Below are 72089 nucleotides of genomic sequence, written 5' to 3'. Positions count from 1 at the left end.
TCGGGGCCTGATGTTCTAGTTCTTCTTTTTTGAAGACGTCTTGCAAACTGCAAAATGTGATGAAAACAAAGGACAGAAATAACAAGAGCAACACTCTGTATGTGTGAAGTGACTTTGAACTGAACTGTACAGTTCTGGCTGGTTACAATCACAATCTTTCTCTAAACCTGCTCAAAGTAAAACCAGAACCGAGCCTCATTCAGGACTCTGGACTCGAACGCAGGTCTGCAGTTTATTTACCCTCCATCCAAACCAACCACTGTGTGAGTTACTTCCTGGTATAAAAAGAATTTAACCTAATTGAACAACATAATCATTTTATTACATTCACAGTGTAGTTACATATAAAATCATTTATGACTTCACAGAAACAACAAAGTGACAGAACGTGTATCACACTGAGTCACACACAGAAAGAATGAATTCACCCTGAGGGTTTAAAAGCAGCTCTGCTGATCACGGTGATAACTCGTCTTCACTGTGGAAAACACCTGATTGGTGCAAGCGTTAGCTGAACTGGTTGGAAAACATTTCTGAGTCTTTAACTTCACTTTAACTTTACTTACTGTTTGACTTCTAATGTTTTTGCTGCTGTTATCATCCAAACAATGAACCTCGTTAAACTTAATGAGGGTTTGTTCACACAGCTGAAGGTTCGTCCATTATAGTTAATGTGCTTTAAGACATTAAAATGTCCTCGAATGACCAAACCCAATAACATGGAAATGACTGACACTCCTTTTTAATTAATTACAGCAGGTGTGTCTGTATTAAGACACTCAGAGCTGCTTTGTTTCGGGTTTCACTCAGGAGCCAGTTTCTACATTTGATCAACCACAGACAAAGTTTTAATTAACTCTCTGGAATATTGTTGTGGTCGTTTTAAAGTCTTCAACCAAAGACAACAACAGGAGATGTGTTTAACCCCGGTTCCAAACTAGCACATGTTAAATGATTAACTGTTAATCATCAGTGTTGGCTTGAATTCTTCCCACTGTCTTAAACCTCATCATGAACTTTTCCTCCTCTCTGCTGCAGTGAGCAGATTCACTGTGTGTTCGTTAAAAGTTTGTCCAACATTTAAAAACTAAAAATTTACATTCATGTTCGCACATTTCCCAAAATTCAATCTGACATATTTCACATCTGTGAAAACTTTGAACCTAGATCAGAACTTAATTAAAGTTATGTGAACCCCACCTGCAGAATAACTTTAACAGAACCGAACAGGTCGGTTCCACCTGTCGGACTGAGACTGACTCACGTTTCTGATTATTTCACTGAACAGGAATCTAAACACTTTGACTCAGCTTCTATGAATCACAGCTCTGAACTGCAGCGTGTGCAGGCAGTGGTCATATTAAGGTGCTCATACAGCTCACACGTGCTGAGGGCTCCTTTGTACTGTTGGAATCAGCTAATGAACATCTTGAACGTACTGTGCTGCACAACAGGTCAAAGTGATCAAACTGTGCTATGTACACTTTACTCCTGTTGTAGCTGGAGGGAAGATTTGAGTGCTGCAGGTCTGAAGGTCACAAAAACAGAAGAGAAGGAGTCAGCTTGTCCTGATCTCACGGGAAAACCTTTCATCCATCATAACTGAGGAAAACACTGACAAAGAAAAGTGAAATGACAATGATCCGGTTTGAACTCTTTCTGTGTCTTTGTCTCCTTCAGGGAGTTTGAGCTGATGGTCCTGAACGGCAGCTGGGTGGACGCTCTCGACTGCCAAAAGATTCCTCACAAGCACTGTGATCTGACCTTTGACCTGGGCTCCGACTCAGACTACAACATCCGCGTCAGAGCGCAGTGTGGGTCTGAGCTGTCATCGTGGTCCGAACTCAGCCCAACATTCAACCGCAGACACAGTAAGACGCTGACAGCAGCAGCTTCACTAGAGCAGATGTTCCCGTGTTGATGGTGAACAGAGTGAATAAGTGGGAATTTTATGTGCAGCAGTGTTGACGGAACCGAAGGTGACGGTGACGGTGGTGGGAGACGTCCTTCAGGTGTCGCTGGACAAACTTCCTCTCACTGCTGTCGCCCATGTGACCGTGTGGAGGAAAGACAACGAGCAGCAGGTCAGAGGTCACCTCCCATCGTTTCTTTGCTCCACCTGTCCTTGTTGACTGTGACTCTTGTTTTTCTTACTTTTATTTATTTCTACCTGTGGACAGATCCCTCACTCAGACATCATGCTGTGTTGTCTCATGTAAAGTAAATGAACAGACCTGTTCCACCTGAGTTGTGTTTGTCTCTCTGTCTTCCAGGCTGCCGTCTACACGGTACCAGCTGAGCAGATGGTTCTGCAGCTTCCCGACCTGCAGGAGGGGGCCGAGTACTGCGTCACAGCTCAGACTGTGTTGCACACACAGCAACGCAGCAGCAGCACTGAAGCTCACTGTGTGTCCATCACAGGTACAGGTGTGCAACAAACACACACACACACGTTTGGCCTTGTTTCTAGTAGCAACCAATGAAAAACATCCTCGTTAGACACATCAACCATCAATTTATTTTAACGTGCTCACTAAGAATAATCTGTCATCACATCATGTTTTTCAAATACTGACCTTGAAATAGTCAGTAAATAAATATCACTAATAAAATGATGCAGGTTGCTTTAAATGTTCTGCAGAGTGTAAAGACAGACAGAGTCGTGTTTCACTGTCGATATCTGACTTCTGACTCAGCTCCAGGTCCAGATGTTGTGTGGAAGACACCGACCACTGTGACTGCTACTGTCCTCCTCATGGCAGGGCTGCTGTTTGCCGTGTTCTGGTCCATCGTCCACTGCCGTCCGGATCAGTGCCAAACGTATTTCCAGAAGGAGCAACTGCCTCACTCACTGGTCAGTCCCACAGCTAGTTTTTACACCCTGGATGTAGTTTTTGTATTTTTGGTAATGATTTGTGAATTCAAATGAAAACAGATGATTTTTCTACAGATGTGACTTCAGGTCTGAAAACTTTGCTAAATGAGAGATTTCAGTTTTTGATTTTTTATGTTTTACTACATTTTTAAAACGTCTATTTTCACGTTGTCATCGTGAGTTATTGTGTGTAGATTGATGTTTTCTGTCATGACCGTGTTTCTCCAGGACAAACACAGTAAACTTCAGTCAGGACTTTTACTAAAATAATAAATCTGCTCAGTATTTAATGAGGCCTGATTCTTCTTCATGTGTTTTCTGCAGGAACATGTGCAGGAACATGTGCAGGACGTCCTGATGAGCCCTCTGGAGACCGAACACTGTGAACAGATCCACATCGTGCCGAGTGACAAAGACTGAGCCACATTCAGCAGATGTCTGTTGGACCAAAGTCCTGAGTCGTTGTGGATTTTACAGAGAATAAATGTTTCTAGAAGCTGCTGTTGGACTCAGTTTTCCTGTGAACTTAGAGGGTTTGTGTTGAATTCAAATGGAAGCAGATGGAACAAATAGAAACAGAATCCAGAATGGGAGAATCCTGAGCTGCTTTTTAAACTGAGCTGCTCTCAGTCCGATGGACCAGGACTGGAGTCTGAAGGGGACAAACAGCAAGACCTAAAACTGTGAAAGACCATTTGAAGACGAGGAGAGATTATTGACTTTGTCAGGTGATTGTTGGAGTTGATATTAAACCAAACATCATCTCAGGGAACAGTGTTACAGGAATCTGTCCCACAAAAAGACTGAGAGCACAAAGACATGAGACAGAGTTCGACAACACAACTGAAACCAGTTCAGACTGAGTCAGACTGGTTCTGTAATGTGTTTGTGTTTCTCACAAAAACACATGCTGATGTTAACATATGTGAAAAATTAAGAATAACTAAAAAGTCTGTTTGGATTATTTTTCATATTTTATAATTTTACATTTTACCATGAGACTTCATGAAGTGAATAAACTTTTTCTCTGTGTGTGAGAAGCTCTGAAGGTGAAACTTTGACTTCTTCTCAGTGTCGTGATCAGATGTGTGTTTGATTTGAACAGTCTAGCTAAGAATCAATGATCAGTTAGGATCTTTTAGAAGAGTTAAAAAAAATAAAATACAGGCAGATAGATTGAGGACGGTGTTGTTTCACATACAGTGAATCTACACAGGAATGGCCAGTGTGCAGATATCAGGTTTGAACTATGGGGGAAACAACAGGTGTCCAGACAGGTAAGAGATCAGGTGCAAACACAGGAACACAGTGAAGTCAACCAGTGGACAGGACAAAAACAGCAGGGTCTGAAATTAGACATTAGAAAAATAAACTCGTCATGATCAAATGTGGATCATGGAGAAAATAAGATGTTGACATAAAGGTTTTTTAAAGTACAGGAATAAAGTCACACAACACAAGCTCACACAAGTTCAATAAAACCTTCTTTATAGTGATTTGAAAACAGGCTACAGTGAAAGTAACGTGCAGTGGAAGAAGCAGTAAAAGTGGTTGGACCTGCTACAGCAGTGTTTCTCCATTATTTTCTGTTACGCCCCCCAGGTAAGAACTAAACATTCGCGCATTTGGTGTCTCTTGAGGGTTTGTTTACTACACTTCAAACCTCCCGCAGTAATACTTTCTGCGCACACTCTCACAATGACAGCGCCACTGTCATCTACTGCTGTGCTGGATGTGCAATTCCACTTTATTCAAGTACGGCCAATAAACAGGTTTCCTGGGGTCACACTGTTTGAGAAGCACTGAGCTAGAGGAAGGTGACAAGACGACAATAATCAAACCACAGCCGCAGCATCAAACGTCCAGATGAACAAATGCAGCAGCACATCAAGCACTTTAATGTTCGTCTCCTAGGATTAGACCTTTTACCACTTAACGTCACTTTAGATAAATTATATGTAAAGTTAAAGTTCTAAGGTTACGTTTGTTCATTTACAGACGTAAAACATTAAAGTGAAGCTTGACATATTTTTTTTATTTGCTGTTCTTTTCTATTATATGAAATGAAAATTGAATTCCATGAATAACAATGATTGTAGTGGGTAATAATATGTTTCTGTTTTTATTTTTAGTGAGAAAGAAAATGATGAAGATCTAAAATGAAACAGAGAAACATGGACAGACGTGGGTTAAATAATGAACTGGCCATAAAAAGAAAAAACATGGAAAATATATTAAAAAGAAGCAAAATGTTTTTTTATTGCATGTTCACAAATAGAATAAGAGTTTAAACAGTGTTTTATTGAATCTTCAGTCTCCTTGATGATGTAGAGCTGGTTGAAGAGGAGCTGGACCTGATCTAATCCAGTCTACATGAGACAGCAGCAGCATTCAGATGTCTCCTTTAAGATAAATAGAGTTTGAACAGTGTTTCTAAAACATGTTTACTAGGATTAAAGGATTAAAGATGAGAGAAAAGGTCTCTGTGGATCCAGAGTCACTTTAACTAATCAGAGGCTAAATTCAACTTCAACTTGTTGGATTTACTGATGAACACCAAACTGTCTCTTCGTCCTCCATCTGGATTCTGGATTCATTTCAGGACTGAAGGACTAAACCTGGACCTCATTCAAACTTTAAAGAAGTAAGTTTGTCTTCTTTGTTTCTTGATTAGCTTGTTGAAGCTAGCCACATTAGCTGCACAGTAATGCTACACGGCTAACGTGGCTAACGTGGTTAGCTTCTCTAAAACTCTAAAGTAGGAGATGTTTTGGGCTAATTTCACAGTCAAGATGTCACAGAGACGTGGTTTAAAACCTTTAAAACTATTTTAAGGCTTTAAGGATTAGATTGGATGATGGTGAAGCAGCCTGTTTAAAACCAGCTGCTTTTAAAGGGGTCGATTAATATAACCTGTGATTTACAGACACATTTAGTGGATTTTCAGGAAGCTGCTTCTTAAAATTAGCATTTTAAAGTTTACTCAAACACAGTAAAGTTAATTTAATAAAAACAGTATAAGACTTACGTACTCCTCTAAGAAAACAAAGTATTTAAAACACGTGTGTGTAACAGGAGAAAACTAAAGACTCAGTGAAGTATTGTTTTTATTGTTTTTATCAGTACTGGTTGATAATCATTAATAATTGATTGTAACTGTGTAGATAATTACACATTTGTTCAGTCTGTAAGAGACAAACTCACTGATTATATTTAAAACCACTTTACACAGACTGGATCATGTTAATATGTGAACCTTGAGGTTTCTAAAGGAAACATCACCAGTAGGTTACTTGACTTTTATACTGTTTTGTGCCTAAATCTTCAAATCGAAGTTCAAATGTTTTACAGAAAGAGTTTCTCTTTCATAACCAGCTGGTTTATCAGTTCTATTTTAGATGTTGACTTATACATATTGATGCTGATTACAGTACAGTGTATCATCATAACTGAAGCTGTGCTTCCACCCTGTGGACACACACAAACTATAAACTGTGTGTGAGAGAGTCTGGTAGTTTTTATTTAAATAGCTTAAGATCAATCATCACAACTTTCTCCAAAACTAGAGACATAATCCATGATGGATAGGTCCAAAACGTTCAAACCAAATTAGAGCTGTGCCACCTTTGTACAGTGGCGAGAAGAAGTATGCAAACAATTCATGGTTTTCAGCATGAATTTGTCCTAAAATGTGTTCTGATCTTCATCTAAATCAGGAGTATTAACAAATATAATGTGAATAAAATACAAACAAACAAACATGTAACCAAGGAGTTTTTGATAAATAGTGAGATTTAGTTGTTATTGTGTTTGTACACATGCCACTAACATTTTAGTTAAATCCGCACATTTAGCAGAGCTGGATATATGTCACTTGTAGACATGAATATGAACTATGATCATAAAAAGATCTGAATTGAGCATTGAGGCCTGTAAAGTAAATGTGGCCTAAGAGATCAACAACAATACACACATTTATTATGACATAGTTTCTCCATCATGCAAGAGAAATAAAACTTTACTACGTAAAACAATGAAATATAATTCAGTACATTTCAATAACTTTTGAAGACATTTATTAGATGCATAAACTGCAGGTTTAAATCTTTAAGAATAATAGTTTCAGTATCAGAAGATCATAATTTCATACATATGTTAAACAATCTTAACAACATGCAAAAATCCTTTAAGGAAAATTATTTATTATTTAACCAGGAAGCAAAAGATATTTGTTGATCTTATTTCTCATTAAATGTTGCAGAGGTTGCAATAATATCAATGTAAATTCTTAATTTAGAATTTACAGAAGAAAAGCATGAAAAAAGCAGAATATAATGAACTTTAATATGTTATAGATGTATATTATATTATTCCTACTATATACATATATATATATATATATATATATATATATATATATTGACCTCGTCTTGGTCTGAGTGAGAGTCACCTTTTTATTGGTCTTTGTCTCAGTATCAATGACTTCCTTATTTTGGTAGATGTCAGTATAAGTGTCAGTGTCTCAGCCTGTGTGTTGGTTTGTCTCAGTGTTCTCTTGGTCTTGGTTGATTCGGTTTTTCTTTGTCTGTTTTGTTTGACCCTACGTATGAACTCTGTAGAGCAGGGGTCACTAACAGACGACAGAGAGGAGGGATACAGACGACAGAGAGGAGAGAGACAGACGACAGAGAGGAGGAGAGAGGACAGAGACAGCAGAGGAGAGAGAGACAAGACGACCAGAGAGGAGAGAGGATCAGACCGACCAGAGAGGAGAGAGAGACAGACGACAGAGAGGAGAGAGATACCGACGACAGAGAGGAGAGCTACAGACGACAGGAGAGGAGAGATACAGACGAACGAGAGGAGAGAGACAGACGACAGAGAGGAGAGAGACAGACGACAGAGAGGATGAGAGAGGACAGACGACAGAGGAGAGAGAGTACAGACGACAGAGAGGAGAGAGAGACAGACGGGGACAGAGAGGAGAGAGAGACAGACGACAGGAGGAGGAGAGATACAAGGACGACAAGACACAGAGAGGGAGAGAGACAGACCGACAGGAGAGTAGAGAGACAGACCGACAGAGAGGAGGGAGAGACAGACGACAGAGGGAGAGAACAGACACAGAGAGGAGAGAGAGACAGACACAGAGAGGAGAGAGACAGACGACAGAGAGAGAGAGAGACAGACGACAGAGAGGAGAGAGAGACAGACGACAGAGAGGAGAGAGACAGACGACAGAGAGGAGAGAGAGACAGACGACAGAGAGGAGAGAGCCGACGACAGAGAGGAGAGAGACAGACGACAGAGAGGATAGAGGACAGACGACAGAGAGGAGAGAGACAGACGCAGAGAGGAGAGAGACAGAGACAGAGAGGAGAGAGACAGACGACAGAGAGGAGAGAGACAGACGACAGAGAGGAGAGAGAGACAGACGACAGAGAGGAGAGAGACAGACGACAGAGAGGAGAGAGAGACAGACGACAGAGAGGAGAGAGACAGACGACAGAGAGGAGAGAGAGACAGACGACAGAGAGGAGAGAGACAGACGACAGAGAGGAGAGAGACAGACGACAGAGAGGAGAGAGAGACAGACGACAGAGAGGAGAGAGACAGACGACAGAGAGGAGAGAGAGACAGACGACAGAGAGGAGAGATACAGACGACAGAGAGGAGAGAGAGACAGACGACAGAGAGGAGAGAGATACAGACGACAGAGAGGAGAGAGAGACAGACGACAGAGAGGAGAGAGACAGACGACAGAGGAGAGAGAGACAGACGACAGAGAGGAGAGAGAGACAGACGACAGAGAGGAGAGAGAGACAGACGACAGAGAGGAGAGACAGACGAGAGAGGAGAGAGAGACAGACGACAGAGAGGACAGGGAGACAGACGACAGAGAGGAGAGAGATACAGACGACAGAGAGGAGAGAGACAGACGACAGAGAGGAGAGAGAGACAGACGACAGAGAGGAGAGAGACAGACGACAGAGAGGAGAGAGACAGACGACAGAGAGGAGAGAGATACAGACGACAGAGAGGAGAGAGAGACAGACGACAGAGAGGAGAGAGACAGACGACAGAGAGGAGAGAGACAGACGACAGAGAGGAGAGAGACAGACGACAGAGAGGAGAGAGAGACAGACGACAGAGAGGAGAGAGATACAGACGACAGAGAGGAGAGAGAGACAGACGACAGAGAAGAGAGATACAGACGACAGAGAGGAGAGAGACAGACGACAGAGAGGAGAGAGAGACAGACGACAGAGAGGAGAGAGAGACAGACGACAGAGAGGAGAGAGATACAGACGACAGAGAGGAGAGAGATACAGACGACAGAGAGGAGAGGGACAGACGACAGAGAGGAGAGAGAGACAGACGACAGAGAGGAGAGAGATACAGACGACAGAGAGGAGAGAGAGACAGACGACAGAGAGGAGAGAGATACAGACGACAGAGAGGAGAAAGTTGATAAAAGGACGGTGAGACAGCAAAGAGTTTTTAATTCGGACTCCTTTTTGGTCATATTACCCACTGGGAGAAAACTGTCTTGTCAAACGTCATCATGAGACCAAACACAAAGGTTTTGAACAAACATACCCACTGAAATCTGAAGTGTGATCACAGAAAGTTTCTAGTCTCAGAGCTCAGTATGACCAGTCCACCAGTTCACTTTGATGTTACATAACAATAAATTTGTCAAAAGGTTTTTGAATTGTACTGAATTAATTTGATTTGACAGTCAAGTACTGATTACACGCAGGCTACTTGATAATATATCACAGTAAATAGTTAGACATTATAATCTTCTGGACCTTTGCTTCCAAAAATATTATATTGTATGTATATTAACTGGACCTCTTTAAATTTTTGTGGAATATACCTGATGTAGGAGTTCCTCTCCTCTGTCTACTTTACTCATGAACTCAGCTTTTTCTCTCATGTCCTTAAGAGACTGAACTCGTTTCTTCCAGCCTGGCTTTAGCTCATGTTTCTCTCCCTCAATCAGCATATCGATGTACTCAGGAGTGGACAGAGGATTTGGCTTCAGAGCGATCTCTTTAAGTCTGTTTAGACACTTGATAGACCTCTCTATCAGTTTCTTCACCTCATCCTGCACCTTCTTATATTCATCCTTCAGTTTGTCAATCAACACCTGAACAGGTGCCTTCGCCTCTGTAGCTTTTAGGTATTTTTCTTTCAGCTCTTCCACTTTTCTCTTTTCTTTAACTTCCTCATATTCCCATCTGTACTTCTGATTAAAATGTACATTCCAATAACATTTCCCTGGGCACTGTTTACAGTATCCATAATTATCTATTGTACAACAGTTTCTTTTATCATTATCATTGGCTCTCCAACAGGGATAGTGACAGGTCACATGACACGTCTGACAGTTGTTGGCATAGTTTCCAGAACCACAAATATCCACCTTATTAGGTTTTGTGACAGTGACTTCAATCTCAAACTTCTCATTTCTGCTGATCTCTGCTTCGTGTTCTTTAACTATTTCTCGTGTCTCTCTTATCTCCTCAAGCTTCACTAACCCAACTTTAACCTGCTTCTGTAAATTCTCAACTGAAACCTCCAGCTCTTGTCTTTCTCTGAGAACCTCGTTTGTCAGTTTCAGGCTTTTGGTTTTTATTTGATTGAGAGCAACAAAGAATCTCTTCATGCTTTTTGTTCCCATGTTCCAAAACATCTGATCAAAGTTTTCATCTTCATCATCCTCACTCGTGTTGTTTGCACCTGATCTGCTTTCAGCAAACAGAGCTGAGTTATTGAATTTGAAGTGAACTGGCAGACCGTCTTTTGTTTTAGGACATGGGACACCTGAAACATTGATCGCCTCTAGAACAGGAGGACGTTGACCATCTGCGAAAGTCACCAGAACTCTGATGTTTTCTGCCACATCTTTACCAAAGATGGAGAGAATTGAATCAAACACATATTTCTGTGTTGGTGTGAGTCGAGCTAAAGACGACTGAACTACAAAACACACAGCATCAATTTCACTGACGCCATCGTCAGAAGAGAAGAGATTACGAAGCTGTTCTACGATCATCCTGTCTCTGTCTATGCCTCTTGTATCTCCAAACCCTGGAGTGTCAACGATGGTCAGTGAGTAATCTACTTTAAATCCCTCCTGATGGTTGATTTTATACACAGTAACTTCAGACGTCTGGTTTTCAGTTTGTGATTTTAACTGATCCTCATTAACTAACTTGAACCGATATGAATCCTTCCATTCGACACCTAGAACATAATTGATCATCCCATTGATGAGAGTTGACTTCCCAGCACCAGTTGCTCCAAGAACCATGATGGTGCGATTCAGTTTAAAGGACTCTTTACCAAAACTAAAACGCCTGCACCCAGATACACTGATGTGTTCATCTTTCAATGGAATTCTATAAACAGGAAGAGGTCCTGTCTGAGGTTCCAGCAGTTTGCTTTTATCTTTAACAGCATCAGCAAGTCGTTTACTGCTGTTTGAAGCTTTAGAAAACATCACGGTAAAGGGAAGAAACAACTGGAGTATTTGACAAGAACAAGCTCTGTGTGTCTTTCTGTGGTCAGAGAACGTCCTCCACTGTGATGCTGATGCTGCTTCTGTTGTGGTGAATCTGCACATATTGAAATATATTGAAAATTAAACTATCATTCTACAGTTTGAATCAGCAGCAATGAATCTGGTAGAAATAGACAAAAAAAACTTTGTTGTTGACTTTTCTCAAACAGATGTGTTGTTATTTCACAAAGATGCTCAGAATGAGACCATTACTACTAAAATACGAATAAACAAAGTTCCTCTAAAAGTATTACTGTGTTCTGTTTTGTACTTTAATATTTACATACAGACATTATTAGTTACCTTAAATATTATCTGTCATCTGTAAAAATGCTGCACAGAATCACACTGGTTCAGTCTGGAAAACAGGACAGAATATCATGTTATTTTAATTATTTTGTACTTTGTTATTTATTAAAAAGTGTTTTACTGAGCAGTGATGGAACAAACAGCTGTTCACACCTGTCAGTGATAGTTTTATGATTTTGTAAAATGTTCATTACACAAACTAACTGCATGACACTGTGCATGTTTGTCACAGCGTCATAACTAAGTCTTTAGTTAGTTTTATTTTTAATTTATTGAAACAGGTAGTTCCTCTGGGTTTAGCCAAGACGGCAGCTTTAAGTTTTATTAAAATTCAACATGAAACACAAAAAATCTGATGCATATTCTTAAAACCCAAAACTCTGTACAGTGTGTTTACTGTAAAACTGAACTAAACTACCACAATAACACAAAGTCGAAGCTTCAGCATCTGAGCAGAAAACATCCAGCTCCTCAGAATGGACCCAACACAAGGTGATTAACCTTAATTTGTTATAAGGTACATGAATCCTCATGAATAATTTACACTGAGAAGAAAAACATGATGAGATGCATCAGGGTCAAAATGGACTAAATGTGGCAGGAAGTCAATGAAAAGAGGCTGTTTTCCGTCTCTTACTGATTGGCTGCTCCTCCTACGGTAGGTGGTGTTTCGTATCGTATCTCTTCCTGTTGTCGACACTGACTCGCTTTTCAGTTGCTCTGTTTGTTTCGCTAACTTTAACAAACTTTAAACTAATTCATAGTGTTAGTAAAAAGCACTACTGGCGTAAGAGTTATAACATACATCTGTGTTGCTTAAGGACCATTCATAATACTTATTACTCTTGTTTTCTTGTGTTGTGAGGTCTGCTAGCTTAACTCTGTTAGCCATGGCTGCTTCTCCCTCTTCTTCTTCTCCCTCTTCTCCTCCTGCTCTCTCTTGCTCGGTGTGTCACATGTTTAGTTTTTCCTCTGCCTCCTTTAGTGAGAAGGGAATTTGTAATAAATGTAGTTTATTTGCAGCTTTGGAGGCGAGGCTGACTGATTTGGAGACTCGGCTCCGCACCGTGGAAAACAAGCCAGCTAGCCAGGTCCCGGTAGTCGGTGTGGAGCCAGCTAGCATAGCTCCTATTAGCTGTCCCCCGGCAGTTCCCGAGCAGCCGGGAAGTCAGGCCGGCTGGGTGACGGTTCGTAGGAAGCATAACCCTAGACACTCGCCCAAGGTTCACCACGACCAGGTTCACGTTTCCAACCGGTTTTCCCCACTCAGCAACTCACCTGCTGAGAAACCCACTCTGGTTATTGGCAGCTCTATAGTCAGAAACGTGAAGTTAGAGACTCCAGCGGCCATAGTCAAGTGTATTCCTGGGGCCAGAGCGGGCGACGTCGAGTCCTATTTAAAACTCCTGTGTAAGGATAAACGTAAATATAGTAAGATAATAATTCACACAGGAGTTAATGACGCCCGATTACGCCAATCGGAAGTCACTAAAATTAACGTGGAATCAGTGTGTAACTTTGCTAAGACGATGTCGGACTCCGTAGTTTTCTCTGGACCCCTTCCCAATCTGACCAGTGACGTCATGTTTAGCCGCATGACGTCATTCAACCTCTGGCTGTCTAAGTGGTGTCCCGCTAACAACGTGGGCTACAGAGACTAAACCTGGGCTGATTAGAAGAGACGGCATCCATCCCACTTTAGATGGTGCGTCTCAACTCTCTAGGAATATGACAGAGTTTATTAGACGACCTAAACCCTGACATGTCAGAGTGGAGCCCAGGACGCAGAGACGCAGTCTTACACACCTCTCTGCAGCTTCCTTACAGCCGTCACCCCCCAAAAACTACTATAACCCCATAGAGACAGTGTCTGCTCCCCGAGTACCTAAATTATTTATATCTAAAACTAACACAAGAGGAGTAATTCATAAAAACCTAATAAAAATAAAGACGACTCCTCTCTTAGAACAAAATAACAAGACAACAATCAAATGTGGACTTTTAAATATCAGATCTCTCTCGTCTAAATCCCTGTTAGTAAATGATTTGATAATTGACCATCAAATAGACTTATTCTGTCTTACTGAAACCTGGCTGCAGCAGGATGAATATGTCTCTCTGAATGAGTCGACCCCCTCAAGTCATGTTAATTATCATGTTCCTAGATGCACAGGTCGGGGTGGAGGAGTAGCAGCAATCTTCCACTCAAGTTTGTTAATCAACCCCAGACCTAAACATAGTTTGAATTCATTTGAGAGCCTCACTCTTAGCCTCTCTGATCCTAACTGGAAAAATCAAAAACCAGTCCTGTTTGTTATTGTGTACCGTCCTCCTGTCCCTTACTCTGAGTTTTTAACTGAATTCTCAGAGTTTCTATCTGATTTAGTTCTTAGTGCAGATAAAGTCATTATAGTGGGTGACTTCAATATCCATGTAGATGTTGATGATAACTGCCTCAACACTGACTTTAATTCACTATTAGACTCTAAATGTAAATAAACCCACTCGCTGTTTTAACTACACCCTTGATCTTATTCTGACATACGGTGTGAAAGTTGATCAGTTAATAGTTTTTCCCCAAAACCCTCTTTTATCTGACCATTTCTTAATTACATTTGAATTTACATTACCAGACTTTACTAAACCTACAGATAAGATTCACTACAGTAGATGTTTATGTGAAAATACTGTTGACAAATTTAAGGAACTGATTCCATCTTTTATTTCAGAGCCATGTACCAACACAGAGGAAGGCAGTTATTTCAACGTTACTCCAGCACAAGTGGACTATCTTGTTAATAGTACTGGTGCTTCACTTGGAACAATACTTGATACTGTTGCTCCTCTGAAAAAGAAACTAGTGAGTCAGAGGAAGTTAGTTCCATGGTACAATTCACAAATCCGTAGCTTAAAGCAGAAATCACGTAAGTTGGAAAGGAGGTGGCATTCCACCAAATTAGATGAATATTGCCTAGCCTGGAAAGAAAGTTTAATAATATATAAAAAAGCCCTGCGTAAAGCTAGAACTTCATATTACTCCTCATTAATAGAAGCAAATAAGAACAACCCTATGTTTCTTTTCAGCACTGTAGCCAGGCTGACAAAGAGTCATAGCTCGGTTGACCCTAGTATTCCCTCAACTCTCAGCAGCAATGACTTCATGAATTTCTTTACAAATAAAATCATAACTATTAGAGAAAAAATTGATCAGATCCTCCCTGCATACAGCATGGATTGTACAACAACTCTAGATCCACGCTCGTACTTAGACTGCTTCCTCCCTGTAGATCATTCTGAATTAATTTCAGTAATTAATTCCTCTAAACCATCAACATGTCTCTTAGATCCCATCTCGACTAGACTCCTCAAGGATGTCTTACCTTTGATCAGCACGTCCATATTAGATCAGATCAATCTGTCTTTACAAATAGGCTACGTACCACAGGCTTTTAAGGTTGCTGTAGTCAAGCCCCTACTCAAAAAGCCTACTCTGGACTCAGGGGTCTTAGCGAATTATAGACCAATATCCAATCTGCCCTTTATCTCTAAAATCCTTGAAAAGATAGTTTCTAAGCAATTGTACGACCACCTGCGTAGCAATAACTTGTATGAAGATTTCCAGTCAGGATTTAGAGTACATCATAGTACAGAAACAGCACTGGTAAAGGTCACTAATGATCTTCTATTAGCATCAGACAATGGACTACTCTCTATACTCGTCTTGTTAGATCTTAGTGCTGCATTCGACACTATAGATCACAACATTTTATTACACAGACTGGAAAGGAACAGCACTAGAGTGGTTTAAATCGCATCTATCGGATAGATTTCAGTTTGTACACGTTAATGATGAGTCTTCCATGCACAGCAAAGTCAGCTATGGAGTTCCACAGGGATCTGTGCTTGGACCGATTCTTTTCACGTTATATATGTCCCCTTTAGGCAATATTATTAGGAAACACTCTATAAATTTCCATTGTTATGCAGATGATACCCAGCTATATTTATCTATGAAACCAGGAGAAACTAATCAATTAGTCAAACTTCAAGCTGCTTAAAAGACATAAAGGCCTGGATGACCTCCAATTTCCTTCTCCTAAATCCGGACAAGACAGAGGTTATACTGTTTGGGCCTAAAAATCTCAGAGACACTATGTCTAAACACATTCTCACCATTGATGACTTAGTTCTGGCCTCAAGTAATACTGTAAGAAATCTCAGAGTTATCTTTGATCAGGATACCTCCTTCACTTCATACATAAAAGAAATCTCTAGAACTGACTTTTTTCACCTAAGAAACATTGCTAAAATTAGGAGCATCCTGTCCCAAAGTGATGCTGAAAAACTAGTCCATGTATTTGTTACTTCCAGACTGGACTATTGTAATTCCTTATTAATGGGATGTCCCAATAACTCATTAAAGAGCCTCCAGTTAATCCAAAATGCTGCAGCCAGAGTTCTGACTGGAATTAGCAAGAGAGATCATATTTCTCCTACGTTGGCTTCTCTCCATTGGCTCCCTGTTAAATCCAGAATTTAATTTAAAATTCTTCTTCTCACTTATAAATCCCTTAATAATCAGGCTCCATCTTATCTTAAAGACCTCATAGTTCCTTATCTTCCAAGCAGAACTCTCCGTTCTCAGACTCCAGGTTTACTTGTGGTTCCTAGAGTTTCCAAATGTACAATGGGAGGCAGAGCCTTTAGCTACCAAGCCCCTCTCCTGTGGAACCAGCTCCCAGTTCAGGTTCTGGAGGCAGACACCCTCTCCACATTAAAGACTAGACTTAAAACTTTCCTTTTTTATAAAGCTTATAGTTAGAGATGGATCAGGTGACTCTGAACCATCTCTTAGTTATGCTGATATAGGTTAGTCTGCTGGGGGACCTCTACTGATAAACTGAGCTCCTCTCCTCTCTCCTTTCTCCTGTATCAATGCAAATTCTACCATTTCATGTCATTAACTTTGTGTCTTCTCTCTTGTAGTTGTGTTTCCTCCTCTCTGTCTCCCTCTCTCTGTACTTTTCTGCAGGTATCCTCGGCCTGGAGCTGTACATCTCCAGAATCCAGTTCATCTGCCCAATGTTCTTGATGCTTGTTGTTGTCTTATTGCCTGCTGTTCTTTTCTCTCTTCTCTTTCCACTCACCCCAACCGGTCGAGGCAGATGGCCGCCCACTATGAGCCTGGTTCTGCTGGAGGTTTCTTCCTCTAAAGGGAGTTTTTCCTCTCCACTGTTGCCTAAAGCTTGCTCAAATGGGATTGTTGGGTTTTCTCTATAATTTTTTGTATAAATATTTTCTGTAAGGTCTTAAACCTTACACTGTAAAGTGCCTTGAGATAACTTCTGTTGTAAATTGGCGCTATACAAATAAAATTGAATTGAATTGAATTGAAATAAAGTTTATGTAGAATTATAGTGGACAGAGCAGCTGACTGACAGCTGCTGGGTGTTTGGAGACAGAGGATTGATTTTCTCTGTGTCACTTTGTTCATGAAACAACAACTGGAGCTGAGAGAGGATGTTGTGAACGAACAGTATCAGACATCTGTTGGTTATAAATACAACCTGGATTAAAGTTAGTGAGTAATAATAATAACTTAACCGTTAGTGTACAGGTCAGGTCCAAGATTAGTATGTGTACGTTTGTAAAATTGTAAAACTGCATTGTTCCAATAGTTTATTTCCACTTGTTTTTGCCTCCTACAAAAGGCTCAAAGCCTTCAAGACATTAACATCTGACATTCTATCTGTGGTTGAAATGTGTAATTCTGAAGTACAGTAATAATTTTAAGGCATTCCTTTTGTAACTATTATTATTTGCTTTTTGAAAATGTTCTGAATGTAAAGTTTAGATGCACTAAACATGTTTTTGATACTATTGTTAATAAATAAAATATTACATACACAGTAAATAGTTGAAAATATTTGTTATATTTACTGTTGTTCTTATAAAACTAAATTATTTCTTTGCCTATTAGTTGATTAATATAAATGGAATAATCAATAAAATGCTCCAATATTAAAAGAATCAACAGTGGCAGCCTCTAAATTAAGCAAAGAACAGAGGATATTACAAGCTCCTGTTACTTAGAACATTTTATATTTTACTCACAGTTGGTTGTGTTGGATTCTCAAGCTGCTGATTGTGTTGAAGTGCAGAAAGAGTCAGAACCTACACGACCAGTGTTTGTAGAGTCTGCAACAACATTTGAGAATGTCTGTAACAAAGTGCTGGAGAAAGTCAGCAGCTGATAGGAAACATGAAGCACATTTTAAAATAACAAATCATGATTTTGTCAAATACACAATAAGTAATAATTAAAATAAATGATGCTTATTTTTGCATTAGGATGAACTCTGATTTTATACGTTTTCTTAAACTTCTCAAACTGAAATCTGAGCAAAACAATGACAACATCCATATTGCTAAGATTTTCATGAACATTAGTTCATTAATACCTTCAGCACAACAAACTCTGAAACAAGAGATGAGGAAATTAATTTACCTGGATCCCAAAAAGCCAAACCCACCCATTCAGATATTGGATCCTCCAGGAAAAGAGAACGACTCACTGTGAGCTCTCTGGTTTTACTTTTCTCGCCCTCTGAAACAGTGAGACAACAATTACTAGTAAAAGTGACTTATAGACAGATAAAGTGAGAAGCAGATGCTGTCGTACCTTAGTTGTGTGATGCATTAGTTATTGTTTGTTATTTTGCAGATAAAATATTAATTTAATGGATTTAAGCTTCACACAACAATAAACTATTCTGCTCTTTACTCATTTAAATAGTCTGAAAGTCGACCTGTTGGTTTAGAAATTCAGGGTTAAATTAAAGTTCCCGGCTGTCAGCTTTGTTCTGGTGTCAGAACTGAAGCATCATTCAGCTCGACAACCATTGAAACAACAGATAAAGTAAATGAACTCAGTAACTGTTCAGTGTGTTCAGCAACTTACCGAGCAGGTTGTCTCTGATGAGGAAAGACGAGGCTTGGGCTTCAGTTTCCTTTTTGTAGCTCCTTTATAAGCTCACACACCTGTGAGTGGGCGTGACTTCACTTTGTGCATGAACTTATAACTATTACTGAATAAATCACATTACTCAGGAAATGATGAACTCAGTATTATTTCATTTGATGGTAGAAGCACAAATATGCCACTCTGAATGGAAACAACTCTTCCTGGAGCACTTTACTTTAAAGTTTCTCCTTGACGTAGATAATTTGTCTTGTACCTCATTTGAAAGTTGCTTTGGAAAAAAGTTTCTGACGAAATGTAATTGTAATGTAACTGTAAAATATATAATCAGGAACATAAATTAAGCACATTTTGAGGGTTTTTTTCTTATAAACTAAAACTGAAACTAAATCTTCTCCATATTTTCTATAGGTTACTTTTGCTTTTCTCTTCCTCTTCATCTATGAAAGACATCCAGAAAACTGACATAAACTGGTTTGGTTAAGGAAACGACACAAGGTGAAACTCATTCCTGGAATTCTCACCCTTCAAACCTGTAATGAAGCAGTTTAGAAGTTTTCCATCCAAAGTTCTGTACAGTCGGTAAGTGATGATTAATAAAAGACAGTAGGACAATGACGACGTATATAGACCATGACCCTAGTTGCAGCATATCAAACAGTCTCTAGTCTTTAATTTGCTTTTAAAAGATTCCAGGCGTTTGAGGATTATTCCGTATTTTTATTTGAGATTTTCTGAAAAGAAAATTAAACAGAACAAAAGTCCTGTCTACTAAGAGCAGAGAAGAGTAGGTGGAACAAATGGAGTTAGAAGATCAGACAAACAAGCTGATGACAAACTATTTAGGATCTTGTAGGTCAACAGACACCTTAGTAACCTCTGAGCTGTAAAAGAGGCCAGTGAATATAAGAGTTGGTGTAATTCAGTCAAACTGTGGCTGCAGGTTTCTGGACCATCTGGAGTTTTCTTATGATCTAATATGATGAACCAGACGACGACACGTCACAATAATCTTAGATACAAAAGCATGAATCAGTGTCTCAGCGTCAGTGAGAGACAGAGAAGATCGAATTTCAGATCCAGAATTTGCTGGATAACATTAGACCACGTACGTTTTGCACAAAGCACCATTTTATTCAGTCTAAACACAGATAAAGACAAATGTTGAGCTGGTGGAGTTGATTACGTTAACACGTACTTATACTCTAAACATCTTTATAATTAACTTTTTCATAACAGCTTAAAGACAAAATGTTACCCTATAAACCCCCGTGACCTCTGTGTGACCCCTTTGAGGGGCTCTGAACCCTCTGGAAGAACCACTAGACCAAAGTATTGAACCACGTATAGGGTAGAAGTACAACAGTGATATGCTGCTGACAGTTCAATGTGACACATGATACTAAATACTTTTACTTTTGTTTTTGGGAATACCTCCGTGTTGACTCATGCTTTGATGGGTGGTGACATATTCTACATAATATACATTTCTCTCCTAAAACGTTGTCACTGTTACAGTGACTCTGACTACGAGAACAGCGTTTCTTCTGAGTTTATTCTGTGTGTTTTGTTCTTTGTAACTATGTTAAATTATAATGTTAATAATAATAAAAGTCCTCCAACCTTAACGTCTATCTACAGTACGTCATTTGATACTGCAGATACGAACCATGTAGCCGAGCAGGTGTCTGATGGCTCCGTGCACCAAAATGGCGGCTGCCGCCTCGTGCAATGGACTCGAAATGGCAGCTGTCGTAACACTTGACCCTGAACAATGAAAAAACTGCTGTGCAGACAAAACTCTGGTTCAGGTGGAAAAAGATATGAGTTCCATTAAGTTACTAAATAACCTATAAGCAGTAAACATGTTTAAAGATTTCTACTTTTCTTTAAGAATCAGTCTCCTGTGTTACGTTAATACCTACGATACTTTTCTATATAGTTATTATGTGATTTTAGATTTTTCTTCTGTTACTTTAACTCTGTATCATTTAGAGTTATCATCACTGGGACTTGTTGACATTTCAGACCAGGATCTTCACTCTGTGATTGAAAGAAATAAGTCGTTTTGTTTTAAGAAAGTAATTTGCTGGTGATTTTATTCTGCTGAGTTAAAATAAATTGATTAAAATCTCTCAGTCGAGCTACAACAGGCTGTTAACAATCAGCCGCTCTATAGGCTCCATACTGTCTCAACAGGTATGTTGGAGTTCAAGCCGACAACAAGTCCGACCAGCTCTGCAACCCACAATACAGCCTCAGCATCCGGACACAGCAGATCCACAGATAGATCACAGCTCACATGGCTTCTGTTTCACAGACGTAAAAACTGCATTTTTTCATGGTGGAGGAGGCTCGGGGGGGTTAGGGATCCACTCGCTCTACACGTGCCTGGTCAGGACGTCTTTCTGATCACAATAAAACCACTGAGAACCATCATATAGTCTGCTCTTCTCACCTCTTAAGTCTTGTTTAGATAAAGAAAGATGCTGGATTTGTTAAACAAAAACCTTTTATATGCTATGGATGTGAGTCATAATTCAATTAACCATTCATTTGTTAAAGGGCAGTTCAAGGTGATTTGAATACACAGAATTACATAGAAAACCCAACGACCCACTGAGCAGCACTAGGAGACAGTGGAGAGTCACAGAGGACTCTGAACTTGAACACAGGTCTGCAGTTTGTCAGTCCTGCACATTATAAACCAAACCAACCAATGTGTGAGTTCCTTTCTGTTAGTACATTTTAGTTCATTTAACAACATGATCATTTTATTACATTCACAGTTATGTAAATATGCTGCAAAGGAGGATTTACAGGAACAAATGTGAACTTGGACAAATGACAAAATGTGTATCACACTGAGTCACACACAGAAAGAATGAATTCCCCCTGAGGGTTTAAAAGCAGCTCTGCTGATCACGGTGATAACTCTTCTTCACTGTCCCTCTCATTCACACTCTGAAAACCTCAAGTGGAAACTACCTGAATGATACAAACAGGAACTTAACTTTACTTTGGTTGTTTGAGTCCTAATGTCTTTGCAGCTGTTATCATCCAAACAATAAACTTCATCAAACTTAATAAGGAGTTTGTTCATATTTGAGTGAAGAACCTGAACTACAGCTGAACGTGTGCAGGGGAAGTTACAAACCAGCAACCAAGGCAAACCCAAATGAAGAAGCTCACTCTAAAACAAAAAGAGGGAAACTGAAAATGCTCACTATGTGGATTAGTACTAATAAAGCTCTAATACATTGACATCTAGCAGATGCTTTTATCCAAAGTGACTTACATGGGTAGGCAGAGTAAGCAAAGGAGGTTTTACCTAAAGACAGCTGGGATTTGAACCTCTCTCACCTACATGGAAGGTGGTGATCTTACCACTATACTAACCAGCCACAAGCTTTGTTAATAAAAGAACAAAAATATCACTGCAAAGCAGGAAGCTAGATATTTTTCTAAATCTATAACTTCCCGGTTTGCTGTTATTAGTTTTTTTCTTTCTTCCTCGAGCCAAGTTACAAATAAAAAAACGCTGCAGAGCAGGAAACTAACAATTACCTAAAACAGTACAAGCGAACAAAGGCAAAGCTCTCTGCTGTCCCCTCTGTACTTGTTTCCGGACTCAGGACCTGGTGGCATTGCAGTGGGAGATAAGGGGCCCCCATAAAGGAAACTGAAAATGGAATTGAGCTGCTCCTCCTAGGGTAGGTATAAAGTTCGTATAAAAAGTATTAAATGTTTCATCCGTTGGTTGACATTATAAATCAGTCATGATTTAATTACCTCATTAATGTCAAAGTGAAAACACGTTTCTACAAATTCATGTCAATTAAATAAAAATCTGTAAGATGAAATCCGTGTTTGCATTAATATTCACCTTCAATGTCAGTATTTAGTAGATGCACCTTTGGCTGCAATCACAGCATGGTGTCTGTGTGGATAGATCTTAATTAGTCTTGAACATCTGAAAACTGGAATTTTAAGGTCGGTGGCTATCGGGTGTAAACAGCCTTTCTTTTTTTTTCTCTACTGGACTGAGGTCTGGGCTTTGACTCGGCCACTCCAGAACATTCACCTTGTTGTCGTTAAACCATTTCTGTGTTTCCTTCTCTGTATGCTTCGAGTCATTGTCTTGCTGGGAAACAAATCTTCCTCCAAGCCATAGTTGTCTTGCCAACTGAATAGCATTGTCCTCGAGGATTGTCCAATATTTTGTTGCATTCATCTTACCCTCTACCTTAACAAGCCTTGCTGGACCGACTGCCGAGAAGCATCCCCACAGCATGATGCTGCACAGGTGCTCCACAGGGGACAGTACTGTCTCCGTTCTTCTTCACCCTGTACACCTCAGACTGGTGTGGACTCAACCATCTTCAACTTAACATCAACAAAACAAAGGAGCTGGTGATGGACTTCAAGAAATCTGGGAGTCCTGTCATCCCTCTCTCTATACAGGGGGAGGAGGTGGAGGTCGTGTCCGAGTACAAATACCTGGGAGTGTACTTGGACAACAAACTGAACTCATCAGCATTGTACAGAAAGGCTCAGAGCCGGATGTACTTCCTGAGGAGACTCAGGTCCTTCAACGTCTGCAGCACCATGCTGCGGATGTTTTATGAGTCTGTGGTTCCAGTGTCATCTTTTATGCTGTGGTCTGCTGGGGCAGCAACATGAAGGTGGAGACACTAACAGACTAAACAAACTGATTAGGAGGGCTGGCTCTGTTCTGGGGGTGGAGCTGGACCCTCTACATGTTGTAGCTGAAAGGAGGATGCTGTCCAAACTCCTCTCAATCCTGGACAATCCCTCCCACCCACTGCACAGTGTGTTGGTTGGACAGAGGAGCACGTTCAGCCAAAGATTTATTAACATTAAATGTTCCATAGAGAACAACAGGAGGTCCTTTCTACCTGTGACCATTAATCTCTAGAATTCCTCCCCCCTCTGTAAGGGGTGGGGGAACTGACAATTTATGTTTTAATTCATCTCACATATTCTGTATATATGCTGAGTTTTCTGTATTGACGTCATTGTGTATTTATGTTGCTGTTGGATCTTTCCTGGTTGTGGTTCCTTTTCTTTCTGTCTGTGTTGAAACTGTAATGAGGCAAAACAGTTTCCCTCTGGGATTAATAAAGTTTTTTGAATCTTGAATCATCTGCAGCTTTATAGTCAGGAATGCCAAGTTAGACTCAGCGGCCACAGTCAAGTGTATTTGAAACTCCTGTGTAAAGATAAATGTAAATACAGTAAGACAATTCACAGGAGTTAATGACGCCCAATTATAACAATAGAAAGTCACTAAAATTGATGTGGATTCTGTTACTTTGCAAATTCGATGCTGCCAATCTGACCAGTGACGTCATGTTTAGCTGCATGTTGTGATGTAACTGCTGGCTGTTTAAGAGTTGTCCTGCAAACAACGTAAAAGTCAGGTGGTCAATCTCTCAATGGCAAGTTTCACAAGAATCACTAAGTTATAACAAATATATAAATAATTAAAGTTAAAACAGTTTCATGAGCGAAACAAATGTAAAAAGAAAACTGTCAATTGTTCTAACATTTCAGAATAGAAAAATAAAAAATAAATATGAGACACTATATCTATAACTTATCACATTCGTAGCAGTAAGTGTTTGATCCTTTTTGCTATCAGCAGATAACACTCCGTTAGGTTTTTATTATCCACATCAAGTTCTCACTTAAGTATCAGGAGACTTATTCAGTGTAGGTTTCAGTATATTTGTCATCTTCAAGGTTCTGATCTACATCAGCGACCTGTTGGTACATAGTTTTAGATAAGCACCTGTCCACCTTTGCATTAGTTCTCTGAAGCACAGCCACATACAATCACCAGGGTAGAGCAACTGTAATAGAGAGAGAGAGATTAGACTGCTCCGTGTCCCAAACAAAGATCATCTACCTCTGAATTTTCAGGTTGTTCTTCAGACAGTGCAGTCAGGTCTTATAGGACTTGAGTAACGCTGCCATCTGGAGCTGTTGGTGAGGTTTGAATGTACAGGATGAAACACTCCACAGACACCTCCCTTTCTGTTAACATGTCCAACACCTTTTGGTTCTGCCAAGACATTAATGATGTTGGAGCCAATTGCTCTGCTGTTCCTTTGAACCCATTACTTGTAAAACTCAAGAGTCAGTGTTGATTGATCTCGAGGGACCCCTATAGCAGCTATGTACATGCAGTCATCAAACTCCATCTGTCACTTGCTACAGTCGTGTTTTGGAGCAGCGGTCCCCGACCTTTTTTTGTGCCAAGGGGGGGTTTAATGTCAGACAATATTTTTACGGACCGGCCTTTAAGGTGTGGCCGACAGGAAACTGAGAAACTGAAAGTTAAGAAATGTACAGTTTTATAAGTCTGGTTCTCTGGAACTGCAGAGGTAGTAAATAATAAAAGCACAACTTTCAGAATCTCCAGCTCACTGGTAGTGATGAGTCTGAAGGGGGAGGTGACCAAGAATGGTCTTGATGCTGTACATGACACCAAGTGGATACATCAGCTTCTCAAACAGTTTAATATGGAACAAAAATCCACCTGTGAATTTATCATCACATTTACATTTTAGTCATTTAGCAGACGCTTTTATCCAAAGCAACTTACAAGTCATTACAAGGTACAAGTGTAGGCAGGGTGAGGAGGTCTTGCCTAAGGACCCCTACTGAAGATAGACCACAGCTGGAATTTGAATCCCAGTCTCCCACATGGGAGGCGGTGATGTTACCACTACACTAACCAGCCACATCCTTATTGCCCTCTTTATAATATGTTGCTTTTCAGTAGTTATGTCATTAATGTTAACTGTTGAGAATAAACCAGAGTTGTTGTAATAATTAGTTTTATTTTGTATCTGTAACCAACAGTTCACATCAGACACTTGACTGTTATTTGCAGACAGACTTGAACATTATGAACCTGCAGCATCATTCAGTTTGTAGTGAAGCTGTAATTCAATCTCATTTCCACTAAACAGAGCTGATTCCTTCCATCTGTCACTCAGATCATTGGCTCCTATTTTTTTTTTTTTCTACTAGAAACGTTGCTTTGTCTGATTTGTTTGTTTCAACACAAATGAGTTCAAATGAAATTTATTTATAAATGAACTGTAGATATAAATATAATATATAATATAATTTTTATATTTATACATTATAGAGAATATATTTTTCAGGTTTTTAATTTCTTCTTTCATTGAATCTGTTCATGAATTAAACTGAACAAAAACTGAATATGTTTAATTTCTGAGACTGAGAATCATCACTGACATATTTTAAGATAAGTTCTAAAACTGTGTTAAACTGAAGCAGTAATTTAGATTTAACACGTAAATATTGTATTTTGACCTATTTCCCTTTTTATGCTATTTTTTACTCATCAACATTTATTTTAGAGCTTCAGTTTGTTTTTGCAGATTTTGGTTCTTATAAAAACATAAATATATTATGACTATTGTTTTTCTAATCTGTATGTTTATCCATTGTAAGATCTTTGACCCTTTGTTTTCAGTCTTTGCAGTGATTCTCACTTGTTTGTGTCATTAACATCAAATTAGGAACCGTTTAAAATAAATCCAGTAGTTTTCTGAGTGGAGGACATTTTTATTATTGTTGTTGTTAAAAGTTTATCTGCTTTTCTCTAATGTTTTTGAATATAAAATATACAATTTGACTGTAAGTCGAGTCTATTTTAGATTTTAAATGTTTTTATACATGACTACAAAGGTTGTCAGTCAGTCGTTGTTTTAACTGCAGGTGAGTCTTTCTGCCGCCAGGTGGCGACAATTCTCCATAGAATCTGAATTAGACAGGAGCTCTCACTCTGAAGGTATTTCTGTCTGTTTTACACATTGAGCCACTTTTAATTAACAATTAATTAATAACATACTGAGTAAATTAAAGTAATTAAAAAATCTAAAACAGATCGATAACTGTTCAATAAACCATATATACAACAAGGAGAACATCTATTAAATGAATAACAAACAGAGGGAATACAATGTTAAAGGCTTGTATATCAAGCAGAATATATTTTCCAAATAGAATAAATACAGGTTTTTAAAATAGGGGCAGAGTTTAAAAAAACAGCAGAGTGATGATCCTCCACAGTAGACGATCTCTGCTGAAGCGGGGACGGGAGGCTGAGTCCTCGGGGACGAGCCGCTGCTGTGGATCAGTGCACCGGTCAGAGGAGCCCGGGAGGGTCGGGACAGGCTGACGGAGAGGGTCACCGTCGGTGGTTCGTCCACAGCAAAGTTTGGAGGAATTGAACTCCACACCAGAAGCGTCGCAGCGTTTTTCTGCTCTGCGGGAAAAGACTTCCTGAGTCCGGGAGAGAAGGTAGGTGGAGGTGCGGCGGAATGTAGCTGGAAGCTAAGGAGCTAACAGCTAACGTTAGCTTCAGGTTAGCACCTGAAAGTACTGAGTTAAAACGTGAAGTCAGAGTAAAGGGGGTACTTTTACTGCAGTACTGGAAGTACACTCAAGTAACGGTCCTCACCGAGGTACACGGAGTGGGCAGGAGTACACAACTCGAGTAAAAGTACAGGTAACGTTACCTGGGTCAAAAGTACGTTACCTCACTGGAAGTACAAGTACACACGTTAGAGTACTCTGTGGAAAAAGTACACAAAAGTACACAAAATCTAATTATATCAGTTAAATGTAAATGACTTTAAAAACACCTGCTTTAATATTATCATTAATATCATTTAATATTATAATTAATAACTTTAATATTATAATTAATAAATGTTTATATTATAATTAATAAATGTTTATATTATAATTAATAGATTTTAATATTATCATTAATAGATTTTAATATTATAATTAATATCATTTAATATTATAATTAATATCATTTAATATTATAATTAATAAATGTTTATATTATAATTAATAACTTTTAATATTATAATTAATAACTTTTAATATTATCATTAATATCATTTAATATTATAATTAATTACATTACTTTGAGCAGCACCTAAAATATCGAACACAGGACTAACAGCTAATAATTAGTTTTTATTATAGATTCATTTATTGATTCATCAGTTAAAATGTTTCCTCTGTAAAAACAAGTTTAATAAATAGAAATCAAACCAAGTTGTGATATTTACGAATCATTAAATATTTAGTTTAGTTACTTAAATTATTGTGTGTTATGTTTGTAAAGTAACTAAAGAATGTATTACAGTAAAAAGTAAAACATCTAAAATATACTGGAGTAGAAGTATAAAGTACAGGCACCTCAGATTTGTATTTAAGTATAGTCTGTGTGTAAATGTACTTCTTAGTTAGTTTCCATCTCTGCTAAACTGTATTTTTTCATTCAGCTGTTTTAAATATGTTTGAATTTCATTCATGCAGTAACACGAAGCTCTGAGGCTGCAGATAGAAATAATGTGTCTGTTGTTTGTCAGTATAAATCACATTAGAGTTGACTGTACAGTACAAATAACAACAATTAAAACCCTACGGTAAGTTATAAAACCAGAAATATTCATAATAACGTAAATAATGGTACAAACGTAAACAGTATCAGCTTTTAATTTAATTAATTTAATTTAATTAAATCACCTCATTACTTGAACATCATCACATCATAGATTTTAATTTGAGTTGGTTTATCACCCCTGAGTGTGTGGAGGATGATTTACTGAACATTTACTGACGAGTGTCGTCTCCATGAAGTGGTGAACCTCACTGTCTCGCCCTCACAGCAGGTAACCTACCTGTCCCTGATCACGACGATGCTAAGTGAGCTGCAGCTGTGGTTAGAGTCGGTCAGGGGGGACCACGGGTTTCCTAACTGGGGCAGTGTGAGTTAAATCCAGACTGTTCAGGCCAACGTCGGTCTATATTTGGTGTGGCCACGTGTGAAGGCCTCCACTCACTATTTGACTGTCTCTGCTCGTTTCCACTCCGTTAGAGGGCCAGTTCATGTAAATCCCAAAATGCCCTCTAGTTATTGAACCAAGCTGCTAGTTTTAATTTCATGTGTCAGATTGATTGGTACTGTTCATTTAGAGATGTGGTTCCAACCTCTTAGTCCATTTTTGCTCAGTTTTTGGTCTCTACCAAGTCCTGAAGGGAATACGTGGCTCTTCAGCAGCACTTTGTTCCACGGTGAGTCTCTAACTGGGTCTGTAGTTGCGGCTGGACGCTAAACAACAAGCTGAAACTCAATATAAAGCTGAGAGGAGCTTGATTTGTTTCTGAAAGGTTATCTCTGTCGTACAGTGTGTGAGCTGCTAAAATGAGCTCAATAAGACTGATAACCATCTCTGTGACCTCTCTTTAAATAACTCCACAATGACACAGACGTTAGCTTACTCACACTAATCACTGCCCACCCAGTGCTGGACAGAAACAGTCTGAACTCTCCTAATAAAATCATCATGTGAGACTCGGTGCAGACCTGTGGCGTCTCTCACGCGTTCGTGTTCGAAAAACCAATTCCAAGGAGCTGCTTTCTGTTTTGCAGAGACAGGCCGGGGCAGGACAAAATGGGAGGGAAACACCTCTCCTCTTTCGTTCTATCACTTCCCGCCGTTCCAGTTGAGGCCCTGCCTTCAAATAGTTTAATTCCTCCTACACCCCCGTGTAGAGTGTTTTACCATCACACCACATTAAGGTGCTTTCTCTGATACTGGACAGTAATCTAGACTGATACTTAACCTTCTGAATACTTCTCACCAGGAAGAAAATGAGGGTTGCAGGGACATGATTGTTAAAAATAAGTCATATTTAGTTTAATAACATGAATAATTACACTAACTGAACAGTTTGGTCGTCATATCTGCAGGTTCTATTTGATCTGTATAGAAACTAGTGAAAGATGCTCAGTCACAGTTTCCTAATACAGTGTCGTACTCAAACGTCATGTTTTGCCACCGTCAGTGAGATAGACCACACTGATTGGCTGCTCAGCTTCACGAATCACTGCAGGAGATCAGAAATGGACCCAAGTGCAGTTCGCAACTTATTCTGCAGTATTAGTAATTGTAAACTGTCTGTGAGCGCGGCGTAGAATGAACACAGTAAGTGAACGGTGCTGTGTGCTGATTTGTTTACAGTTTGTTTATGAGCAGTCGCAGATCTTCTTCTGTTTTTCCTTTGTTAATGAAGAGTACAAACTACCGCCCCCTGCTGGTATAGAGAGGATTTTATTAGCGCTACTTTTTGAGGCGGCGCAGCAGAAGAGCTAAAAAGTCGCGTCACAGCTCTAAAGTTTTACTCAAACTATAGTCTCTTTTCAAACAGTCTGCCACTCAAGTATCTCAACATAAATTAACTGTTATAGCTAAAATATATTTTTTTTCACAGAAGGACTCATATAAAGATTTTTATGCAAAAATACCAAAACATCGTTTTCTCTAATTTTGTTTCAGCGAACACACAAAAAAGTTGTTTTATTAAAATCAATTTTATTGCAGGTTTTAGACGTGGGAAACGTGTTAGACTGGGAGGAGATTTAACCTCAAAACGTTGGCAGGATATTAAAGATGACTTTAATAGTGAAAAGCAAACAACCAAGGGAAATGTTGTACAAGGAAGGCAGGAAATTAACTTATTCAACTGCTGCAGGAACTTTAGTCCCAGATCTCCCAGCAGGCTAATTTACCACCTACGTGTAGAAAAGAGCCTCTAAAAGAAACAATAAGCAGGTTTCAGTTATCTTTAATCTCATGTTTTTCATGTATTTATCATTGGTCTGCCACTTTTTATTGAGTATGAGAATGTTATTGAAGTTTAAATCATTCAGTCAAGCAGAAATGCATATGAAATATTACAGTTTTCTGTTGTTGTAGGTGTTATTTCAGTATAAACAGAATATCTTTGGATTTTGGACAGTTTGTTGAAGAAAAGACATTTGACTCAGATATTTATCATTATTTTTTGACTTTTTAGAAGCAAAACAATCAAAGATTTAGAAAAAATTACCATGAGTATTTATTGATAGTGAAAGCAGGTTCCCTGTCTGAACGCTGGACTCCACGTCTCCAGCACGAGGATTAGATAGAAATAGAAGAAACCACTTGTTAACTGTCAGGCAGCCAGCTGCATTAGGAGGTCACAGGTTAATGTGGGAGGCTGCCAGTTCTTGCCATGATGCCAGTCACCCAGTCTGCAGCTTCATCGTTCTCATCAGAGGCAGTGTTTAGTTTAGTTTAATTTAGCTAATGGATGCTCTGAGCTGCACATAGATTGGGTGAGATCACACTCAGTGGATGTTAGTCTGAATGATCGAGGATGTCATTCCTGCAGTCACAGCATCAGGAGTAATCCAGGTGCTGTGGGGCTAATCACGCCTGGTCACGCCTGGTCACAGATCTTTATTAAGCTAATGCACCACTGAACGTAGACAGAGGCGCCGTAGGGAACAGCTGCCAAACTCATGTGTAACTGTTCAGCTGTCAATTTTACGGTGACAACACTATAAAATGATTTAGCAGTTAATCAGGTGGTTATAATGTGGATGTTTCCATGTTATGCTAATTATAGAGTCTTTGGACACACACTGGGTTAGAATATGCTGATTAAAGAAGCTGTTCACCTTGAATAAAAATCCAGAAAGGCAGATTTGTTGTCTGGATTGTCCATTAAATTCTAAATCTCACACTGAATGTGACTCACTGATGACTTTCAGTTTTGACAGTCACTGTAATATCCTGCTCTGACGTCGAGACCACATAAAACTCTGACTACTACACTGTCTTTAACCGTAGCTCTATTTTTATTATTTAGGTTTTGTTGTACTAGTATTGAGGTGAAGCTTGTGTTGATGTTTTAAACTGAGGCCGGACACCATCACATGTTCCTCGTTGTCTCACGTTGCTCAAGGTGCTGCAGCCTCACCTCATGTTGTAACAGTGTTTGTGTGTGTTCACACATGACTTCAGCAGAAAACTATGTGTGTGATTTGACTAATCTCTCCACTCAGCAGCAACATGCCTCAGCTGCAGAAGAACAGAGAAGGGAGAAAGAGTTAGTTAGTGAACCTGGAGATACTGTAGTAGGAGATCATGTGAGTCACACTAATGTCTCCACTCCCTCTGTTTAATATTGTGCTTTTCTGAGTGAACTGTGCATTCAGCCTCTGAAGAGGATTAAAGCTCTGCACGTTGTGTCTGATTCCTTTGTTCTGATTGGGTTAGAGGAGGGTTGGGCTCTAAACAACATGGTTGGTCTGTCTTTGTTGAAGTAAACTAAAGTCTGGGGTCACTGTCCTTGAATTTTCAATTTTTTTGTTCTTGATCTGTGCTAATGTACCTGCTAAAGGTTTTCTAATGAACAATTAGTCCTTGACGTTGATAAACCTGCCGTAGCAAACTTAACCTGAAGTGAACCTGTTTTGTGATGGTCCTCTGTTTGTCTGTGTAGAGATTCTGTTTGAAAAGATTTATTGTTTTTCTGATTAGTGTGATGTTATAAAATCTACTTGTCCTTTAAAATAAGGACAAACCCCACCATGTCCCTAGTTTAAAATTCGAGTGAATACAGCCGATAATTTTCCATCTAGCTGATCGCTCATTACAACATCAGAAAATATTGGGAAACATTTACCATACTTTGTGTTGTTGTATCATGTTTCTTTTGATAAAACAGAGGTTATATATATTACAAAGAGACTGAATCTGCTTTAATGTGCTGTAAACAGCCATTTCCACAGTGTACTTTTTGTGCCACGTCATGCCTCCTGCACAGTCGGACTGTTTCCTCAAGTGAGAACATGTCTGACGTTACTTACATTTTTTTTTTGTATGAAAGGATTTTTCTAGAAAAAAATATTCTCCAAGGTGTTGATATTGGTGTCAAATAAGTTTTTAAAATTGGTTTTTAATATCAACTAATGTACTGGCACTTTCATTAGTTTGTTAGCACGCGTTGACGAGGCAGATGGTAAATTTGGACAGAGAGACACTTAAAGACAATAGATAGTTTTAAAATGTTTTAAATTGTTGTTTGTTTCCTCTGCAGCTCTGCTCATGAAGCCATGCTAATAAACCTCATCCTGTTGAGGTGAACCGCCTGGGGAACAGTCATGGCAGAGCTGCCTATTGCCCCGGGACAGGTCTACATCGAGGTGGAGTATGACTATGACTATAAGTCCAAGGACCGCCTCGTCAGCATCCGACAAGGGGAGTGCTACATGCTGGTGAAGAAAACCAATGAGGACTGGTGGCAGGTGAAGAAAGAGGAGGGGGCAAAACCTTTCTACGTACCAGCTCAGTATGTCCGAGAGGTCCGCAAAGCCCTCATGCCTCCTCCTAAACCCATCACACAGCTTCCTGCAGCCAGCAACCCGCCACCACCAGGTGGGGCGGCACTCTGGGTAAAGCCAACCAATCTGGATGTGGGAACCAGAGATCGCTCTCCTGAGAACCTTCACGGACGTGAGTCCAACTATCGGCGCTCACCGTCTGCGCAAACTGGACACCCGAGTCCCCCCGGTCAGCGCAGGGACACTAGCAACCATCACACCCCCAGCAGCCCCACAGACCACGACCGAACGCTGGCTGACATTGTTGTTCCTCTGCCGCCCCAGAAGGGAAAGTCCAGCACTCTGCCTCGTACCCGACCTCGATCCCCAGAGATGGTGAGGGCCCCGCTGGATGTGGACAGCACCCACCACTGTGACTCTGCCGGAGAAGAGAGACGCACCAACGACTCCGAGTCTGGAGACGAACTGAGCAGCTCGTCCACTGAGCATCTACAGGTAATTCTAGGTTAGACTGGTGTCGTGAGATCTTTATGTACACAGTTTTCCTGTTTCCACGATCAGTTGCAACAGGTGTTACTTCAGTTCAAAGAGCATTCAGAAGAGTGTTTGAATAAAAAACAGAATAAAGCTCCTTCATGTCACAGCACAGGCAGTGGAGTTAAGCAGTCAGTAATACAGTGGAACAGTCTGCAGCCCTTTGTTGTCACTGTGTGTGAGTTACTAAGTGTAATATACTGCACATCATATAATAATTTCTCATGATGTGGTATCTGAATGTGCTGTGAGCATCACATGTAGTTTAACAAAGCCCAGATCTGAGTTTAAATAATGAGGTTCTACCTCTGCTATTATCGTTCCCTGTCTGTTGGTGCCACCATTACTTAAGAATGCCAGTGAGAATTGCTGTGTGTCTCAGTGATCTGTCTTGTTTTAGTCTGTTAGTCCGTTGACTACAGCAGTTTACTCCTGCATTTGTGCAGAACATCACTTGTCTTGCATGGTTCTTTGCACCAATCTTTGCATCTCACTTCCTGCCCTCAAATGATGTTCAACATCCCAGATATCAGATATTTTCTTTCTTCTTATCATAAGTGGAGCTGTCACCCCATTGTGTTAACAAGCTCTCAACAGCAGCTGTGGTGTGAGGTGTTCAGGGACAATACAGAGTGTAGGTCAGCTTTAGAAAAGTTGTTACGATTGAACTAATTACCAGGTTGCTTAGGATTTGCATTGGTTGAATTTGCGTAAACAGTTGCAAGAGCAGCATCATGAAATTGCCAGAGTGACTGTTTAATAATTTTCTGATGGTAGATGTTTCTAGGCTTCATTTGTTTTTCCTCCACTGCTCCTATACGTCTCCCTTCATAATAGTTTACATTTCTCTGTGAGATGATTCTGTTTCTGACTTTGTCAGTAATGTTGAACAGAAGCCATAGAGAAAATAGAAACTGGGTCTGTGTGGTGCTGCTATTGGGTGTAGACTCTTATTGTGTGTATGTGAAGGGGTGTGGGATAGGAGCTGTGTCCAGGTTACACAGGTAATAATAGTACTTTTACAGTTTCCTTTATATTTGTTTAAATTTGAACTCAACTTCTTCTGCATCACTTTTATTTCACATAGAGTGAAACACTGAACGACACTTGACATTTTTCAGTGCAGCCTAAACGAAGCGAGCAGGAACTCTGCAGCCCTGTTGTCTTTTCTCTGCCTGTGTTTTTATCCTCACTAACACTTTGTCAGCTTTAGAACTGATTTGACTGTGATACATGAAACGATGACGTGACTGTGGTTTAGTGTGAGAACCCTGTTAAAGGTTATCTAAAGTCATATATTCTCTGAAAGCAGCCCGGTCCACAGTAATGTTCCTTCCTTCCTCAGCTATTCTGTTTTATTAAATAGCAGGAGAAAGGTCAGAATAGTCAAACTGGTTTTGGTTTTGTATACAACAAGTCGAGCTTTGTCTGCAGGTAAACGCTCTGTGATTTTCTCATTCTCTGGGTCATTTGATCTTCGTCGTTGACTGTTTTTAATTCAATGTCAGGACTCAAACAACTAGGTCACTGTGACAGCTACTGTTCATTCAAACACCAGTGTCAGCTGCAGGCCTGTGCAGAGGGAGTGGCTCTGGGGGCCTACGCCCCTGCACTTTACCAAACAAATCCACGGTGCCTCTGACATTTGTATCCTGTAACTGCAGATTTATCTCTATATACATTCATATACAGTCCAGTTCTGTAAGTTACAGACCTGTGCAGATGAATATGTTTGCTGAAGTGATGTCACATTACGTTGTAGACAACTGAAAGCAAAGATTCAACACAAGGTGAAACTCGACTCTGTACACAAACTTAATCATTAGTCGGTCTTAAAAGAATGATAGTGGTCAAGGGTAGAACACGTTGGGCCACCTTCTCTAAACCATCATCATTTTAGTATCCCTCTGCGTCTTCCTTTGTACATACTACAAACTACTTACTACTTTTCCTCTCAACATGACTCCTGGAAATCTCATGCTCTCATAGTCACTTAAAAGCTGCCGAACTACAAACATCACTGTGATGAGATGCAGCAGAAGTCCTTCTTTGCTGAATGTGGGTGTTTCCCGCACTGTTGATATGAAACTGTCCGAGTTTCAGTGCGTTACTTGTTTGTTTTTCCTCAGTCCTGGCAGCTTGCTGCTGGTGTCAACACCACAGGTGTGGTTCAGGACTTCCATAAATATACACACCCTGCCCCACCTCTGTCGCTGTGCACTGTCTCTGCTCATGTGCCGTTTGCCTCTTTCCTTTGTTGCTGAGTACGTTTTAAAGGGAAGAGGAAACAAAAGATTTACTGCACAGTTTGTGTTTCCAGCTCCAAGCTGTTGATCTTTACTGCTCTCTCAGCTCCTTCTGATAAGCCGGTTGGTTCTGAGTTGAGTGAACTCTTCACCGGGTTCTTATCTGCTGCAGCTCTGGACCTGACAACGAACGCCCACTTTGTCACTACTTGTGAGACAAGTTGACTTTCAACAGGCCCTGGGAGCATTTATAATTACATCACCAAGTTCATGTTATCTCAGTACCTTACCAATGGAGGTACATGTTTTAAGCCCCCAGCCACAATGGACTGGACCCTGTGTCCACTGAAGCTGATGTTTCCCTCCACCCGCTGAATATAATGGCCGTCAAGGTCTCAGTGTGTTTTAATTTGCTGCTTCACTGCACTGCCTCATCCATTGTGCCTTTCATCTTCTCTCTTCCTCAGGATCATAATAATCCAACAGCATTTGTGAGAAACACCGAGTGTGCTGAAGACTGTGTACTCTGTGCACAGTGTACTAATGGAATTAGTTTAGAAAATTAAAACTCTCTGGTGGATCCTCAAATGTCAAATCCTGGCTGCTGACTTAACAATATGTGGCAGCTCTCATTAATCTCTGGTCTTTAGCTGTTGCCGTGGATGAAGAAAATTACACAGACAAGGTATAACGTATCTGAACTTAATGTTAATAATCAAGAGAGACAACTGGAGCATTTCAACTTTCAGGTGAGACCCTACCTGACAACAGAGCAGTTGTGTTAACTGTGGTGTTACATGCATCAAATGACAAGCTTCATTCAATGAACTGCTGCAGCGTGGTGGTGTGACAGATCCAATTTGTCTGCAAAACACGAAACAGTGAAACAGATGAACTGTATGCTGAAAACCAGACCTCATGTAAAATGTTGATGTTAAAACAGTTTAATCTCTGTGTGTAATTTACATCATTAACTACACAATAAAGGGCTAAAAGATAATTAACTACTTGTTACTATGCAAATATAATAAATATGTAACTAAACTACCAACAAACTGCTGCAAAAATCACTGTAGTCCATGTAAAAGCATAAAGAAACTAACATTCACCTATAACCTCTCTCTCACACGCCACACAGATGTCACACGTCACGTTGCAGATGATGCAAAGTATTGATTCCACTGCAGGTATAATATATCATCGTCAGCATTGTCCCTCCATTTTACACTTAACGACAGCAAAGCAACCCATCCTTTAAACAGTCAGTATAGTAGATTAGGCTGAGGTTATCTGATTCTCTGTGTATTTTCTGTTCTTGTCAATAATCTGAGATTGTTATTCTGCATCATGTGAACCTCTCTTTTCTTCTGTATATTTGTGGGATTGAAAGTCTTTAAACTCTCATTAAAGGCCTCAGACGTCTGTAATTCTCTAAAAAAGAGTTGGGATCATCTCAAAGAAAAACATTTTAAATCTGTGTGACGAGTGAGTCTCATGTTTGAAAGATGCAGACACCTGAGAGGTTTGTGCACAGCTTCGGTGTTTGATTGAGAGAGTTTGAGAGTGCTGTCGTTCTCTATGACGGCTGTAATCAACTGAAAACCTCTAATGACTCTCAGCAGGATGATTGATTGCAGGAAACACTTCCTCATTTCTTTGATTACTTAGTGCAACAGGAAGTGGAGTTGAGTCTTTGCACAGTCACACCTTGTTGTACTCTGAGTGCTTGAACACATCCTCACACATTAATGTTCATCTGTATCTCATGAAGTAGTTCATTTATGCATCCCGTCAGAAGAGATGCCTTTTTTCTGCAAGTCACTCAGAGACGCATCCAAACACACACATGCAGTGTGAGTGATCTGTTAATAGACTCCAGGCCATCTGCCCAACTGTTAACTCACTTTCTCTGACTTATTAAAAGCCTCATTATATCACATGTTTGCTGGGAGGGACTGGAGCTCTCTCTTAGAGAGGATCCCCCAGACAGAAACATAACAAAGAAAGAGCTCTAATTTGTAAAGAATTTTAATGAAGAGGTTTTTATGAAAGGTTTGCGTTGGTGTTAGTTGATACAGTTTTAATTTTTGATCAAGTGTTTCAGCTCTAATCTGTGTTGTCTTAGTTCTGCCTTTAAAAGGCTTTGGCACTAGTGTGTGAAGACAAAATCTTCACTAGAGTATTTTTGTGGTGGATGATTTCACAGAAGTCTCGTTTTAGGAAGATCACAGTCAGCGACGGTGGTCGGTTTGTGTGTTCTGAAGCAGCCCTCAAGGGTTTATAGTACCGTTCTGTACTCTTCTCAACCGGGGATGCACACAGACATGCAGATCTTGAGGCGGTCTGGCAGCTGACCCCGTCGTTGTGTAACAGAGTAGAGGTAGCTCCAGGTTTGACACCTTCACTTTGTCTGTCTGCTTTTCTTAAGCATTCTCTGTTCGTTTGTCTTTTGCCTTTTTTTAAATTTCTCCTCTTCTAACTGTGGCACAGATTCTAATATCACACATTTATGCTACTGCACCAGAATTATCTGTAACACAGTCTGCAAATAAACTACATATATATGATAATATGATACCTGTGTAATCAGGGTGCTTACTTTACCTAAAGGCTGCACAGTGTGGTGAAGCCACTAATGCCTATATACTTATTGCAGAAGCTGCTGTGGCCTAATACAACCATAGATAAATTGTCATGCCATTTGCTCTACTGCCCTGTGTGACTGTATGATTAGAGACAAAGACGAGTCTTAATCCCTTTGGTAGCTTCAGTGTGTGTGTGTTGGTTATTGTTCTTGTTGGGGCCCCAGTGTTGTGCAGGGGGGTATTATGGCATTATGGGAGGGCAGGTCAGCGTGTGGGAGAGCGAGCATCACGGAGCTGCGTGTGCCCTCTCTCTCTGTTTATGTAATAATGTGTGAGTCAATAGGAGTCAGTGTGTGTGTCTGAGTGTGTGTTTTACCCCGGAGTGACATTATCTGGTTTGCCACAGTGTCATGTCAGTCAGGGAGAGAGTTTGTGAATAGACGGAGGCTGCTGCGTTCCACTGCATCAGCACCGCTGGCTACAACACTGGTTCCTCTGCAGCAGCTGCAGCAGCAACTCAGCTACAGGACAGTATGTACCCAGATGAGAGTGAGACGGTAAGGCAGCTTCTTTATCTGTGCATGGCTTCAGTGCGGAGACCGTCAACTTCAGATGCAGAGTTGATCTGTTCATACATCTACATGCACATAATCGCCAAGTCAGCAAAACGCTCAGTTGATTGTGTTAAATTCTCTGAAAGTGCAGCACAGTGGATAATGCTTATGAATATTTGTAACATGGTTCAGCTCATGACAAAGGTACCAGCTGTTTGTGTGTCTGTGTGTATTGCCGGACAGACACCCACAAACAGCTGGTGTGTGTGTTGTTGAACACACAGATAAACACATGCCAGCTGCCGTTGCTGCATTTAATGTTTAATTATTTTGTAGCTGAAGTCTATAAAAGCTTTCAGTGTCAGTATTTCTGTATTTATTGTTTCTCTGACACAGAGAAGCTGATGTTGCAGCTTATGTTCATCAGCTCAGACCTGTATTTATGATCCACTGAGCACTCACAGTGATCCATAACATTGATTGATGAAGCAGCTACTTTTGAGCTGAATCTATAAAATCAGTAGCCAGAAGGAGGAGTCGGGAGGTTTCCTGACATGTTGTCAACTGATTATATCATGCAACAAGATGGCTAAGAGGACACGCTAAGTACTTGCCTCTCTTCATTACATAAGCGTCGGCTACATAACATTTGTTTGGACAGCTGGCCGGTGTGATGAGCAGGGGGCAGTAGGGATGATGGAGGAGGAGGAGGAGGAGAGGTGACAGGACATAATATTATCAGATACTTGTTTGGATGTACTGCAGGTTTTACTTTACACAGATAGAATGACTGATATTTAACATGTTTAGGGCATTAAACAGAATATATTTCATAGAGCAGTGCTTTATTTTCCTCAGTTATCACCGCTGTATTTAAACCTCACTGTTCTTTGTAAAGTGATGAGATCAGTCGCCTCCAAACCACCGTTAGCATCTGAGCAGCCACTAAATGACAGAGAACCGTTTACACCATATAATCTCCTGCTCCAGTATAAATGAAGGTTTGCTTGTGGCCCTGCCCATGTGTACTTATGCTGGTCTGGCTGACGACAGGGCGCACTATAATTTCTCACTTTCTTGTCTTGGACTCTGTGTGTACTTTGCACCCGGTGAAGTTCAGACTCAGAGATGATTAACTTGGCAACATGGGAACAAGAGTTTTTTATTTTTAGTTCTTCATTTAGCCTAGTTCTCATCTGATTACTGTGACAGGCCTGTTTCATGAAACTCTATCCCTCCATCTACTTAGTTTGGAAATGTCCAGGAAATGAATGTCGTTCTCAGATTCTAATAACTCTGAACTCATAGATCTTAAGAGGTTTTTAAACAGCTGCAACAGACAGGCTGCGAGTTCTTAACCTCTGTCAAGATCCAGGTCACCTGTTATATATTCAGTTTATCTGATTTCTATACGGATGGATGGTTCTTTATGTTGTGTCTTCCACAGCACTCTAATTAGTACACATTTTCTTAGTACAGCTGCTTCCATCTCTTCCACTCTTGTCTCAGTCTTAATGTGATCCTTCTGGTATTGTGGCATCATGTCTACAGAGCAGCAGCAGCAGCTTTGGTCCTGTGTTTTCTTCCCAAGAGGCGTTTAGGTGCAGTAAAAGGTGTAGGTTACCTGCACATTGGGAGCACTTGGGACCCACAACCTCTTATAGACACAGGAAAATAGACTTTTGTGTAGTATTCGGTTACGAAGACCTAGTTCTCCCTGTAGGGTTTCTTCTGGACGTAAGAACTGGAAGGTTTGATGTCAGTGGGCTTTTGTACCAGCAACTAATGAATGTTTTTTTAACCCTTTCTTATGTAGGTATACAGTATCGAAGTATCAGAGTGTAAGAGTCACGAAGAGCAAAGACACCTGCGTGTAAATGATAATAATGTGAACTGGTTGTAGATCAATGACAGGATTATCCCTGCTTACGTTTTGATTTTTGTTGTGTGTGGAGCATCTGGCTGCTGAGAGCTGAACATCTAAACAGACCTGTGATTATTGAAATGAACCTCTTACAGTCCTGCTCCTCGGGTGGATCCACAGTTTGATCACATTACGAGTTACGCCTGGACACTGTGACATAATGTTCAGTTTGTGCTGATCCTGTTGCAAATGTGTAAACTGCATTATATGTTTATTATTATTATAAAGTTACAGATAAAGGTGGTGTATTCTTTAGATAAATCTTTATTTAAGAACCCGGGGTAGAAAGTGCTTCACAAAAAAAAAAAGAAACTATGATAAAACATGAAGCTGGAAATAAGTGATGAGACGTTTTACATATTGAAAAACTTTTTAAATATAATGCTGTTTAGTATTACATCCAAACTAACTGTAACTGCAGTGCTACAGTTTGTACAGTTTAATTAGTACGTCTGTGGTGGTGTCTATATAACAACACTGTAGGCGTAATAAATGTAGACTAGAAAAAACACCTGCCACATTTCTCATAGTAATCTTAGCTATTTAATCATAGTCCTTTATGTCTTCTGTTCACATTGTCAACCAAAGTTTCAGTGAAGAATAAATTACCTTTTCTAGGGCTTGAAGAAGATCCAAGTGTGGCTGACACGCTGTCACAAGTGTGCAGCTACATTTTCATTTTTTAAATTTATATTAATGGTTATAATCTGCATAGTATTCACGAATGTCTGTGCCTTGTTCTTGTTTTAGACAGGTAGGTGAAACTTAACATGTGACCTGATTATCTGTGTTGGCAGTAACTTAGAGCTTCACTATGGTGGTAAAAGTTGTTTAATAGTTTGACTTTCTGTCTTTATACAAACAGACAACAACCTAAACTAAATGACTTTGCAGGAGCTTATAATCTACTGGAAATAAACAGGACTATAGCTCGAGGCCCCTTAGTATTATAGTTTAATCCTGTAGTAGTTAAGGTGTGTTTAGGTGAGTACTGCTGAAATGTTGCGTAACAGTTGGACAGTTCGACTTTTAACTGCACAGCTACAAGTTCAAACACAGCCATAAAGCAGCTGTGCAGCCTTGAAGGTCCGCCGGCTCCCCACGCCATCCGGATCCTTTTGCACATTTCAAAGTGACCTGTAAAACAAAACAGAAAAAAAATAAAGAAACAATCTGATTTTAGATACTCTACCCTGGAAACGGTGATTAAATTGCTTTGCTAAAACAAAGGTTACAGCAGGAGTTGATGGACCTGCAGAGTCATGCTGGGAAATTGGCTGCACACTGTCAGCTCTCCTAGGTTTAATGTCAGCTCCTCTCCCACAGGATAAAAGCTCCTTAACTTCCTGTTGACTGTGGCCCGGCGATAATTCTAGTTCAGATTAGATTAGTAGATTATCTTAGGAGACATGCCTGCCGCTTCCTTTTCCTCCTCATCTTCCTCATCCTTCTTTAGCTTTCAGCAAGTCATTGCAAGATATTGTTCCACATGATCTGTGTAATATAGTGTTGAAGTAAAAATGAGTTCCAAAATAAAACCCGACCGATCCCCCTTTGTCTCGTTGAACTGGTTTGACGTGAGCAGATTTTTGTGTCGTTCAGGTTTGCCAGAGAAACCCAGAGATACGATAAACGCATTTTCATTCAAGACCAGAAATACAGGTTCAGGTTCAGGCAAAGGCTGGTGTGCGGAATAAAGAAAAGCAGGTAATTATTTTAGTTTCTTTTTCAAAAAGGGGAGTTGGATTTTGTTGAAGACAGAGTCAGATCAAACAGTTGTTCAACCCTCCCTGTTGGCCTTCAGCTCACTGTATTCAGGTCATTTCAAATGATCAAACTATGATCTGGATCTGATTCTAGTCCTTGCTGCTGTGCTTCACACTGTAACATTAAATGTATCAGTGACGTGTTGCAACTGAAGCAATAAATCTTAGCGATATGCAAACCTCTGCAGCTCAGGCTGTGTTTTATCAGCTTTGTTAGAGATAAAATGTGTACAGACAGAAAAAGAACACAGTTCCTTCTGACCTCGTGCTGTAGCTCAGGAGATTAGCTTTTTTCCCTGTTGTGAAAAATTGTCACAACAAAGCCTTTTTAAAAACCCCAGACATCAAGAAAGAGTTCAGAGTAGTGCTAAAACTACTAGCTTAGGGGTGGCTAGCTTCGGTAGCCAAAACTGGTCCTCAAGAGCCACGGCCTTGCTTGTTTTCCAACCATCCCTGCACCTGTACAGCTTCTAACACACCTGATACAGGTAATAAGCCGTGGGTAGGGCAGGGAGAGTTGGAAAACAAGCAGGACAGTGGCTCCTGTGGACCAGTTTTAACCACAACTGGATTAGCTGAGGCAGAAAATTACTAAATAACACTTCGGTTAGAAGGCACTGGAGGGTCCCCCCTAGTAAAAATTTAAATTTTGGTTTTCTTAATCGTAATTTAAATTATCTTTGGGTTTTTTGTGATGACATAATTTTGAACTGTTGTAGTTATAATCATCATCTTCTGATCCTGTAAAGAGTGAACATTTAATTGGTTACTAATGAACAAAATGCAATGAACTGAAAATAATCTTTATATTTTATCCATGAACCTGTCCGCATGCTATGTTAGATGAATAGGCTCCATCCACTACAGTAATAAATCTTATTTCATCAGCAACCTTAGATATTTCAATCTATTCTCAGATATCTACACTAGAGTGAGATGTTCAAATAATTATTGTCTGGTCCATACAACAGAGTCTAGAGAACAGGAGGATTATGGGTGTTCTCATTCAGCCTTAGTGCTTTGACATGGAAAACATGCACTTATTATCATTATGGTCTTTTACTGTGGAGGAGTCTCCTGCAACCTAAACCACCATACTGTCTTTTAAACAACCCACAGACTTAGTTGTCGAAATAGCGCCCCCACAGCAGCGGGCATCAGTCAAAATTGCACGCTTTTAGGCACCAGTGTTTTTGTTTTGTCAAACTGTCAAAAATGCTGGTTTACCTCTGCAAACTCAACCATTTGTCTGGGTAAGAGTTAGAGTTAGGAGCAAAATAAACATGTTAGGGTTTTTGAAAATGTCATGGTTTGACCGTCCACCGATACAAAACATTTGTGCATCTAAGTGAACGTGTCATCTTCACTACAGCTGCTAGACGTTGCCCAATGTTAATGTCTGTTTAGTGGAGAAATGAATCTTTGGCACTTAGACTGATTCACAGGCTGTGGTTGTTTTGAGTTTCCTCTACTTAGCTTTTACTACTTTTACCTGTGTGCTCCTGAGTGAAATCTGAGCTCATTCAAGTTGAAACATGTAACACAACATATGTAGAGAACAGCAGTGTGCTCCCCGTTGAATCGCTTGTGAATCACTGCAGCAGAGTTTTGTTTTCTAACTACCGCTCTTCCTCCCTGCGTGCCTATCAGAGTGACCTTGCAAGATTTGAATGGCCATTGAAGTAATCACAGCCAGCATTTTCTATCCCAGGCTCCTCTCTCTCCCCCCCTCACTTCACTCACCAAGTAGAAGCCAGTTCATGGTAAAACTGCCAGCACTCATTATGAAGACAAGCTACAGCAGCTGACAGCACCTGAGCTATGCAGTTTCCCCTCTTTTTTCCATTTCGTACCACTTTACGAGAATTCTCCACATTATTACTTGTATTTTTCCAGGGTGGTTGTTTAAACACCCACTTCTTTAGCAGCATCCACATGTAGTTAGTTCTCAACTTCTCACATTGTTTGTTCCAGCCCAGCGGCTCAGTAACCATAAGTGTTTTTCTGAATGACTCATTATTCACTTGTTCGTCTAGTTTTACCATACAAATGATCTTAAAATCAACGATTAACAAATCACAAAGAATAATATTTAGCTTAAAGAACTCAAAGTTAGGAGACCAGAGAACTGTGCTGCATGAACATTTTGATAAAGTGATTTATCAGTATTATTTAGGTTGATGACTCACTTAAATGTCACTCTACTGGTGCCTTAATCATTATGTTGCAGTTTGAAACTAATTAAACAGAATCTTTGCTTGTAGCTTTTCTTTGCACATTTCTTACAACAGAAAGTGATTTTAAAAGGACGAAAAGTCCTGTCTTGCAACATGCTGAGTGTACTGCAGGATCATCCTTAGCCAGAGGCATCTCTCTTCCTGCCTCGGTCTTCCTCATACCCGCCCTTTACCCTCCTAGTCTTCCTTAAAGAGGTGTGATGTTGAGGCATGTGGCTGTAAGAAAACTGGGACACGTAGCCTGTTCTCTGTAGCTGGAGGAGCCGAAAAGTATTTAAGTGTTTCGATACGTTTTTTCTTTCTTTCTTTCCTCCTTCGTCACATTCCTCGAGGTTTGCAGAGACGAGTCGATACTTGATTCTCTGGTGAACAAAATGAAATGAGCTTGCAAAAATGCACAGAAAATAAGAAGGTGACAGAAAGGACAGTTCTGCTATTTAATAGCAGATATTTTCCCCTAATCTACTCAGATTTATACACCGCTGTGTAGACCACAGTGGCTGACCACACACACCACCTCATTTGTCAGTGAAACCACTCTGAATGACATGTAACTGTGTGGGAACATTATACGGCTGCAGCATCACTGATTGTAACAAAACTACTTGTTGTGGTTTTCTGTGTAAAAGCAAATGTTGTGGCGTTGACCTGTTTTCTACGTAGATGCAGCTCTCTGCAGTGTCTCAGTGATCAGTGAGGCTGTGGTAGACTAACCTACATGGACTCAGAGATGCAGATTTATTCAGCTCTCCCACAGTTCAACAGAAAACAGCAGTGAGACTGAGGTATGCAACGTAGTAGGAGTTCAGTTCAGCAGACACTTAAATCAGGTTGTGGGGAGAATGCACCAGGCTGTTGTGCCTCTTCATCAAACTCAGAGACGTGTTGTATCTTTGATTGGCTGTAATTGCGAATCATTTCCCCATCACTCACAGCCAGGTACTCTGCACTGCTGTTGACCTTGTGAAAAGGCTTTAGAGGGAGTATTTTGGGCACATTCTTAATCACACCAAGCTCTTCTAATTGCTGCTGTCATTTTGTTGTTGCACACTACTGCTCAAGTTCCCTGCGTCACAACTCTGGCCTCTTTACTTTCTGCAGGCTGGTAATGATTTGCTGGTGTTTTCCAACTATAGATTATTAAATACTGAGCAAGAAAAAGTTAGTGACCCCTTTGGAATAACATGCATTTATGAATAATTTAGTTTTCAAATGTGCTCAGATTTTCTATCTAATAACAAACTAATTGCGGCGTTGTCTTGTTGATTAAAACACTAACAGTATAGATGGTATAAAGGCAACAACAAAAGCTAATAGGAGACAGGACTTCACTTGGAGTCCAATAAAAGCAACAAGATTGGTCGTGTGGGTTCGAGCTACTGTGGATTTTAAACATTTTCCACAAAAAGCTTCTTCTAGCGTGAATCATGTTTCGCTGAATAGAGGCCTCAGAAGACCACCTCATTTTTGTGAATGTTACTTCTAAGAAACGTTTTACGGGAATTCCTTCAAGTTTGCCTCAAATGTCAACTTGGACCCTGTATCTTAGAAATGCCTGGAAGGAATTTTATTATACCTGGGACAAACATCCAATTGGACTTATTCTCATCAGTTTATATTTATATGAGTCTGGACAGATATTAGTGGAAACTATAAACCACTTCACCTCTAGTGTGAATAAGCTACTTGGATGAGTAGTGGAACATTTCTAACAAGAAACAGGTCCAGTTTGCATGACTCAACATCCAGATAAAGTTTTTTTTTAAGTTTTCAAATACAGAAAACTCTACTTATACCAAGGCAATAAGAGTCTGCACTGTATCTTTATCGGCAAACAAATAGATGGATTGTCATGTCTCTTATCTTCTAGCATAGAGCACAAAGTGCTCCACCAGTAAGAATCCCAAATAAATGTGGGGCCACTAACCTGCTGTTAATTTAGTTGGTCCTTCCTGTTTAATATTCAATATTTGCATAAATCTGATGAATTCAGGAATAAAAACTAATGTAGCTGGTTCTGCCAGGTTACATAGGTCCAGTTGTAGATGTTTATTTTATTACTTCGGTCTATAGCTGAGAAGCCTTCTACTAATAGAAATTTAATTGGTATCTCATGAATGTTATTTGCAGTTCATTGAAATGTTAATTATATGTTAGTATTGTATTAGTTCAACTTCCTCGTATCATTTTCTTTTCTCAGATCTTTAGTCTGAGGAGTGAGGTATTTTAATTAGGATTTTGCTTCATCTATGTTGATCCTGTGTACGCTTTTGATGTCAGTGCTAATAAAGGAAACACTGAGTCATGATTGAGTCATCATTATATTCAGAAAACAAGTCTCAAACAGTGTTAATTTTAATTAACACATTGATGAATTCAAGCTTTTGCTCACTAAAACTAACAGTAACTAATATAAAATGATGCTGGTCTTGTGACTGTGTTTGACAGACTGTGTTTCTGCTGCTGGCCTCTCTCAAAGCTCCCTGCTATTTGTGGATGAATAAGGTCCAATTAGATAATTACTGACCCCCCCACCTCCACACTGAGCCGTCTTTTCTCCCTGTCAGCTACACTGAGTTCAGTGAATCATGGTTGTGCTGTGTCCTTATTCAGGTTCATATAGCCCCATTCATTCCAACACATTTGGACTGATGACCTTAAAGGACCTGTGTGTGTCTGCATTGGAAGAAATAATAGTCAGTCCTGTTCCCCCGTGGGGTTTGGTCTTAACTCATTCAGTGGACCCAGCTGGGTCAGGCTGCTCAACAGTGAAGCTGTGTCTGCTCTAATGAAATCTGACAAGATGAGCAGGGGAGGAAACTAATGTGTTTGCCTCCTCAGTTTAGTGGCCACTAACGTCCAGCGTTTTTCAGTCGGGAACGATTTCTAGAGTTTAGACTAAACAGCTGGTTGATTCATTTCAGCTTTAGTAGTTAAAACATGCAAGTTGATGATGCAAGCCATTAGATTAGAGATTAGATTAGTGTAGAAACTGAACATTTGAGACTTTGAGACCGTCACTGTAGACGTGTCCCTGCCATGGACAGTGAACAAGTTTCCATCCAAATGTTGTGCAAATTTCTAAAAACTCATCTGAGGAAAATGCAAATCATTTGTTTTCATCCTCTACTGTTATGCAAATATCACAAGTAGTTGCATCAAGATAAACAGGTGGTGACAAACTGCTTCAAGCCAAGTGTATTTCCATCCAAGAATAAATATGATATAATACATTTTGCTAAATTTCTGGTACATCTACTCAGTTTTTAACGGAAGGAACCAGAAATGTTACGCTCCTTGTTTCCAGAGCTAGTGTTTGGATGGACTGGAGCAGAGTCCAGTGAAAACCAGGCTGTGTCCTGGTTGTGTTCTTTAATGTGCTGCTCAATGAGAAATGAACTGAATGTGTCTGCCTGCTGCAGAGGGACCACATTACAGTCACATATGCAGCCATCTGCCTCCACACTTTGAAAACAAATCCAGAATCTGGTGCATCACATTTATCACACAAAGGTTAAACGGTTTCTGACAGAAAGTCAAATATTTTTTACTTTCAAATCCTTTTAGTACTTTATGAGTTTAACGATCGCTACTGCCGACAAATCAGTTAACATGACAGGTCATGGGGGAACAATACTAGTTCTACATTGTTGTTGTAGGCATCAGTCCAGCGGTGTGTAAAACAGATTGTGGTGTAAAACAAAACAAAACAAAACAGAAAGAGCTGATCTGCCCGTTCCTCTTATGACGTTTTCCCATTTACAATTCAGTGGGAAATCATTAGCATCCTTTGTAGCTACCGTGTTGATGAACTGCTCATTCTATCTGCTCACTATTAAAATATAAAAGGAAGGAGGTCTGTCATTTCAGATGGATGATATACCACTACTACCAATTATAAATTATTTGAAAGGTGGATGACCTACTCTCTGTACTGTACCTGAATGCCTCACAACACAGATGACCTGCACTCTTAACAGAAAGCCTGCACACAAGTGAAAGTGGTCCTCATACAACAAGAAACCAGATTTCTAGGATATCTAATTAAATCTGCGGTTGAACTGATGAAAATATGAGTCTAACAATCTACAGGTAATAAATTTAAAGTGCAACTTAACTTGGCAGTAATGCAGGTTAAGAGTTATCTTGTAAGTAAATGTGATTTCTTTTTCACATGGATGGTTTTTAGGTCTTCCCTTTGGCTCAAGTTCAGTCTCAGGGCATCAGCTGGACTGTAGTGGACCAAATCTGGGTTGGATATGAATAGAAATAGCTCTTTCCTGAGACATATCCAACTGCTGCTGAGCTAAACTTTTAACTCCCAGCTGCTGAAATGACGCCATGAAAAACGGTTTCTCCCTCAATGTGAGAGTTTGGAACTTCAACAATGTAAAACTGCTGACAAAGAGTTGGTGTTCTGAGCTGCACCATACCAAGTTAAATAGGCCATTTAAATGAACACAAACTACACTGAGTGTCTGTTTAATACACAGTGTGTATTGGTGTAGGAGAGGGAGACTGGCATTAATTGAGAAGCAGGACAGGACAGATGGGACAAGTCTATATCTATTCTACATATCTTCATCCTCCTCAGCTCTGCTGCCTCCACAGAGCTGGATTAAGATAACAGGCGTCACGATGTGAACATTTATCAGTGGTGATTTAGATGGTGTCTGAAATCCGCTGGTGATGTAGTCAAACATTTATTTCCAAGAGATACAACCACAGAGCGGAGGATATGCTAATCATGACTGGGTCTTTTGTGAATGTGAAAACCTTATCACACTGATGTTGATGATTCAGTTTTAATTTGCACAGTAGAATTAAATCTGTTAAACTTTTTCCTCTGTGAGCTCCTGTAAATGTTCCATTTTCTGCCTGGTAACAGTGCGTTAGATAACATTAAATCCTCCACATGCCCAGGTGGTGGAGCAGCGTGAATCTTCCTGCGTCACATCCCTTTGAGTTAGTGCTCTGACCACACCTGTCCCTCTACTGCCCTCTTACATAATCCCCTCCAGCTCCCCCACCCCTGCACCCAACCACTGCGGTGGAGAATTAGCGTCATTAGCTGCGACCAGTCAGGTAGATGGAATTAGAGGATTAGTCATTCGGTCGAGTGTATCAGCTGCCTCACTGCTCTGCATCCTCTCAGGCTGGGTCAACCTCGAGAAACCTCAGCATCTGATCTTATATTTAAAGCTGAGTCAACTCTGAAACATTATAGAGTTTATTTGAATAAGTGTGTCACAGTAAGTGGAAAATATGTCACACTGAACCGAGCTCCCTAAGTGTCTCTGGTCAGAAATGACTAAAGCTGAGGTGACCAGCCCTCGTCCCACTGTCCTGCTTGTTTTCCAACCATCATTAAAGTGTTTGGAAACCAAGAGCGTTGTTGGAAAACCGGACTTTTGTGTGTTCAAATAAGAACCATCTGTGGGTTCGGGCATCATGAGGGAATAACCCTCGTCCCCTGTGGTGAGTGCAGTGCAGCATCCAGACAGCTGCTCTTCCTGACTCCCATATGGTCAAACACGCTGCAAGAGCGCACATCTGGAAGAGGTCACTCCTTGCTCTGTTTGGGCAGTGCCAACACTAATCACTTCACACTGTCTGTGTGATCCGGCTCATGTACTTTTGTATATTTAGTCACGCGATCCAGTCGACTGTACTGAGAATCAGACACTATTCTCAGTTTATTCCATTATTAACGGACCATTAGTTTTATTCCTGCATGAGAAATGAAAGAATCAATCAAAATATTTGTATCTGTGTCACCAGGCTGCATTAACCAATCACACAAATTCATGTGCACATACCTGGTATGTTCACATGCTTTGTTTAGCATGAACGCCCACATTTGTACTGTTTACCTGTGTGCCAAAATAAAATATAAAATATCTGCCTGTGTGACAACTTTCCAGATGAATAATATACTCATGTTTTGATAAACCTTCATATGTCCAAACATACAGATTTATTTTTCAGATGGACAGATTAACCCTGTAGATGTAAGAGTAATATAGTATAATAGTGTTAAATATGGCTGCAGCAGCCTGTGAAGTGTCCTGTAACATGCTGGGTCGGACGGCTTCAGCTTCAGAAGGTCACTCCGAACAAACCAACTCACCTCAGGCTCTTCACGTCCCTTCACTCGCTGCGTCGGCAGCTTTTTTTCTCCCGTTAATTGTAGTTGTGTTGGACTTATGTAATCGCTTTGGGTGTTTCCGCTGGTTCAAGGCCTGTTTGTAATGACTTGCAGTGTGTTTGTGTTTATGTGCGGTTTGCTTTGACTTTTATTTATTTTTGTTTTAGTTTAGATTTGCTGTGTTGTTGCATGTTTATGTTTTGGCCTTTTTGGTTAACTCTGTGTACTTAACACTTATTTTCCTCCATGTGTACCAGTCCTCCCAGTCCTCCCAGTCCTCTTTTATTACACTCTTTTATTAACACATTTTAAAGCAGACAACAAACTGACCTTTTAGTTTAACCGCCTCTCGCACATTAACTGTGTTTTCCGCGATGTAATCTTTACAGGAAAAAGAGTCTGGCTGTTTTCCAAGTGCACGACTCTGCTCTACTGCAGTATCCCTCCTTCCTGTTTCGATCAGGTGCTGTCACACCTTCAGACTGGTTTCACTGCTCATTTGTCCCTCGGCCACCAGTGCTAAAACCTTTTATATTAGAAACAGCTTTTATCCCAGACCAAGTTCTGTGTTTGACATTTGTACAGATACAGATAAAGTGTGTTACAGACATGTGAGCACACAGCTATATATACTATCTAAGTAGTAGTAGTACAAATAGAATTACTGCATTGTGGGTTTATGTATGCACATAAAATGTTTACATACACAATACTAATATTACTACTACAAGTGCAAGTGGATATTTGGAGGAATTTGAAGTTTTTACTTGTGAGGAAAATATAAACAGAGTAATGTTGACCCAGTAAGAGTCAACATAACATGGACGGAACCATTTAACCAGATGAGATATTTCTACTATCTAATCGTTCTAGCTCTAGTTACCTTCCTGAGGTGAATATCAGAGATTCTTGTTGTCATGCTGACAGTGGCTCAGTAAAGCTGCCAAAGTTGTTGTAACTGTCTTTAACTGGGAAAATAGGCTTGAATCTTTGTTGTGTTATCCACATCCAAAGTTAACTACTGTGACTTTCTGCTGACTCACTGAGTGAGGTCTTGTTAAAGACACAGTCTGAGTTTCTGCCTGAGTTTGTAATCAAACCAGGAAATCATAAGAAACATTTCCGACTCACATTATGCAATACAGCAGCCGACCAGAGCCACACACAGATCACTGCAGTGAAACAAAAACTGAATGGACATTTTCTCTGAGTGTTGGTGAGCATGTTAGCAAACGTGTGAACCTGCACACGTGTGTGAATTAGACCAACACACTCGCCTAAAGCTTGATGTTGAAGAGCGTGTGTGTGTATGTTTACAAGTGCTTTGTGTTAGCGTGTTCTCAGCTCCCTGTGGTATGCAGCAGAGCAGGTTCATCTGTGACAAACAGAACAAGGGAGGAGACAGGAGGAGAACATGTGGAGCCCCACCTCCTCCTCCAACACTGGACCAGCCCTCAAGAACTCAGACTCTGTTGTCAGGCTGCCACCTAAAGGTTGCTGCTACCTGCCTCTTTTCGTTTTTTTCTCTTTCTGCTGTTTCTGCTGCTGAGAAAACAAAGAAAGATTTAAAACGGTCAGGTAGCCGACAACAGCAGCACTTGAAAGTTTAGATACCTGTTATAACATCTCACATCCCAGAGTAAGGTCTTCATGTGTCTTCTTTTTATCCCTCAGAGAGCTGATTTACCGAAGTCCCCTAAGAATTGATCTCTCTGTTGATAAAAATCAAGGCAAAATATCTAAGCCGAGGAGAAGAACGTTGAAGTGCTGTTTAAGTGCAGAGAAAGTTGTGAAGAGTTCTGATCTCAGCAGGTTTTTGAAAATCGAGCGTGATGCAGCTAAGCATGCAGAGGTGGGCAGGTCGTTCCACCATCGTGGAACCACTGAGCTGAAACGTTTAGGCTGGGATCTTTTGAGGTGAAGTGAGGGAACCACTTTGTTCGCCCACAGTGGACGGGAGGGATTGTAGACCCGGATGAGGGAGTTCAGGTAGGCTGGTGCTGTTGACTTAGTTAGGTGGGTAAGAGTCAGGGCTCTGAACTTGATGCAGCAGCTACAGGAAGTCAGTGCAGAGATCTGAACAGAGGTCCTTTCTGGAACATCAAAAAATAGACGTGCTGCTGCAAGACGGAGGTGTTTGTTTGTAGTTTAAATGAAAACAACATGTTCCTCCAGACGTTTCTCTGTCACACACCACTGTAGTCGCAATACGAAATCAGACGAGAAGTGAGTCAACAAAACTGAAAGAACCGCTGAAACCACAACTGAAACAAACACTGAAAGGACCCTGCAGACGTCACCAGCCCAGTTATATTTATAAGTGTCCTCAGATTAATGAGAATAAAACATCAGCTTTGCATAAAATGAACACAGTGTCCTGGTATAAATACTACTAACCTGCCCAAACTGCTGCAGCTGTTTCTGTCTAATATTAGCTCCCTCGCCTGCAGCACAGTCTTGTCTCATTCTTCTACTTCCTCTGTGGCTTTGATGTGGTTTATCTCTAGCTGATGTACACTGGACCAGTTGATTATTATTTTAGTGCAGGCCTACAGGGTGGGACAGATTAGACTATCTGGAATTGGCAGTGTCTCTCCATTCATTCTTACTTGCTACCCATTAACTTCAGTTCTGGTCTGAAATAGGAAATTAGGGCTCAGGCTCAGTACAGGTTGTGACTGTAGTTTAACTCAGCTGTGAGTGTTTAATAAAGTAAACCAGCTGGATGTTTATCACCTCACAGCTAAAAAAAGAGGATCGCTGCTTGTTCGAGAAGAATTTTCCTCTAGTGCATATTAGAATGGGAGCCATGATGTGATGCTGTCACAGTATCCCTTAATAACTACATAATAAACTATGAAACAGCCATCCACTCAAAAAGGCTCATTCGCCAGAGAGTTTGTGAAAATAAATACAGTATAAGACTTCTGGAACATGATGCAGACTACTGCATTTATTACACCCATCCTGTTGGGAAAGTTTCCCTGAGTTCTTCTTCTGTTCTAGAAGTGAAAAATGAAAAACCCACATTAGCATATCTCAGTCACAGAGTCCAGTCGTTGAAGCATCAGGATCGTTTCCGTGTTTTTCTCTTGGTCGCCTGTGATAGCTGTAGTTCTCGACTGTGCGAGTTTTTGCAGTGAAGACATCACAGTAAAGAGGCTGTTAACTAACTCTGCCTCATTGCTGTCAGGTGCTCAAACATCACCTCATCTTTTTTCTGCAGTAACTGGACTTTTGTCTCCAAAACCTCAAACAATCCAAAAGATTCCTCCCACTTGGTTTCACCCTTTAATTCACAGGCTGCTATCAAACAGAGCAGCTTCACATAGAAAGACGTCGACCCTCTAATGTTCCACTGAGGTTCTGTGGGTTTAGATCTCAGTATTGATTAGTCTGTTCGTACCCGGCTGCTGTAGTAGAGTTAATAAACTCTTTAATAATAATAATAAAAGAATAATAAAATCTTTAATCAGCAGACATGACAGTGCAGCCTGTAGTTACATAATAACAAGACTCGTAGTTCTGCCTTCACTGAAGGACACGACATCACGTTTAACTGAAATGATGAAGAAAGTTTCCTTCAGTTCAAAACCGCAGACTTTAAAAATAACTTGTGGTTAACACCTAAGTGGGATACTGCCTGACTAGCTTTTTAAGGGTTCAATGACGACTAGGACTTCCCCTTTGACAGACCAATACTCTACATCACATGTTCCCTAAGCATGACACAGGAAGACCACAGAACGCCGCGTGCAGTGACGGGTACGACATCTAAATCTCAAAAACATTAGACAGGCACAATGGCGCTGGTCCGTTTGAGAAGTTTTCTGCGATCGTTCTCATTACAAGAAGACGATGACGTGTTTACCGACTTCTCACCACCACAGGTAGTATTTCACATATTTTAATTGCTGTGCACAAAAGGAAAATCTGGCATCATGCATGAAGACACTACTGTGGAGTGTGCAAAGAAGCTTTCAGTGTTTTGCAGGAGCGACACCAGCGGGGTGTCCAGACATCTGAGTGTCCATAAGACAGGTGGTGTCAGATAGTTGTCCTGAGATTAGAGTTAAGTTTACACGTATTAGCACAGCAACAAGTTACTGACTGTTAGGCTGAAAGAGTTAGTCATCATTTTCATTAATAATATTGCTTTAAATATTTTACTTAAAGTAAATAATAAAGGGAAGTGAAAGCAAAAATGACAGGTTGCTGTCTGCGATGTTGCTGCATGTTTTAGTGATGTGTGCTGTAAATTTTGTGCAAAAGCAGTTTAGTTATTTATGTGAATCTTTTGCACAAACTAAAGCCAGTTAACATGGAAAACATTTGTAGATGTGTTCTTCTAACACATCACTCAGGAACCCGTTCACATTTTCATGTCTCAAGTCTGTTTTTTATTTTTGGCATGTCTGCTGAGGTCGGCCAAGTCTGTCTATTTTAAAGGTGTTAGAAACTTTTATCACAATCTGCTGATTGATCCGACGCCCTCTGTCACTGTTCTCTCACTTTCTGCAACAGACAGTAAAATAGACATAAAAACATCCTGGTGTCTTTCTGCTGAGCTTAAAAGAAATTATGCTTCTGCAGATTAAAAATTCATTATTTCTGAATTTAAGGGCTTAAAAAGCTTATAGAGGTTTTAAAATGACTTTGATAGGTCTTAAAAGTTACTGATCATTAATGTTAATCTGGTTTTTGTTTACTCTCTACACAGTGGTGCTACATTAGCAACTATTACTGTACTTATTTAGAAAAATTTTATTATGTGTGATGAGCATCTTATTTTCAGGTTGTAGCTACAGCTCAAAATTCTCTCCACCGTCCCTTTGTCCTGCTGAAAGACGGACACAGACACAGGATGAGTCCGTGTAGATTATAAAGTATAACTTAAAGTCGGATCTTATTAAAATGTTGAGGACAACTTCAGTGACAGCTGCAGAAATGAGAACGAGAGAAAGGTTTTAACTACTGATGTTAAAAGAGAAAATCTCTTTTATTTGCTGCCACTGTATTTGCTTAATTAGAATTCGTTTACCTCCAGCTGTTTTATCGTCTGCTGCATATTTCATCCCCCATCGATCCCTGTGCAATAAAAGCCTCACAGAGCCAGTGTTACGAGGCCTCGGGGCTCTGACATTATTTATGACTGTACCTGGCCTGTCGCTCTGCAGCCAGGGAGCTCCTTTGTAATATCAACATGAAATATTTGTGACGAGCAGCTCGTTGACTGGAGCGATGCTGTTCTACAGCTGTGCACATGGTATTGACTGAACAGGAGGAGTTGTGATGTAATCCGTTAGTCAGAAAAATATTACTGTATGAAATAATAATTAGCTGATTTCTTTTAGTAAGTTCATGTATTGATTCTGTTTCGGGAAATTACAGGATCCATACTCATACATTCAGTACTGTAAGAATGAGCCGGACAAACTGTCCCGCCAGTGTTCAGGATGCATGTTAATAGTCAGTTTTACTTCCTCATTTGCTGCTACTCTCTCTTATATAATCTGTGCTTCCTTCCCCTGTCCTCATCCTCTGAGTTGCCTCAGTGCTCTGTTTCTCTGTCATATTAACTGCAGGTTGTTGTTGGGTGTTTTACTTTTTGCTTCACTGCAGAGATTGGATGATTGAGTCCATGTGGACCTCAGTCCACCAGTGTGCATGTACAGCTGTTAGTTTACACTCGGTCGCTCACTGCTCTCTTTATTTTTCTCTCTCCTTCTGTCATCAGACGGTGTCTTCTTCATGCCAGGGACGCTCAGAGTCACCTGTCTACACCAACCTCCAGGAACTGAAGATCACTCAGACCAACCTGCCCCCTCAGCCCTCCAGCTCCCCCATCTATGTGCTCGGCGACTGGGAGACCCACAAGGACCAGAACGGCAGGCACTTCTACTACAACCGCTCCACCCATGAGAGGACCTGGAAGCCACCTCGGGCCAAAGACACCAACAGCGGGAACTCCAGGGGAGAGAGCCACAGCGTTGGAGAGGCCTACGAGGTAGTGACCACGTGCTGCACGCAAACAGTGGTTGTCATGAGTGAAACATGACCATAGGATAATATTTAATTTATTCTTTTTTCAAATTTTAACACAACTGGCATATTTGAGAAAACAAACCGCCATGTGCATTAAACCTGATGAAGTTTCTTTGTCTGCAGTCAGAACAGTGGATCTGCATTTGGATAAATTACACGCTGCCATCTAGTGGTCGGACGTTTAAACACAGTGAACCACGGTTAAAAATGTTTTTTCATTAAAATTAAAAAATAAAAATTATAATACAATAGGCAGGTGGTGAGTATTTAAGCCCATAGGTCATCAGAGAGAGGAGGGAAACAGAGGAAACTACATTTCTTGTTTGTTTTATTTTAGTCACTGTGGTTTTTACAGAGATCAGACGTGTGAGGGGACTCGCACCGGATGAAGCTGTTCACATGTAAAAGACATGTTAGTTCATTTGTTTTTTTAAAGATATGTTAGATATGTTTGTTTGTTTTTTAAAATGTCATGTCAGGCATGTGAGCATCTGGTTAAACACAGGAGAAAGTAGATGTGACTTTCTTCCCGTTACAGATTTCTCTCCATGATGCAGTTTACTGAGCGTCAAGATCCACAGAATAGAACCATTTAAAAAAAGTTAGAGCAAAAGAAACTGTGGATCAGGCATTTGAATAAAACATCAGACTGGTACATGCACACGTTTGTGTACATAGACTCAGCGTGGACGCTCTCTGACACAGACAATAGGTAGATAACTAATATTTTCTACTGATTAACCGTCCTGACAGTTTGAAATATCAAAGACATTTCAGAGCAGAATCATTTCTTCTTGAAAACACACACAGACGTCAGTCATTTCAATTTTGTATGACAGAAACCATCCCAGACGCATTAATGTGAGTGATTAGGACGTTTGTCAGACACCTGTACTCTGCTGCCACCTGCAGGAGAAAATCTTCAGTCACATTATTTTTCTGACACTCTAGCAGTAGCGGCCTGACCTTCAGGGGTTCCCTCCTCGGTGCTGGGTTTTCTGGGTCTCTGTTCTGTATTGAAGTGGTGTTGGGCAGTTTCTGATGGTTTATCTGTTTTTCCTCCTCTGTAACTTCATGGTGACTCTGTTTTCTCTTCTCTCTCTCTTCTTCCACTAATCGTAGACCACTCCTCTCTCGCTCTCGCCCTCTTTGCTTCCTTACCTCTCACTCTCCATCGGTCGCCTCCAGCCTCTGTCGTCTGAGGACACCTGCTTCAGCACCTACTCTAGCCAGTCAGACAGCCAGTATGGCTCGCCGCCACGCGGTTGGTCAGAAGAGATGGACGAGTACGGCCACACGCTGTACGTCAGCGACTATACTAACGAGAAGGTACGGGCTGATCTGTCTCTTTCCTCTGGTGGTTTCTGTGGGTGCATGGTGGACTGGATTTGGGGCTGATTATGGGGATTTTCTTGCAGTGCAGCAAAGTGAATGTCACCTCCACACTGATGAAGCTCTACAAGTACAAGTTCTACAGTAAATTACCACCAGTTGTTTAGTGTGGAGTAAACAATCAAAGCCTTGGACAACACAAGAATAAATGTACTCTCATCTGTCTGTGGTTTAAAAAGCTTTACAGTACGTTACTGCTCAAATACTTGGGTAATGTCAGGTCGTGTGTTTCTGCTCTGTGTCTGTGTGTGTTCGCACCACCAGTGGTTAAAACATGTTGATGACCAGGGCAGACCTTATTACTACAGCGCCGACGGCTCCAGGTCAGAGTGGGAGCTGCCGAAGGTAAGACTGCAGCCACTCCTACTGTTCATCAAGCCGAGGAGAGATCAGCAGCGTAGGACTTTAACTTTAAATTAGTAAAGGTGAAGAGAACAGTCTCTTCAGCTAGTTTGTTTTTTCTGACAATGAAAACACAAAAATACATCTGACATAAATAATTTAAAACAAGCAAAGCCACTAATGTGATGAACTAATGTTTAAAAATGATCAGTAATGATTGTTCTACAATTCTGAAATAAATAATAAAATGAGACGAGTAAGAAACGTTTTCACATAGTAGAAGGTGAGTCAGTGATTGTCCAGATGTTCACATGTCTGTGGTGACATAATGAAAGGGAAAAGCCCAACAAAAGTCACCATGGGGAATTCACATAGTTGGAAAAAGGGGTTATGCAGAGAAGGATCACAGAGGGAAGCGACAACATCCAGGAGCAGTAGATCTGAACTGTGTGTGCTGCAGACAGAAAGGCGTCACTTTAACAGATGGAGGACTTGTCATATTTAGGGGAAAATGTAAACATTTGACCTGTGATTCCTCGTTCCCTGCCTCCAGTACAACCTCTCCCCTCCCCAGCCGTGCGGAGACGCCACTAAAAGTCACAGTCTGGACAGAAAACACGTGGAGCCGATCGTCCTGACCAAGTGGAGACACAGCACCTACCTCCTAGACCCCAACGACAAGGTCTGACCCATAAAACACATCGTTTCACTGCCACCACAGAAAATCTCCACTGAAAATTAAACATAAAATCCACCTGTGTGTGTTTAAAGATTAGATTTTTACTTCAGTACAGGTGTTAGTTTGTATCTGTTGTGTTCACTGATGAGATGTTGGATGAACCCAGAGTTTCAGTTGTAGACTTGTCACACTGCAGCGGCCGTTAAAAACCAGGGGTTCCCGTGCAGGCTCCGCCCGCCTACACCCTTACAAACTCAAAGTCAGTAGCCCGTCACGCTGACCAATCAGTGCCCTGGCCCCTAATCTGAGCAGATAATCAGGCTGCATGAAGTTGATCACACTAAAGGAGGAAGAATCACATCATGTCAGATCAATTTGAGTAGTTTCACCAAGAAAACTCAACATTCAATCGGGAACCTGATCGACTGCAGCATTTAGGGCTTTGTCCACAAATTATGATGATGAAGTAGTTTGTAGTTGCATGTCTGAGAAATTAATAATCCAGTGGTGTCTCACACTTTCTTCAGCATGATAATCTCACAGCAAATCATCACACTCTCATTAACTTTCCATTGTTGCCTCATGTAACCATGTTTGTTTTCATCCCTGTCTCCTTACTAGGATGCACATCTTGGCCCGCCTCCTGATTCTGACTCCTGCCATTCGCCCCCCAAGCCCCCCGCCTCTGTTAGTACTCACCCCTTAACCTCAACTCCTCCTCCTCCTCCTCCTCCTCCTCCTCCTCCTCCTCCTCACCACCTATGTCCTGCATTAGGATTAACCTCGTGTCTGACTGCTCATTTCAGGGTTCCTACACAGGTCTGGAGATGTGAAAATGAGAATAAAAGATTTGTGTTGCAGTAAAAAAAAGTGTTACAGCAGAAGAATACTGAAACAGACAAACCTGTGTAGAATCACTGGTAATAATCAGCTCTTGTTGGAACCTTCTGTCACGGTGATTTGATTTTCCACATTTGATTTTCCTGATATGTGTCTTCGTCTCACTGCCTAAAAGTAGATTTGCAGATTTGTTTTGTCCTCCACTAAATGTACGTCAGCCTCAAGTCTGTGTGCACTTTCCTCTGTTCAGTCACTTCCTGCTGAGTCAGAATAATGAGGGTGTTCAGTTTTCCTCCTTCCTGACAGCTGTGGTTGTTTCGGTGGTGGGCTCATGTTGTGGTGGCGCAGTGACACATGTTTCTGGTTTACCTATATTTAGTTTTGACAGCAGCTTTTCCCTTCATTATCTTGCTGTGGTGTGTTTGTAACATGAGCTTTTGTCTCTGCAGCCCTCTGAAAAGTGCGCCTCTCTTAATGTGACAAAGATCACTGAGAACGGCAAGAAGCTACGGTGAGTAACTGTTAAAGCATGTTGATATTATACAGGACTATGTATTATTATCATTCTCTCACTGGCTCTTTTATTAATATTAGGAAAAGATAAACAAACTTAGGATTAACTAAATAAAGATTCTGTCAGTAACACTTCAAATAAACTGACAGTTTATATATTGTGTGTTTAATAAATTAAGTATTTTGTTTCACTGCTGCTTCTTTTTCCCGTTCGATTTTAGTTACAGTATGAACAGAAGTATTTTTGTGTGTCTGAACTCTGTTGTAGGAAGAACTGGACTTCTTCCTGGACAGTCCTACAAGGAACCCACCTGCTATTTACCAAGGGACAAGGCGGTAGCACCAGCTGGGTGAGTGACCGAATCCTTTTCCTGCTAAAAGAGACAAAAACCCGTCACGATCGTTCAAGGAACTGAGCTCAGGATGAAGAACAGTCTGTCAGCTCTGCTTTGTTGTTGCTGAGCAGTTGGTCACGTCACTGGAGAGGAGCTGGACTTTCTCTGTCCTGGATGTCAGACAGACCAGTCCCTTACGTTGGTGACTGCAGCTGATAGGATTGAAATACTAACGTGCACAAATAATGCAAACACAAGACACCCAAGTTTTTATTTTATTTATTCTAAGAATCTGATGTCTTTTACAATAATCACATTTCACAAAATTCACCTGCTGAGAGAAAACTGAAAACATCAAATCCCCAGCAAGAGTTTGTGGCCTGTGTTGCTGGAGATTTGATCTTTTCACTTTAAAGTGACAGAGTTGAGATAGAAGATGCAACATCATCCAAAAGACATAAACTGACAAGAGAGACACATAAAAGTCAGAAAACGACCACAACAAATCAAAAAAATGAAAGAAAAAAGCACAGAGACATAAAAAACTAGCCGAAAGAGACAAAATGAACAAAAACACATACATGATGGCAAAAAGAAATCTTTATCATAGTGTATCCAAACAGGCCACCTGTGTGTTAACCTGCCTTAACGTTGATTCTGTTCCTCTCTCTGAACAGTTCAGTCAGTCCAAACCAGAGATCACTGTGGATTTGAGGGGAGGCTCGGCAGAATGGGCCTCCAAGGACAAGTCCAGCAAGAAGCATGTTATAGAGGTGAGGAGGAGCTCCGATCCTGGTTTTGTTCATGCAGCCCAGTGTGATTAATAATTAGCCTCAATTACCTTTTCAGTCTGTACATACTGAACATGTGTTACCCTCCAGCTTTAAATCGTCAAATCAGGAAAAAAATCAAACACAACTTCAGTAGGGGCAACAGAGGAGGAATCATTCTCTGTCACTTGGCCCCAGAGTCCTTTACATCCTGTTGGCCAAAGGTTCTGGGGTCTGATGACACAAAATTAAACTCTGGGCTGAACTCCCAGCACCAGGCACCGCTCATCACCTGATTAATACTGTCCATATGGAGGAGGGTGGCTTCAAGACAAGTCTCTGGCTGTTCTTGAGTCACCCAGCCAAAGCCTATGACGATCCAGATCCATGTGAGGCAGCACACAGTCTGAACGCCACAACAGAGGGTTTTTATTATGTGTACATACTGTTCATGCTGCACTAGGTGTATTTGATATATTTGAATGTGTTTCACAAAATAATTTACAAACTATATCAAATAATAACACTGACATTCTCCTGTCTTAGAAAACAAGCTACTTTTAATTCCAACCACTCATACACTGAATTTCATTTTGTGTGTTCTGGTTGCAGGTGAAGACTCGTCAAGGAACAGAGCTGCTGATCCAGTCGGAAAACGACACCCTCATTAACGACTGGTACCGAGTTCTGCAGGACGTCATCAGCACCCACGTGAGGACACGTTCACCTACTCCACACCTCCTCCACAGTGATTTTAGTTTAGGAAACATGAGCAGCTTGTGTCACAGTAAAAATACTGATGATGGACGCCATTCTTAAAGATTAAGAAATTAGTCAGTTTGGTTTCACTTGTGGTCGACTCCCTGAGAGTCCAAAGGTGCAGCAGGAATACATTTTTATAACCAGTCTTATCTCGTATCCACGTGTGTGTGTGTTTCAGGCCTGGGAGTCTGATGAGGCCATAGAGGAGGACATGCCCGAGTCACCAGGTGGAGAGAAACATGACAAAGAGAAAGAGCACAGAGATTCCAAGAAAGGCAGAGGTGTGTGTGCTGTTCACTGGCTGTTACATTTTCACACACACCATGTGAATCTTTGAATTGGAAAGAGTCTCCATCCAGCCCCTGCAGGTCTTCATAGATATATAATAAAAACTCAGTCACAGACTGAAAATGAAAGGTTGTCTGTTCGGATCATGTGTGCTGATTGTACCTATAAAACAACTACTTATCAGTTCATTCCTTCAAAACATTGAGGACCGTCATGGCGATCAGTGTGCTGAAAAAAGTGGTGGACAACTCTTTCCTGTCTCATTTCTCCTCTGCAGCCATGAAGACCTCCACCAGCGTAGACGCCACCGACCACAAGAAGACCAAACACAAGCTGAAGAAGTTTCTCAGTGGCCGGCCGACGCTGCAGTCCATCAGAGACAAGGGTTATATTAAAGGTAAGAGAACCAAACTGTCCTCACAGGTTTTAGTGTTCCAGCCCAGAGTTTAAATCATATTTAAAGGTTTTTCTGAATTAGTTAGAGGAGAAGGATAAAAGGAGAAAACATGATGCTGAACATCGTGAATGTTTTTGACAGAGCTGCTTTTATCTTAACAGTTGTAAAGTTTACTATTACTTATAAGCATATAATAAAACTAATAATGAACTTTTAATACTTCTCCATATAACAGAAACTAATTCACGAGGACCAACCTGTGTCAGTTGTGTCTCACGTTACTTCTGTGTTATGGAGCTGTATCACAGGGTGAGAGGAGAGTGGTAGTTACATTCAGAGTAAAACACCGTTACTGTGATGACTTTCTGCAGTATAATAAAGCTCTGTGTAATACTGATGCTGAATGTTCAGCAGGGCTCTGACCCCAGGGTCATGTTTATGTCGAGCTGGGTCTGTGGTGGAGAACAGTGTGATAGACTGGATCCGCTGCCAGTCTCATGATAATCTCAAATAATCACACAGGAGACTAATGTGCTCATATTGTGAGAGACTCCGGACTTTGTACCAGGTTTTGTGACTGTTTTTGTTTTTGTGTCTTCAGATCTGGTGTTTGGCTGCAGTTTGTCCAGTTTGTGTCAAAGGGAGAACAGCACGGTGCCAGCCTTTGTCAAGATGTGCATAGACCACGTAGAGAACAGCGGTGGGTCACTTCACAAGATCTGAGGAGGAAATGATGCTGGTCTCTGTGTAATCAGGCTGAACTAACAAAGGCTGGATTTTACTTCCTCCTGATAACACAGGCAGTGTCAGATAACAACAAAAGAACAGTTTGCAGATACTGATATTTTTCTCCCATGATGCCTTGCAGCTCTGTGTGTAGACGGGCTGTACAGAGTTAGCGGGAACCTGGCTGTCATACAGAAACTACGCTACGCTGTCAATCATGGTGAGTAATGGAGAAGAATGACTGCAGAGTAAAATCACTGTGACTCCACTCCCTGAGAGTTTATAATACGTGTGTGTGTGTGTGTGTGTGTGTGTGTGTGTGTGTGTGTGTGTGTGTGTGTGTGTGTGTGTGTGTGTGTGTGTGTGTGTGTGTGTGTGTGTGTGTATGTGTGTGTGTGTGTCCAGATGAGAAGGTGAATCTGGCAGATGGGAAGTGGGAGGACATCCACGTGACCACGGGAGCTTTAAAGATGTACTTCAGAGAGCTGCCAGAGCCGCTCTTCACCTACACGTTCTTCCATGACTTTGTCAACGCCATCAGTACGTCCTGCAAATATCTGAATTTATTCTGAAAATCAGAAGCAGATTTACTGCATGTCTTTGTCCTCTTTATTCTCAAACCAATAATGTTTGCTGATTTCATGAGGTTAAAATGTTAAGTTAAATTAGACGTGTAAAACAATTTTTTGTTCTGCAGAGACTTCTGACTACAGGCAGCGAGTCCAGGGCATCAAAGAGCTGGTGAATAAGCTGCCGAAGCCAAACCACGACACCATGCAGGCTCTGTTCAAACACCTCAGGAGGTGAGCACGATGCAGTGTTGTCTAGTTGAGGAGATTTATGACTGGAGCGATTCACAGGCTTCAACTAATGGTTTTAAATGGTTTGATTTTATGTGTTTTTTTTGGGTAAATCTGCTAATATCAAAACCTCCATCCAGTTTTTCAAAATGACCGATGTGGTGTCTGAGAGCACCAGCTTGGTGCACTAGTGTTTATGGAGAGAATAAAAGATTTGTAGAAACACTTTTACATCAGCACACAAACAGATGGTGGCAGTAGTGCAGCATTTTACTCTTCTGTCTCTTCTTCTCTTGGAAAAAGGAGTCACCTCAGTTCAACTTTACTCTGTTCAGTTTATTTTTATAGCATCAAATCACAATAGAAATTATCCCAGGGCACCTTACAGAATAATATAGATGATATATATGAACCATCAAATCCACCATGAGCAGCCTTACACAACAGCAGAGAGGGAAAACTCCCTTAAACAGAAGAAACCTCCAGCAGAACCAGGTTCAGGGCGGTGGCCATCTGCCTCGGCCGGTTGGGGTGAGACAAGAACAATAATAAGCAGAAGGCAAAGCACTGGTCAGGTTGGCAGGGTCAGTAACTGCACACTGGAATCACACAGAGAGGAAGTTAATGACATGCAGCAGCATCACGTGAATGATTAGAGAGGAGAGGAGCTCAGTGTGTCTGTGGAGGTGAAGCAGCGTAACTGAGAGAAGGTTCAGAGTCCGATAAACGCAGAAGTGACCTGAGAGTCGGATGTGGAGGCACATCGTTCTGTAAAGTACCGGCTTTGTGTAGACACAGTGTTAACTCAGATATATTCCAATCACTATCTTTAAACCTCTGATAACGGACCCACTTCATCAGAGCGGTTTCTGACTTTGGTTGCGTCTGTTTTTAATTCTTCCTCATCATCATCATCATCGTCACTAACGCTCCTTCTTTCCTCCAGGGTGATCGAACACGGTGAGGAAAACCGCATGACCACCCAGAGCGTGGCCATCGTCTTCGGCCCCACGCTGCTGCGCCCTGAAACCGAGACCTGGAACATGGCGGTCCACATGGTCTACCAGAACCAGATAGTGGAGCTAATACTGCTGGAATATGAGAACATTTTTGGCAGGTAGACGGAGACGCCACAGATGAGCCTCTTGTTTTTTCTCTCTCTGTCTGTCTCCCAACACAGAGCTCTGCCTAGCACAGCATGGCCCTGCCAAACACAGCCCAGCCTGGTCCGGCCTGGCCCCCAGGCAGCTTCTCTTCATCTCAGACCTACCTGTGGTCACTGGCTTCTCCAAAACCTTGCGACCAAACCATCGCCAATGCGTCTCCTGAATCAAAACATAAGTGTAACTAACTAGCGACCAAAACGTTTCAGCTCTTTGCACTTTTCAGTCTCATTTTTTCCTGCAGCTGCGTTTGTGCCACTTTACTGCGAAGGCAACGTCCTCCTGTCCTGACACTGGATTCTTAAAACGAACAATAATCAGGCCGAACGACAGACTGAGACCAAAGGATCTGCAGAAACACGAGGTTTTCAATGCTGGATGCGACCTGGATGTACTGAACTGTAAACCTGTATAGACTCATCATCCCTGCATGAACCACACAGAAGAAACCAAACTGCTCTTTAACCTCAGCTGTAGATGTTTAGTCACTCAGAGGAAACAAGTTGGAGCTCGAGCTTAGAAAATATGTTTTTTTTATTTAGGAACTCGACATTCTTCCATTGTCTTGTTCTGTGTATTAAATGTTCTGTTCCTCAATCTCTTCCTCTCTTTCGTCCTGACAAACCGGACCGGGGTCCTCTGAACACAAACAGGTTAATGACACTCTGTATTATATCTGCGTCGCTTTCTTCTCAGCTTTAAGAACAAACCAGTCGGAGCATCAGCTTGAAAACAAACGGTGGTACACAGCGTTTCTTTGACTAATGGAATAAGGCTGCAGCCTTTAAACATGTCTCCACTGATGCATTTATACAGTGTTTTGTGTGTGTGTGTGTGTGTGTGTGTGTGTGTGTGTGTGTGTGGAGGTGGGGAGCGGGCGAATGGGTGGATGAATGGATTTAATGACAATATATTGTATAAATAGTAAATAAGAGTAAATATGCCTGGAGTGTTAAAACTATGAGGGACAAATCACTATGTTGTGATCAGTGTGTGACCAGCAGACGTGAGGAGTGAATCGTGAACGGGGATGTGGAGGTTTACATGGACGATTGTTAACGTAGCTTTGCTGAGAAAATGCTGACAGCTTTATCAAACTGGAATAAAAACCTCAAACAAATTTACTACGAAGGGGATTTTCTTTATGCTTCAGCCTCCACCTGGACGGTTTCCTGGCAGGTTGATTTTCAAACTGTTTCACTTACTTTTCCATGACCAGTCGTTTTCTCCCACAGCTCACACACTCTGTTTTTAATGACTCCTTTATGTTTGTACGTGTTCAATTAGAAAGTCACACGTTTAGGAAAGACCGAGACCACCAGGGACAGATCTACTCCTAAAACTGGAACAGACCATAATCTGTTCAAATCACTGAAACATTAAAAATAACTTGAACAGCTCAGACACTAAAAGCTTTTGTAACACATTTTGTTTAATTACAACTTTTACACGTTGGTAACTGGGTTAAATATTCTGTGTTTGTCTTTATGTGTCTGATTGTTTGTCTTTAAGCTTCGTCTTAATTAAAGAGACTGTTTGATTTGTACAAAGTTCAGATCTGCTTAAATAGAATTCAATAGAATTCAATAGAATTCAATAAAATTCAATAGAATTAAATAGAATTCAATAGAATTAAATAGAATTCAATAGAATTAAATAGAATTCAATAGAATTAAATAGAATTAAATAGAATTCAATAGAAGTAAATAGAATTCAATAGAATTCAATAGAAGTAAATAGAATTAAATCTGACGTGGATTTGACTCATCAGAGGTTTGTTCAGCTGAGTCCACCACGCTAACTGTTAGCAGCTACCGTTAGCCAACTCTGAACAAGGTGAGTATTTGACTAATTAAATGTTTGAGTAAATAATTTAAAGTTACATTTAGAATGTGGCTTAGTGTTGTTAACAAAGGTGTTTCTAACAGGAATGTGAAGATTCACAATATTAGGATTAACTAACACTAAGCCAATGTTAGCCAAACGCTAACTAGCTAAAGGTTACTACAGCAGTTCTAATAATTTAATTTAATGTTACTAATGTTGTAAAAAAACTAAAAGTATAAGAAAAACCAACATTACTAAATGTTATTTTACCAAGTGTTGATATAAGTTCATCTTTTTTGTTCCATTTCCAACATCAAACAGAAATTTCAATTAAATATTTTTGCTGTTTTTTTGTTATTTGTGAAAAACTGACGTAAACATAGTTATGTACAATAATTAATGATTATATGTTTTTACAGTAATATAATTTGACACTAAATGCTTTATTAATGCTAAATGGGACCGTTCTCTGTTGATCTGTCTATGTTGAATATACTATAATATAATGTGGATTTCTAATCATTAATCAATTAGACAGTGAACACAGATCAATTCAAAGTTTGAGCGTCCTCTACATTTAATAACTACAAACGTTTTCTGTTCCCATGTTTTAAATAGCTGCAGTATTGAGGTTTATGGATTCTGGTCTGGGTTAAACCTTAGTGATGGTTTCTTGGTGTGAGAAGTCAAATGTGCAGCCGTTCATCAGGGGCAGAGGTTTTCTGCTGTTCTACTCTATTTACTATTACTGGAAATAAATATCTTCTATTTCAGTGTCACATCCTCCAAACTAGTGCACATATTTTAAATAACGTGCAAATCCCCGAGTCAGAGTTTGCAGCGCACATGTTAATAGGCAGCAGGATCCAGGCTCTGAGTTCTGGTCTGGGTTAAACCCCAGTAATGGATTTTTTTTATTAAAGATTTCTTGGTGTAAGAAGCCAAATGTGCAGCGTTCAGCGGGGCAGAGGTTCTGTTATTCTGCAGTGGAAATAAATACTTTCCAACTCGGAGAAATTGCCAATATTTCAACTTTGACCTTCTGCTTTCTGACCTCACATGCTCTGGTGAGATCCACAGAACAGGACATATGTTCCTTTAATCATTCAGAAACTTCAGGCTCTACTGTAAACAAATTTAAAACAGATTTTACAAAGTTAACTACAGTGTCTGTTTGCTCCCTCAACAGCGTAACCTCATTTATCCTGGAAGTGTGTTTTGCTGAGCTTGCATGCTCTTTCTTTAACACTGTCCTACTTTAAACTGCTCCAGTTACTGCTGAGAGATGATAACATACTGAATACAAATATACCAATTAAACTGTATTTTCTAATGACTTTAACCTTATTATTGTCATATTTGAAGTATTAACCCATTAAAGGTGCAGTATGGTGAGTTTTCTACATCTTAATCAAATTATGACATGTTACTGTCATATGTCGCTTGCTCCCTCTCTCCTGAATATTTTCAATACTTCTCTGTCCACTGGGATTGTGCCAGATTATTTTAAAATTGCATCTGTGCAACCTCTTTTGAAAAAACCTGGTCTAGATCCCTCATCCCCCGAAAACTACAGACCAATCTCCAAACTACCCTTCATATCAAAGATTTTAGAAAAGTACGTGTCTAAACACCTACTTCTAGCCGCAGAAAACTATAACATCTTTGACGAATTGCAATCTGGTTTTCGCAAACACCACAGCACAGAGACCGCCCTACTGAAGGTAACCAATGACATTCTGTTGGCTTCTGATGCTGGTTTGTGCTCTATTCTTGTCCTCCTCGATCTTAGTGCTGCTTTTGATACAGTAGACCACCAAATTTTGTTAGACCGGCTAAAGCACTGGGCTGGAATAGAAGGCACTGCACTGGACTGGTTCTCCTCATACCTGTCCAACAGATCGTTTTGTGTTACAGTTAATAACTACAAGTCGTCTTTTTCTCCTGTAAAGTACGGAGTCCCACAAGGTTCAGTGCTGGGGCCAATCTTGTTCTCTTTGTATATGCTCCCTTTGGGACATATTATTCGCAAACATGGTGTTTCTTTTCATTGCTATGCTGATGACACTCAGATGTACTGTCCCTTTAAGATATCAGACCACGGGGGACTGAGTTCCTTACATGAGTGTATAAATGAGATAAAAAACTGGATGGCTCAAAATTTCCTGCAGCTGAATTCTGACAAAACAGAAATAGTTGTCATCAGTCCACAGCGTGTAGCCAGACACATTCTGCCCTGCACAGATTCTCTCTTAGCTAATTCTAAGCCCACTGCAAAAAGTCTTGGTGTTTGGTTTGATAGTAAACTTAACTTCGAGCATCATGTCAAAAAGCTTGTCCAGGCATGTTTTTATCATCTTAGAAATATCTCCAAAATACGTTCAATTCTTTCTTTTCATGACACTGAAGTAATCTTACATACATTTATTTCCTCACGCCTTGACTATTGCAACAGTCTGTTCACCTGTCTCAGCCAGAAATCTATTAATCGGCTCCAGATTGTTCAGAATTCAGCTGCAAGACTCTTAACTAGAAAAAGAAAATATGATCACATCACTCCTGTATTAGCTTCCTTACACTGGCTGCCAGTATTTTTTAGGATTGATTTTAAGATTTTATTAATAACTTTTAAAGCTCTGCATGGCCTTTCCCCCAGCTATTTATCCCAGCTTTTAAAGCCTTATGAGCCTGCACGTAGCCTGAGATCCTCTGGTAGAAATCTTCTGTATGTCCCCAATGTCAGAATGACTACTAGAGGTGACAGAGCCTTTTCAGTTAGAGCCCCTAAACTCTGGAACAGCTTACCCGAGCATATAAGATCAGCTGACTCAGTAACATCTTTTAAAACTCTCCTTAAAACATACCTCTACCGGCGAGCCTTTTGCGATCTTCTGTAAGCTAAAACAAATCGGTCCTTGGGAAGACTCTCCATTAGATTACAATGTCTTTACGTTGGAACTGGTCTCCCCAAGGACCGATGTGGTAGTTGTTTGTATTATTGTTTTGTTTGTATAGCTGTTTCCTGCTCCCTATCCGGTCGAGGCAGATGGCCGTTTAACTTGAGCCTGGTTCTGCTGGAGGTTTCTTCCCCCAGGGGGAGTTTTTCCTCTCCACTGTTTGCCTAGTGCTTGCTCAAGTTGATCTTGTTGGGCTACATGTGTTTCTTGTCTGTCTTGTGAAGCACTTTGTAACATATGTTTAGAAAAGTGCTCTATAAATAAATTTATTATTATTATTATTATTACTGCACAAGTTTCAATATTTGGTATCTGCTAATACCACACCAAGATGTCCCTCTGTGGGCACCTCTGAATCTACAGAAACAGGAGGTAAGGTTGAGATAAACCACATTAAAGTGCAGGTTTCATCAGTATACGTTTGGGCCCTTTATTGTTGTGGAGCGATTTAAAGTCTTTACATTTACTTTATGTTAAAACATATCCATAGTTTCATCATGGAAGAAAAAAGGAACAGAAATCTAATGTTGCCAGGGTAACATATGAAAATGATTTTCATTACTGTTTATTTTAAAAATGAAAAAATCCAAAGGTCAAGGTTTTGTTCAAACACATCAAAATTCAATCTACAGCAATTTACAGTTAATTTAAACAGAAAAGCAGCAAATCGTCACATTTCAGAAGAAAAAATCAGGAATTGTTAGAACCAGGCTTCATTGTATGGCTGACAAACAAGCACATGAGAAATGATTCATGAAAAAGTTTGTGGATATAATTCATGTAAATGTGAGTTAAGAACTCGACACTCCTTGGTGAAACATTTGTGAACCTCGACCTTGCAGCATGGCCTTGGATTTACAGTCGCTAAAATGTAAAAGTTAATATCAGGACTCTGTTCATCGAGTGAGGAGCTTCTGCTGTCGCTGTCCTCCACCCTCAGCATCCGCTCCACTTCACCTTCAGCCCTTTGTGGCTCCTGCTGATAAGACAGAGCTAATATCTGCTCAGTCGCTTGCTGCATGAGGGGCGATAAACACAGGCTGAGCTGCTGTCCATCCGCTCAGGACAACAGGAACTGGAGTCTGACACAGGTTCTGATACTGTACTCTCTGTAAATGAGTTATTTTACTATGGATCTATTGATTTATCATGTCAGAAAATAGACTAAATGTACAAATGCCACCATTTCCTAGAACCCCAGGTCACATCTTCACAGTGGATTGTGAATTGTTGGGCAGACAAAACCAGTGTATTAAATTTCTAA

General features: G+C 40.5%; 3 protein-coding genes and 1 long non-coding RNA gene across 12 annotated transcripts in view; 2 read left to right on the top strand and 2 right to left on the bottom strand.

The window, feature by feature from the left end:
- Positions 1-5276, top strand: part of crfb16 (cytokine receptor family member B16) — a 7057-nt gene extending 1781 nt beyond the window's left edge. The window contains exons 3-8 of one of the 5 annotated variants that reach the window (XR_003299730.2): positions 1681-1871; positions 1960-2084; positions 2274-2427; positions 2697-2854; positions 3200-3825; positions 5008-5276. Coding sequence is in view for 4 of the 5 variants with exons in the window: in XM_026374894.2 (XP_026230679.1) it covers positions 1681-1871; positions 1960-2084; positions 2274-2427; positions 2697-2854; positions 3200-3295 (724 nt within the window). In the remaining variant the exon portion in view is untranslated. Of the gene's footprint in view, positions 1-1680; positions 1872-1959; positions 2085-2273; positions 2428-2696; positions 2855-3103; positions 3931-5007 lie in introns of those variants that run through there. The other 4 variants (XM_026374895.2, XM_026374894.2, XM_026374896.2 and 1 more) reach the window with 4 other exon arrangements.
- Positions 5277-9686: 4410 nt separating this feature from the next.
- Positions 9687-11498, bottom strand: si:ch73-170d6.2. Its single transcript, XM_026374854.2, has one exon. It carries the CDS (start codon positions 11385-11387, stop codon positions 9738-9740), a length of 1650 nt encoding a protein of 549 aa, XP_026230639.1. The 5' UTR covers positions 11388-11498; the 3' UTR covers positions 9687-9737.
- Positions 11499-11612: 114 nt separating this feature from the next.
- Positions 11613-18386, bottom strand: LOC113172103. Its single transcript, XR_003299733.2, has 3 exons — positions 18265-18386; positions 17871-17954; positions 11613-11805 (listed from the first exon to the last, which is right to left on the bottom strand). It is a non-coding gene; the product is annotated as an uncharacterized LOC113172103 (long non-coding RNA).
- Positions 18387-26877: 8491 nt separating this feature from the next.
- On the top strand, positions 26878-67165 carry LOC113172013 (rho GTPase-activating protein 12-like). 5 transcript variants are annotated; one of them, XM_026374796.1, is made up of 18 exons: positions 26878-27102; positions 32752-33490; positions 56727-56996; positions 58157-58363; positions 58691-58771; positions 59322-59450; positions 60069-60134; positions 60737-60798; positions 61069-61150; positions 61813-61908; positions 62518-62616; positions 62846-62948; positions 63233-63352; positions 63954-64052; positions 64221-64298; positions 64484-64618; positions 64776-64881; positions 65825-67165. In XM_026374796.1, the coding sequence occupies exons 2-18, from the start codon at positions 32816-32818 to the stop codon at positions 65997-65999; spliced, it is 2583 nt and encodes an 860-aa protein (XP_026230581.1). In that variant the 5' UTR covers positions 26878-27102; positions 32752-32815; the 3' UTR covers positions 66000-67165. The 5 variants fall into 5 exon arrangements, with proteins under 5 accessions (XP_026230581.1, XP_026230582.1, XP_026230583.1 ...); XM_026374797.2 differs by lacking the exon at positions 60069-60134; XM_026374798.1 differs by lacking the exon at positions 58157-58363 and having other exon boundaries at positions 26879-27102.
- Positions 67166-72089: the final 4924 nt, after the last annotated feature.

This window comes from Anabas testudineus, chromosome 17, assembly GCF_900324465.2.
Source record: "Anabas testudineus chromosome 17, fAnaTes1.2, whole genome shotgun sequence".
In the NCBI taxonomy this organism is placed as follows: domain Eukaryota; kingdom Metazoa; phylum Chordata; class Actinopteri; order Anabantiformes; family Anabantidae; genus Anabas; species Anabas testudineus.
Note: the sequence above shows the minus strand (reverse complement) of the source record. Positions and strands in the feature narration are given on the sequence as shown.

What these genes read in the sequence shown, in the direction of transcription:
- si:ch73-170d6.2 (XM_026374854.2), bottom strand. Translation starts at nt 11,387, where the DNA reads ATGTTTTCTAAAGCTTCAAACAGCAGTAAACGACTTGCTGATGCTGTT.
- LOC113172013 (XM_026374796.1), top strand. Translation starts at nt 32,816, where the DNA reads ATGGCAGAGCTGCCTATTGCCCCGGGACAGGTCTACATCGAGGTGGAG. An exon ending in GCGTTGGAGAGGCCTACGAG is followed by an intron (nt 56,997 to 58,156) that starts GTAGTGACCACG and finishes CACTAATCGTAG; the next exon opens with ACCACTCCTCTCTCGCTCTC. An exon ending in AGGACGTCATCAGCACCCAC is followed by an intron (nt 62,617 to 62,845) that starts GTGAGGACACGT and finishes TGTGTGTTTCAG; the next exon opens with GCCTGGGAGTCTGATGAGGC.